At 35.8% G+C, this 72,089-nt stretch overlaps 7 protein-coding genes and 2 pseudogenes across 9 annotated transcripts in view; 5 read left to right on the top strand and 4 right to left on the bottom strand.

The window, feature by feature from the left end:
• LOC106378393 (uncharacterized protein At3g43530-like) overlaps positions 1-497 on the top strand; it is a 1,371-nt gene extending 874 nt beyond the window's left edge. The window contains exons 3-4 of the mRNA XM_013818529.1: position 1; positions 84-497. The exon at position 1 is cut by the window's left edge and continues 161 nt beyond it. Of these exons, the coding sequence (XP_013673983.1) occupies position 1; positions 84-497 (415 nt within the window). The remainder of the gene's footprint in view (positions 2-83) is intronic.
• Positions 498-2,044: 1,547 nt separating this feature from the next.
• LOC106378392 lies at positions 2,045-4,490 on the bottom strand. Its single transcript, XM_013818528.1, has 3 exons — positions 3,862-4,490; positions 2,555-3,800; positions 2,045-2,437 (listed from the first exon to the last, which is right to left on the bottom strand). The coding sequence occupies exons 1-3, from the start codon at positions 4,488-4,490 to the stop codon at positions 2,045-2,047; spliced, it is 2,268 nt and encodes a 755-aa protein (XP_013673982.1).
• A 1,115-nt stretch (positions 4,491-5,605) lies between these two features.
• LOC106379650 lies at positions 5,606-11,766 on the top strand (annotated as a pseudogene).
• Positions 11,767-26,464: 14,698 nt separating this feature from the next.
• Positions 26,465-27,261, top strand: LOC111206716 (pentatricopeptide repeat-containing protein At1g02370, mitochondrial). Its single transcript, XM_048759639.1, has 3 exons — positions 26,465-26,704; positions 26,774-26,956; positions 27,163-27,261. Exons 1-3 carry the CDS (start codon positions 26,465-26,467, stop codon positions 27,259-27,261), a joined length of 522 nt encoding a protein of 173 aa, XP_048615596.1.
• An 884-nt stretch (positions 27,262-28,145) lies between these two features.
• Positions 28,146-29,048, top strand: LOC106378390 (pentatricopeptide repeat-containing protein At1g02370, mitochondrial). Its single transcript, XM_022703975.2, has 2 exons — positions 28,146-28,708; positions 28,806-29,048. Exons 1-2 carry the CDS (start codon positions 28,400-28,402, stop codon positions 28,848-28,850), a joined length of 354 nt encoding a protein of 117 aa, XP_022559696.1. The 5' UTR covers positions 28,146-28,399; the 3' UTR covers positions 28,851-29,048.
• Positions 29,049-36,667: 7,619 nt separating this feature from the next.
• LOC111213161 lies at positions 36,668-39,664 on the bottom strand (annotated as a pseudogene).
• Positions 39,665-48,749: 9,085 nt separating this feature from the next.
• Positions 48,750-50,928, bottom strand: LOC111213160. Of its 3 annotated transcripts, none has more exons than XM_022714831.2 (3): positions 50,382-50,843; positions 50,077-50,284; positions 48,750-49,241 (listed from the first exon to the last, which is right to left on the bottom strand). In XM_022714831.2, the coding sequence occupies exons 1-3, from the start codon at positions 50,521-50,523 to the stop codon at positions 49,220-49,222; spliced, it is 372 nt and encodes a 123-aa protein (XP_022570552.1). In that variant the 5' UTR covers positions 50,524-50,843; the 3' UTR covers positions 48,750-49,219. The 3 variants fall into 3 exon arrangements, with proteins under 3 accessions (XP_022570552.1, XP_022570551.1, XP_022570553.1); XM_022714830.2 differs by lacking the exon at positions 48,750-49,241 and adding an exon at positions 49,468-49,929 and having other exon boundaries at positions 50,382-50,928; XM_022714832.2 differs by lacking the exon at positions 48,750-49,241 and adding an exon at positions 49,468-49,859.
• Positions 50,929-52,701: 1,773 nt separating this feature from the next.
• LOC111213158 (protein NDH-DEPENDENT CYCLIC ELECTRON FLOW 5) lies at positions 52,702-54,184 on the bottom strand. Its single transcript, XM_022714828.2, has 3 exons — positions 53,784-54,184; positions 53,086-53,711; positions 52,702-52,997 (listed from the first exon to the last, which is right to left on the bottom strand). The coding sequence occupies exons 1-3, from the start codon at positions 54,025-54,027 to the stop codon at positions 52,803-52,805; spliced, it is 1,065 nt and encodes a 354-aa protein (XP_022570549.1). The 5' UTR covers positions 54,028-54,184; the 3' UTR covers positions 52,702-52,802.
• Positions 54,185-54,593: 409 nt separating this feature from the next.
• On the top strand, positions 54,594-55,299 carry LOC111213159. The gene has a single exon (XM_022714829.2). It carries the CDS (start codon positions 54,752-54,754, stop codon positions 55,139-55,141), a length of 390 nt encoding a protein of 129 aa, XP_022570550.1. The 5' UTR covers positions 54,594-54,751; the 3' UTR covers positions 55,142-55,299.
• The last annotated feature ends 16,790 nt before the right edge of the window (positions 55,300-72,089 follow it).

Here is a 72,089-nt window from a genome sequence, read left to right as displayed (position 1 = left end):
GGTTAGTGTTTTCTTCTTCCTCCTGCAATTTATTAGGTTGGTAAAACTTTGTAATACTGTTTGTAACTAATTTGTGTTCTTAGCCACAGGATATTGACAGCATCCTACCTACCAGGAATGATGAAGAAAAAGCTCTTTTGACCGTTATTCATGAAGAGAACGACGATGACGATTGCCGTGATCTTGCTGTGGACAGCTGGATTAAGCGTATTAATGAAGGATATACCGTCGTTTTTGAAGACATGTATCAAAAAGACATTGCAGCTCGACAGGTAAGTGAAGGATCCGTTAATGCAGAACAGACAGTCCTTGAAGGCATTGCGGGAGGGAAAGAAGCGGCAGAACAGAAGAAGATGTTGGAGGATGTGATGAAGAAAAAGAAAAGTCTTGGGAATCAGTTTGAGAGAGTGATGTCGATTGTGGAAAAATTTGAGGAAAGGTTGGTGTCGGTTGAGTCTTTTGTGAAGGAAGCGCAGAAGGGATCAGAGAAGAAGTAAAGTTGTTGGTGTTCCTTGTCGGATTATGTAGTTTTATGAACCTATTTTGTTGAAGTTTCATCCCGGATAATGTTTTGTTGGTGAAACTATTTTATGATGCTTTGTTATGAAAAAGTTGGAGTTATGGATAACTGGTTATAATACTAGGATAACTCGGTAAAACAATGAGAAAATGGTAAAACTAGTATAACTGATTGTAATACTAGGACAACTAGGTAAAACTAGTATAAATGATTGTAATACTAGGACAACTCGGTAAAACAATGAGAAATGCTTGAACAACAACAACATAGCTTGAACAACAACAACAACTCCATTAATAACAACAAACTGAAACCAGACCATGAAACGGACCCATGGTTGAACAACAACACATAGCTTAATGAAAGACTAGACCATGAAACCAATGGTTTAACAACAACAAACTGAAACCGAAATGAGACATGAACAACAACATTACTGTAGGGTTCGAACACGCTTCAGCTCATCCTTGAGCTCAGTGATCTCTGCAGCCATTTCATCAACGTGCTTCAGTAAGCCCTTAACCTCATCCTGGATCGCGAAGACCCATGGTTGACGGAAGTGGAGTCCATCATCCTGCAAATAGAACCCAATTCATACATATGAAACCTAACACAATCATCACATGATTCAAATCAAAACCCTAATATATGAAAAATACCTCAAAGTTGGCGCATGTGAAGTATTTCCTTCCCGGATGAGTATTAAAGTCTGAGGGAAACTTCTTACCCGGGGAAATCTCGTCAACGATTTTTCCCCCATAAGGACATCTAGTAGGGATCTCGTAATGAGCATCGGCAATGCACCCTAGCATGTTGTTGTATTTCTTCAACTCCTTCATGTGCATGTACTCCTCGTGTGGGTGCGTCATGTTGGGAGATGTTTTTGAGATAATTGGAAAAGAGGAGAGAGAGGGGGGGGGAGAGAGAGTAGAGAGAGAGGGGTATGAATAAGTCTGGGAAGAATCTGGGGTTGAGATAAAAAGAGAGAGATTTTGATGATTACCCTGAAAATATTTAATTTTTTAGGCGCCAAACCCAAAAAAAAAATTTTCTCCAAAGATTTGGTCTTAGTTTTACGTATTATACTAGTGTTAACGAAATTTGTTCATAGTTCTATTTTTGGTGGTTTCTGACATATTTAGTGTTACTAATCCTTTTGATTTTGTTTTCCAGTATTACTTTCGATATTACTACTTTAAAATATTAGGCAGCTTGTATTGTGTATTAACATTCCGGTTATAATTAAAACCGAAAAATTTATTTTATAACATATTCTTCGTTAACAAAGTGAGACATGAATGTGAAGGCTTCTAATGGATAAGTTTCGAGTTTTTACGAATTTTCCAAAACTTTTACACAGTTGGGTTTAATTATAAGGTGCACTCGAGGAATCAAATGTAAAAGTAAGGGAGACAGAATTTAATATAGATAACACTAATGTCAAACAAAAACATAATTAAACAAAAACATATAGTTTTACCAAGCAGATAACCAAGTTTTACCAAGCAGATAACGAACGTAAATTCAAGCAGAGGGGCTAGCACCATTTCCAAACAACAACCAATTGAAACCATAGTTTTGCCTTGGCCGCCTCTGGTTCTGCGTCATTTTCCGTCGTTCTCCATAAGATGGATGCCTTTTAACTCTTCTCCTTCCCTTTCGGGTAATGCGATTCGGAGGTATGATGTTCAGCTCTTTTATGTCATCTGGTACATTCCAGGAAGACTTGTCGGGGACAACATAAAGTGTCCTAGAATACGCCAATGCCCACAGTTCCGCCCAATAGTATTTTGAGCAGAGCTCGTGATAGTGAATATGGACATCACGCCGCATGTCAACGCCGTCATCACCGCGCTTAGTGTAATATATGTACGCAGCCAGACCGTGCAGACACGGAATCTTTTCATAATCCCACACCTTGCAAGTACAAGTTTTTGTAACCAAGTTCGCCAAAAACATCCTCCCATCACTGTCGGTGACCTCGTACTCAAGCTCATAGCTATTACGCTCTCGCACAGGTAGCGTTCATGCAACAGGCCATAGATCGTGCAAGTAGTTCTCAACCATAGGCACCAGCTTCGTTTCCACTGATCTAGAAAGAGCATCCTTGAGATGTTGATTAAACCAATCCGAGAATGTCTTCATGATAAAATCCAACATTGGTATTAAGGCCCACCTCCTTGCCTCTCTAAACACGTTGTTCATTGATTCCACACTGTTGCTTGTGTCCAAGTTGTACCTGTCACGTGGAAAAAAAACTCTTGCCCATTTGTCTTTTTCAGTATGATCCTCCACATACTTCCAAGCCGAAGGATATCTTCTCTTAAACAATTCGTAGGCAGAGTCGAAGTCAGCCATGGTGTAATATCTGCCCAATTCCATGAATCTATGCCCGACTACATCTTTGTTAACGTTACAAGCATGCCCTTTCACATTTTTCTTCAAATGCCATAAACAATGGCCATGGTGAGCCTGTGGATACACGTTTGCTACTGCAAAGATGAGGCTTTGATTTCTGTCAGTCATGAAAACCAGTTCAGAAGAGTCTGGTATAGCTCTCTTAAGCATCTCGAAAAACCAAATCCAGCTAGCATGATTCTCTCCATCAAGTACTGCCAACGCTAGTGGATAATGGTGATGATTTGGATCTTGAGCTTTAGCAAAAACTAGAACACCGCCATATCCGTTCTTCAGCCATGTCGCATCCACAACTATCACTTTCCTCATAACTGCAAAACCCTCAATGCAAGCTCCCAAGGCTATGAAGAGGTATTTGAATTTACCCGCCTCATCCAATTTCACATCGGTTGTTGTTCCCGGATTCATTTGCTTTAACATGTACAAGTAGCTATACATCATCTTGTAGCTATCTTCCGGATTACCATGTTGATCACAAACCGAAAGATTCTTTCCGCGCAACGCTGTCGAGTATGATATCATTACCCCAAGTTTGAACTTAACAAGACCCTTAATAACCTTCAGACTTGGATTTTCCAAGCCTCCTGGGAATTCCTCATTCAAAAAGGCTGACACTAGTTCTGCTGACCCTTTTCGCTTATCGTTTCTGTCACTTTGACTAGTCCGCGAGCATGTATGCTTACTCTTGTAGCTCCTAATCGAAAAAATGTATGTCTGAGGAATCTTTGAAGCTCGTAATCCCCATTTGCAGCTAGCTTGCGAACATCCAATCACCAATCGTCTACGATCCGACTTTTTGGTGAGATAATGATAGCATTCACTAAAAGCAGCTCTATCGACGATCTCTTGAATTACGCTCTTACTAGGAAATTCGTCATTCTTACGCAGACTCAAACCATCGCCCCATTCCTTTATATACTTACTCGTTTTTTATGGCTGGTGGCTGTTCAACAGACTTATCAGCGGTTGGAACAGCGCTATCTGTCTCCGCAGCAGTGTTACTGTCCTCAACGTTATTAGTCTCCATAGCAGTATCCGTCTCCATAGCAGTATCAGTCTCCATAGCGGTATCAGTCTCCATAGCGGTATCTGTCTCCATAGCGGTATCTGTCTCTCCAATGGCATCCGTCTCTGCAGTGGCATCATCATTATTCCCACCCTCTATCGCCTCATTATTTCCCTGCTTATCTTCTACGTACAAAGTTATGGCTTTAGCTCCAATTTCATCCTCCAATGCCTGCAACTCTTCGTAGTTCTTAGCACCCGAACTTTTACCCACCCACGAGAGTTTATCTACAGGTCCAGGCTCCACTATTGGTTCCAATATTTGTCCCGATCTTCCACTGCTCTCCACAACCAAAACACTTCTTCGGTTGTCTTTATCCATGCCCGTTAGGTAAACAAATAGATCCTCATCATCAACAATATTTAAACGTGTCTCACATCCTACCACCAGTGGAATGTAGCTCAATTCCAATTTTTCCTTGCTTTCATCCAACCCAAGCTTCTTATACATCCTCTCTTCTATTATTGACAAAGTCGTATCCTCCATTGAAGTCTTCAGAGTTATACTAAACATCCGGTCTTTGAATTTAAAATGTACGCTGACATGATTTCTCATTGTATCCTGCCAAAAAAAATGAACAAACTCAACAAACAGACTCGAGTTATCTACAGTTCTACCAGTTGTTCCGAGTTATTCCAAGTTAATTACAGTTCTACCAGTTGTTCAGAGTTTTCCCAAGTTATCCACATTTCAATCAACAACAAATTGAATTATGTATCTGGTGCGAACAAATCTAGGCCCCTACTGCCAATACCCTCCCATTCAACCACTAAAATGCATTTTGTACCACTTTACTATACTGATTGACCCAGACACGAAACAATGCCGTTGTGCATTACTCCTAAATCGAATCACAATTCAATTGCGATGAAAGCTCGAGGCGGAGATCACAACTTTCCGGCTTCGACGGAATGCTAGACGTCGGGAAAGGACTGGTCTATGGCGATAGACAGCGGCGATATGGATGGAGCTGAGGGCGGATTCAGAGGGGGAGCGTGGTGGGGAGCTCCCGAAGATGGTCCAATTAATTGGGGGAAATTGCCCAATTAATTTTTTTTTTTACAAAACCAGACCGGTTTGACAACCATACCTGACCGTCACCGGTTTCCTTTCTGCCCGGTTTCCTATTATATTCTATCAAATTCTCGATTTTTGTTAAAAAAAAACTAAGGGCAAATTCGTCATTTTGCGTTCCTTTAATGAATCAGGGAGACCCATAGGAGATTTACCAATTACATAGAGGGGCAATCGAGCCATTTCCCCGTGTATATGTGTTGTTATATTGGATGAGAATTTGCTGTAAACCTTATAGAAACTCTTTTTTTTTTTAAAGTACAAATTCAATTCCTTTAACGAGTTTGGATGTTTCCTTGATGAAAGTTTCCTCAATTTTGTCAATGGTGTTCTTAGTTTGCTCTACTCTGAAATGTGTTGCCTTTCTTCTTCTTTTCTGATATTGTTGCGATTTTTTTACTAGTTTAGCCTTCTGGGTTGTTTCATTTTGATTATGTAAACCAAATGTTAACCAAAAGGATATTCCTTTTATATCTTAGATATGATATTTGAAACTTTTGAGTTTTCTTTGTTTCAAGTGGCAAAAAATGGCATCAACTTTCACTGCAACGTCTTCCATTGGTTCCATGGTTGCAACAAAAGGCCACAGATCTGATAACAAGCTTATGAACAACCTGTCTTCAAGCTCATTCGGAAGGAGGCAGAATGTGTTCCCCAGGCTCAGAAGATCCAGTCCTGCAATTGTATGTGCAGCCAAGTAACTGCATTTCAACAAAAACGGGACTACCATTAGGAATCTTCAAGTGAGTATCTGTTTGCCATTCTGTTAATTGAAAGTTTACTGCTGCGGCCTCTAAAGGTATTTGGTTTCTGATTCATGTGTTGTAATAGGCTGGTGTCAACAAGCTTGCATACCTAGTTGGTGTTACACATGGACCGAAAGGGCGAAATGCTGTTCTTGAGAGCAAGCATGGATCACCAAGAATTGTTAATGATGGTGTCACTGTTGCAAGGGAGGTATGGCATCGTTACCCCTGTGATAGTGATATTTATTTTTATTAAAATGACTCTTATAATTTCAAACTTTCTCTCTAGGTTGCGTTGGAAGATCCGGTTGAGAACATTGGTGCTAAACTTGTGAGGCAAGCGGCTGTCAAGACCAATGACTTTGCTGGTGATGGTACCACAACATCTGTGGTTCTTGCACAAGGTTTTATTGCTGAGGGTGTCAAGGTCTGTCTAACCTTCTTCTTTCAGCTTTCTCTGATGAAACTCAAAAATTACAGTGATCTTTAATCTCATTATTCAGGTGGTGGCTGCTGGTGCAAACTCTGTTTTGATCACTAGAGGCATTGAGAAGACAGCAAAGGCTTTGGTTGCCGAGCTCAAGAAAATGTCTAAGGAGGTTGCAAATCTTTTATAAGAATCTCTTTCTTTGAATAAGTGACGAGTCTATTAACAAAATATTCTGAAAGTAGTCATGTCTGATGTAGGTTGAAGACAGTGAGCTTGCAGATGTGGCAGCTGTTAGTGCAGGTAACAATGAGCAAAGTGGGCAGGAAAGGTGTGGTGACACTTGAGGAGGGTAAAAGTGCCGAGAACGTTCTCTACGTGGTGGAAGGAATGCAGTTTGACCGTGGTTATGTCTCTCCTTATTTTGTGATAGACAACGAAAAAATGTCAGTTGAGTTCGACAATTGCAAGGTGACTATTTCCTGATTCTCTGGCTCATTCCATTGAACTGTTTCACCAGATGAATATTCTAATGTTATTTTATTGTCTTGCAGTTGCTTCTTGTTGACAAGAAAATTACCAAAGCAAGGGATCTTGTTGGTGAGAAGGAAAAAGTTAATGAGAGAATTGCAAAGCTCTCTGGTGGAGTTGTTGTGATTCAGGTTAATACAAAGCCCCATTGGTCTTATTTTGATATAACAAAGAGTGTGTTCAAGAGATGCTAAGTAAAAGATCTTATGTATTGGTTAAAGGTGGGAGCACAAACGGAGACAGAACTCAAAGAGAAGAAACTGAGAGATGAAGATGCTCTTAATGCTACAAAAGTGATCTTCTTATTGCTGAGGTTCTATTTGCATAGACAGTGAAGTGTATACTTATCAGGATGTCTATTATTCGTCAGGCTGCTGTTGAGGAAGGTATTTTCGTCGGTGGTGGTTGTACCCTGCTTCGGCTTGCTTCCAAGGTTGATGCCATCAAAGCTGCCCTTGACAATGATGAATTAAAGTTACAAAATTTATCAAGGCTTTCAGTTTCTGATTCCTAAACACTTCATGTATTCTAACATCTCTGGTTCCCTTGCTTCAGGTTGGAGCAGACATTGTGAAAAGATCACTTAGGGGGGTGTATTGAATATGAAATTTGAAGCGATTTGATTTTAGTGAGTTTTTAGATGATTTTAAGAGAATATTAGAATTTGGTGTGATTTTTGTTAAATAACTCTAGAATCTCATCTAAAACCATGGGATTTGGATTTTTATTTTTATAACTAAGAAATCCCTCTCAAACACCCTAAAAACATTTAAAGCATTCTAAAATCTCCAACTTAAATTTTGTTTAATAACAGTGGATTTTAGAGATAAAATGACAAGTTCAATAACACTGGATTTGAAAGTATTTTTTAAAATACTCATTTGAATAACACTGGATTTGTCATTTTAATACAAAACATCTGAAACTCTTAGTTGAATACACCCCCCCTTAGTTACGCTCTAAAACTGATTGCTAAGAATGTTGGAGTCAATGGAAGCGTAGTTAGCGAGAAGGTAGTTTTAACAGGAAGGGAACCTCCACACACTATCTTGAGTTTAAAATCAGGTATGCTTGAAGAGTTGTCTATTATATTCATTGGGACTTGGGAGGTGATTTCCAACGAGAACGTTAAGTTCGGTTACAATGCTGCAGCCGGCAAGTACGAAGATTTAATGGCTGCAGGAATCATTGATCCAACAAAGGTCAGTTTCTTTGCATACATAAACTGTATTCACTAGCTGATTGGTCATCAGAGTGTGCTTTGGTCTGGATTTAGATTGTGAGATGTTGCTTGGAACATGCAGCTTCGGTTGCAAAGACATTCTAGATGTCAGACTGTATTGTTGTTGAGATCAAGGAGCCTGAGCCAGTTCCCGCAGGCAACCCAATGGACAACTCAGGATATGGATACTGAGGAGATAGGGAAATAAAGTAACTCAGCCGGAAATTGATTTCTTATTAGCTTGCATAATTTTAATGATTTTGAACAAGAGAATATGCTTTGTGAAGTGAAATTTTGAATCACTCGTTTGAATAAATCATGATTCCTTAATGTTGGGAAATGCTAATACAATTGTCTACCACTAAGATGCACATCAGAGGTACTGAATCTTGGTTATATATATGTATATGGAAAAAACTGAATCAAGGACTTGATGGCACTCTCATTGATGAAAGATTCATCAAATTGCTTCATGAGTAGTATCAAAATCCCCTGATGTTTTCAAGATCTGGATTGGTTCTGGTTCTCTGCAATGGAAAAAATTATACTCATCTTCAACAACCAACACCATCTCTAATTAACTCATTGAAAAATTACATTGAAATTTTCATATCTGACTTCAGTTGCTTCTTCTAGAGCCGAGAGACCAGCTTTGAACCTATCAACACAACTCTTATATAACTCTGCAAGTCAAAATGCAGTGTCTGAATTTCTCTCAATTTACTGCTAAGGAAACCGACATTTATGTTATTATCTCCCTCTCTGTTAACTCAGCAGAGTCATCCACCTTACCTTCAAGATAAGAAGAAGACAACACACAAGTTCTTTTTAGAGAGAATTGAAGCCAGATAGCTGGAGCTTCGGAATGAAACTCTTCCACTAGAGAAACACACAAAAAAATCTTCCATACGATGTTGCTGTTTGTTCTGCTCCTACTTGCATTCTCTTGCATACTCTCTGTTTCGGCCAAGACAGAATCATGTTCTCAACGCCGATCAACGATTCAGAGACAATTCCAATTCAAACTGTGGTTTGAGTTCCGGTCAACGACTCTTCAGGTGGGAATCTAGTGGTTACCAGATGGTCTAAACCACCTTCTTTGGTCGATGAATGTCACTGTACCAGTGGCTCCAAATGATATACATGGGTTGTTCAACTAGCTATACTGGGAATCTTAGGTTACAAGATAAGGGTGAGATTCTGTGGGAAGCATCATTATAATTCTTGCATGCCAAGAATGACTCTTGGGACAACCCGAGAGAATCTAAAGCTTACTTCTTGGAGAAGCTACCAAGATCCTTCAACTGGGAACTCAACTACACAGCTGGGCTGGCTCCTTTTTTGTGTTTCATGAGCTTCTTATATGGAACGTACAGATATTGAGAAGGGTTGGTCCTGTTTTTCAGGTAAAGTTTACTTCCCTCTAGGATATTTTGTGATGAAAAATATGAAAGTCATTTCCAATGGCCGATTGAAGAGTTAGAGACCTTGCGTGAGACACAAGTCAAATGGCACAACAAGGATCTTAAGACATGATCTATTCTCCAAGTTCTTGATGTCACTGCACAAGTAAGAATCGATGCTTACCTCTACCATATTCATGATTAAGAACCTATCTTTAATTTCGACTTGGTTATAATTGATTTTGTTGTAAATAAAGAAGAAAGAATGAGGAATTGATGTATATGATTCTATGAGTAATGAGTCTTTTATATAGGATTACAATAGATTGGAGATAAAGTCTAACTTGGAAAATAAGTTAAACGTGGGGAACAAATATATCTAATTCTTTCCATATGGACATCACCACAATATTCGTAATGAATTTTTATTTATTGGTATTGAGTAAGCGGATGTTGAGATATCAAAATGAAAGGACTTGGAAAAAGCGGATGTGACTGAACCAAGCTGGACCGACCCTCGATAAGAGAAGATTGTGGCATATGCATTCATATCCATTGAAGTTGAAACAAAATTATACCTCCTCTTTATAAAAAATGCAAAACCAACTTGATGGAAAACCAACCTTTCTAAGTAACAAAAGAAAACATTAACATAATATTATAAATTTTAAATCATCATGTATCCATAACTCAAAAGCAAACATAAAACCAATAACTAAAAAATTGTCAATAAACATCTTTTTCTTAATCATAATAATAAATATCAAAATACATTTTAAATGGTAAGCACTTTGCCTACAGTATCGTTAAGAGTGACATAAATTATTTCACCATTCATATTCATCACAGGCCTCTAGAATTCCTTGTAATTATTGAGTTTTTATAACCGGAAGGAAAACCCATATCTCATAAAAAATCACTCTAGCAAACTTGGTTTCAAATGTCACATTGTGGCAAAAAATAACTAACATTGTCAAGAAGTTTGAGTCAATTTTGACGAATGCTAAATCATTCAATAGATTATAGTTCACCAATATACCACTCAATTCTACGTAATTGTGAAGAACTATATCCAATTGTACAAATAAAGAAAATTGAATAGTGAAAATTTGAACAAAGATAATGCACATACTCAAAGACCATTGAGTTCTTCGTCCACTCATTGTCATCCTTTTTTTTTGTCAAACATTGTCATCCTTTTATGTTCTGCTTTTATAACTATGTTGCGCTTTACCATGCAGTTTGTTTTACTTCTCTTTCTAAACACTATAGTTTTATCATTTTCTTTATCATTCTAGTATTCAATAGCAATTTTTTTTCTTCAAAAAACAAAAATTTGAACAATGAACCGTATATCAAAGTCTATTGGTAAAAGAAACATGTTTTATAGAATTGTAATATTATGCATGTTTGAGCCAATTTTTTTTTCTTCAATAAACACGTGAGCACAAATATGTATTGTGCACTCATTCAACATTTGCTTATTCTCTTGCATTTTATTTCTTGGTTTACTTGAAACTCTACTACTGCCGCTAAGTGTCTTTGGTTTGTGATTTTCTGTGTTGTACTAGGCTGGTGTCAACAAGCTCGCATCCACTATTTTGCGTGTTCTTGAATTACATCAGATGCTTGAAGAGCTGTCTATTATCCTTAGGGCAGGTGCTTTCTAACGAAAACGTTAAGTTCGGTTACAATGCTGCAACCGGTAAGTACGAGGATTTGATGGCTGCAGGAATCATCGATCCGACAAAGGTCAGTTTCTTTGCATACATAAAACGTATTCACTAGCTGATTGGTTATCAGAGTGTGCTTTGATCTGGATTTAGGTTGTGAGATGTTGCTTGGAACACGCAGCTTCGGTTGCGAAGACATTCTAGATGTCAGAGTGTGTTGTTGTTGAGATCAAGGAACCTGAGCCAGTTCCAGCAGGCAACCCAATGGACAACTCAGGTTTGTTCAGACATTTCATTAAATCTCAGATGAAGAATTGAAGATCCACCTAATTCATCATGTCTCAACTCTTAATTCTTTTTACTGTTGTTTCAGGATATGGATACTAAAAGGAGATAGAGGAGTAAAGTAACCCTCGGGGAGATTGATTTCTTTTTAGCTTTTGCAATAGATAAGAGCGCAAGTGAGAGTAATGATTTTAAACAAAGAGAATGTGCCGTGTGAACTGAAATTTTGAATCAATCAATCATATAAATCTATATTGTTAAAAAAGAAGTACCCATTAAAAAATACCCTAAGTTTTCTAACTTATTTACACTTTCATGCCACTGAGAATTAAATTAAACTACTTATTTTAATGCTTGTCTTTTCCAGTTAAATTAATGAGTTTTCCTTAATCAAATTTAAATTTAATTTCATTAAATAAACCTATCTATTTTAATGCTTGTCTTTTCCAGTTAAATTAATGAGTTTTCTTTAATGAAATTTAAACTTAATGTCATTAGATGAACCTAAAAATACATCATATTTAACGTAGCTTATTACAGACGAGTACGGCCCAATAATGAACTTGAATTTTATTTTTACTAAAACGTGAATCACTTGACTTATGTAATATTTAAAATATATTAACTACAATATAACAAATGCATATAACCTACCTATATTTTAGTTTGAAATGATCATGCTCAAGTTTTATATAGTCAACTTACATCATGCATCGATCGATGTACAATAGTCAAACCACCTATAGTTTTCGTTTTCTTTATATGATGTATCAACCAACCAATCATCCCACTGATTTTCTAAGCTTTATAAAAAACAAATCAATATATACAAACTCAAAATCCAATATCTTCTATTAATCAAAACATAATATCTTCAAAGTCGTATCTTTAATGTACCTATTAAATATAGAAACTGTAACCATAATTACACTAATTATAAGAATAGATTTGATTCCAACCAATTGATCTATTACTTCGGTAATTGATTTGCTTGCAGAAGAGGAAACAATAAATTTAAAATTTAGAAGAATATAAAGATATAGAGATTCCAACCAATTGCTTATATTTGCGTATGATTTTCGCATAATAAGCTTCAAATTGAACATTGAAAAAGATAGAGAGATTTTTTTTAATCTTTTACCGACACTAAACTTAAAAAAAACGAAGAGTTAAATGTAATTTTTTTTTGTTACACTTCCCGGAAAAAAACAGTTACAACATGGGCTTTCATAATATGACATTTTAACATATTAATGTTATGGACATTTAATAATTATCTTGACGAAAAACAAAAAATATAAATAATTTATTATTAACAAAAGTATGAAATTATTTACAATTTGATGACTAATCCATCACTCTTTTTTATATGTTATTTTTTTCATAGAAGTTTAAAAATCATTTTATTTTCTTTAAACATGTATAACTAATTTATAATCTTTTATGCCATACTAAGTCATGATATAATATTTCTTCATATTTTACATTAATAACCATTTTTTTTTATATATGGTATACAATTCTCTAATTACGTCTATTTATTCAATTTTGTATATGATATCGAATATTCATTATAAAAAGATGGTTTAAAATGCCAAAAAATATTTACTTGCTGAATATAATACATCAAATATTACAAATACATCATTTAGTTAAATAAATAACCATAAACCGAAAATTCATACCCACGCTAGCGCGCGGATCAAAGTCTAGTAAACCATTACACGACATGCCTTTATAAACGATTGACAGGGCATAATGTGCTCTGTTATGTATGTTTCCTTCTTCTTATCATTTCCTTTTACATCGTGATAGATAAGATCAAATCCGGATAGCCCAAATCGTCTCACATTCCATCAAAAGGAAATGATAAAGCTATGATGACCAGACTGTGTTTCAGATCTTTCTCATTCTTGTAATGGTAAGAGCCAATGTGCTCTCAGTTCTCACTGAGAGGTGCTTATCTTATTTAGCCACTGTTATCATCATTTGGATCCTATAACAAGAAAATATCAGGATGCTGCTTATATTAATATAAACTTAAGGTAACTATGAAGAAAAATGAATTCGTGTTTTTTCAGTGCCTATAATTGAGGAAACAATTAATTACTATAAACTATGTTATATACTACGAGAAAGGCAAAAAAAATCTCAAACTCGTGTTTGAACCAAACAATTTTTCAATTTTTAAATATTAGTTGTTTTAATTCTCATATTTTATTGACCCAGCCATTTAAAAAACATAAATAGTTAACTTTTAAAGTCGATTAAAAAACTAAACGTCTGTTAACTCTCTAAACGACGTAGTTTTGAAAACTGATTAAAAACTTAATCATATATGAGAGTTAAAATGGGCAATTTTACTTTGTCAAACTGATGAGAATCATTACTTGTCGCTGGAGAAACCACCACTACTTGTCTTCATCGGAGATTGCCTGTAAATCGATTTGGGGAAGATGAAATGAATTGGAAATTAGATTTTCGAGTGAGAAAGTTCAAATTGATTTGAGATTTTTATTAATTAAACAAATGATTTTTAAAACGGCGTCGTATGGGATATAACGGCCGTTACTCGAGTTTAACAGTTGACTATTTGAGTTTCTTATATGGCCGGGTCAACAAAAATAATAGTTAAAATGACCAATATTTAAAAGTTGAAGAATTTTTTTGGCTCAAAAACGAGTTGGAGATTTTTTTCTTTAATTTGAAAGTTCAAAATTTTAATGGATGTTTTCTCTATATACTACTCCCTCCGTTTTATTTTAATCGTAATTTTAGATATGTGCATCACATATTGAAAAAAATATATTTAATTTTGTATATTTTCTAAATAAAAACATCATTACTTATATATCTAACCACATTTCAATCAATAAAAAATAAAGTAGAGAATATAAATAATTATATAGCATATAAACCTAATAAATTTTGCATTAAATTCTAAAACGACAATTATTTTGAAATGAAAATTTTATTTTACAACAATAATTAAAATGAAACGAAGGGAATAGTAAATAAAAAAAATGACAACCACTAACCTGGTGGTCCATGTATAAGGGAAATGTTAGATGTAGTTCCAACATCAATAACGCCAAGCGGGCTCCTATTGTAAGATGACTGTAGAACTTTTGGTAGTGGATGAGACAGAGAAGAAAGATCCGATCATTTTTCTTTTTCAGGTATAGGTTTCAAGATGAGAGGATAAAATTGGAAATCTTTGATGGATGAAAGAGCTTGAAACTCTCTCGTCTATGCTGCGCAGTTGAGAATATGGGTTGCATGCTACTTGCAGCCTCCTAAAAGTTTCTCATAATAAATTAAACCGGCTGAAAGTTCAAAACTTACCATTCCCAGCATATTAGTGTTAACAAGATTGTTCATTCCTGAAGATCTGATAAACCCTAAATGTTAAAGATATATAACACCAAAGTAGTGTATCTCTAAAACTTTTTTCCTTCGGTCTTTAAGGATTAGTAGCTTGAAATTCTTCAGATGAAAAGTTTTTTATTCTTAAAGCTTTAGTTTCTTTATCCCAGTGATTTAAAGCCGGTTTTCTTCGTCAGTCTTCTCATTTTATAATGTTTTGAGTCTTTTCTCCGTCACTAAAAGTATTCAATGTGTATTGATGATTTTAATTTATACATTTTGATTCTCCGAATTTTAAATTTGTTATACGAAGTGTTCAACTCTGATAATATTTAATCCCCTATATATTATTTGTGAAACATTACAACTTCTTTTTGTAGCTACGTGTCATCACTAGGATGATTCTTAGAATTATTAGAGAAATGAGTTGGTCCATCTAATTATATAATAAGCTTTTTATTAAACTAACCATAAATTCATTATTAATGTCATTTATTATTTCCTTAAATAAAGATTACGGAATTGCCTAATGTGGGTAAAGTATATATGACAATTAATGATTTTAAATAATAAAGATCTGATAAAAAAAATGTATCTTCTATCAAATTTGTTTAATTTAAAACTATTAAAATAATTTTAAAAAAACACAATAACCATATTATAAAAATTATATTTTTTATATTTTGAATTTTAAAAAATGACTATAAATTACTAAAACTGTTAAAAGTCTCACATTCAAATTTTGCGATCCAAGGTTTAAAATTTTTGTTATGACAAAATACAAATGATTACAAAATCATATAAGTAAAAGTCTAATTTAATTAATCATTAAGATTTAAAATATATATGTATATATATCATTCTAAATTAAACTATAAACCATATTGAATAAATAAATATTTTAGTTTCAAAATTTACTTTGAATAATTTTTTTGATAAAAGTTTTGAACTAACATTGATAAATTTTTTTAAATTATCAATTACTAAAATTATTAATCACACAATAAAAAATTTGTTATCAGTAATTTAAAGTTTTTGCTATTAAAAATACACATGATAAAAAAACATATGAGTAGAAAACATCATTTAAAAAAAATAAAAAAATAAAATAGACATTAATATTAAAAATATATTATGTATGTTAATATCATTTAAATTTAATTACATATCCTATCACAATTTTTTTTAAAAATGTTTGGATTAATAAAATTGATTTATACATTCGCACCAATTTAATTATATATGTAATAGTTACTGACTTTTAATTATTCAATATATATTTATTATTTCATAATATGTAAGAACATATAATACATAAAATAATTTATATATATAATGTTTATCCCGCGCAAGGCGCGGGTCTTAATCTAGTATCTATTAATTTCAGATTCATCTATTTCATTACTTTTGTACTTAAATTTGCCATTTGATCGTCCATAGTGTCAAATTAGTGCACTTGCTCAAAACTATAATGGTTGTGTGTTATTACAGAAGAACTAATGTTTCCACATGTCTAATTATGTTTCAGCATATACAAATAAGATGATTAAGCAAAGAAAAATAATTTTTTAACAAGCCAAATAAATTGAGATGGTACAAGTTGTTGGGGTGAACAAATGGCAGAGATGAACCCAAAACATAGAAATGTTTTGGAATTGAGATAATGTGACCTCTCAACGTTTCTATGCACCTAATGCAAAAGAATTGATTCCTCGTTTTGGTACTGTTTAACACAATAAAGTTTTTGTGTCTGAGTTTCTGATGAGTTGTATACTTGTATGCATATGTAAAATAAGTTACACTAAAAGATTGCTAATGTGAGACACTGTTGTTTTGTTTCCTTGAATCCTCTTAATAAAAACTTTTATATCAAATGGTAGAGACACAAACTAGCTAGTGGCTCTGATATCATATAAGATTATGGAACTTGATAGATTGTATGCATTCATGACAATATAAGAGTATCTATATAACTACTTGTAAAAAGATATATATTAATATGTATGTACTTGGAGAACAAGTAATATAACTCTAAAATATTCCTGATACCACCTTCAAATGGCCATGATCCTTGTCTGCAAGAAAGAAACAAACAATCCACCATAAGTAAAAACAAAATCCCAGAGCTCAAAGCCTTTTTATATCCAACTTTTGTTCCACAAAATGCTATACTCTCTTTTTTTAGGAGAAATTTGCTATCTCTTTGTTCAAACGATACAAATGAAACTGTCTGCAAAATATACTTTCTAAGTTTAGCTAAAAAAAAAAGAAGATACTTTCTAAGCGAGAAAACCAAATTAAAGATACTAAAGCAAAAAAAAGACCACAAAGGTGAGACTGATCTCTGATATTCAACTTTGCATTTGTGTCTGCTTCTTTCTTCCAGAACATGACCTAGATTAAATGAGCTGAAGTTAGTTTCCTATGTTTCATAGCTATCAACCATGCCACTATTGTCTGTGTTTTCATAATACTCTCCTCAATATCCTTTGCCATCTTTTCTGTATTGAGCAAACTCTATTTAACTGAGTCATCACCAATACCACCTTCATCTTTCCTTTTCCCTACATTGACGTGAGTGTTTGACTTAGCAGATGAGCTCAGGCCAAACTCTTATTTGCTTAGCTTCTTTCGTCTTCACTAGCAACTTCGGATACAGGAGGAGCTAGGCTTTGAAGAATTGTTTTCATCAGATGGGAATGGAATATTAAGCTCAGCTGATTGGCTTTCCGTCTTCATCGATCAGTCTCTTCATTCCTTTGCTCCTTTTCATTTCATCCTAGCTATGATACCATCTTCATGGAGCAAAATACAGTCTGGTGCCTTGCTGCCATCTGATAATGATCAAAGTATTCTCATCTGCATTGCTTCCATGTACATCAAGATCATCATCATCACAAGTCTGCACTGTCCCTAGAAGCACCATCACATCCTCTAACGTTATGGTTTCTTCACCCCAGGGGATGACGAAAGAGTTGGTTTTTGGGACACCAGTCTTGCATTTCTTTATCCCATACGTCTCGCTATTCTAGGTTTCCTAGAGCGTTTGAAATTCGCAGGAAACCCTTCTCCCAACTTCTGAAGAAATTCACTTAGAGGGCAGTACCTCAGGAGAAGCATTATCATGAACTCACTACAAGAAAACAGGGGGATTCTGATGGCCGAAATCGTTAGAAATTCATCGGAATAGACCGATTCTGACGAATTTCTGACGAACCTGTCCGTCGGTATCGTTTTGTCGGAAAAAAAAAATTCGTCGGAATTTCGTCAGAACTTCCGACGATTTTCTGACGAATACCGAGAAACGTCATTCTGACGAACTTCCGACGATATTACGATGCGGACACACGAGACCAGAGTTCATCGGAAAAACTATGTACCGACGAAGAACGTTCCTCGGACAATTCCGACGTAGTGGATTCCTCGGTATATTCCGACGGACGTTGGTTCGTCGGAATATACCGACGGACACTGGTTTGTCGGAATATACCGACGGATATTTGTTCGTCGGTATATTCCGACGGATATTGGTTCGTCGGTTAATTCCGACGGATGTTGGTTCGTCGGTATATTCCGAGGAACCGTTATCCGTCGGTATATTCCGACGCCCCGAGTTCGTCGGAATATACCAATTTTAAAAACGAATTAATTTTGCATTTTTATATATTTTTTTATATTAAAAATTAATTAATAAATTAAAAAAATCAGAAATTTAAAACTAATAATATTATAGAATTTAAATTCCTACAAACCGAAATAGAAAAAAAAACATTCAGAAAGTTTAAAATTCATACAAACCGAAATAGAAAAAAAAAACATTCAGAAAGTTTTAAAAAGCCGAAAAATACTAAGATGAACTCGAAGACATCAAACGATCTAGCTTCTGCATTATCTCGGTGTTGAACTTCTTCTGGGATGCCAACTCAGCAAGGATAGTGGCATTCTCCGAACGGATAGTGGCATTCTCAGAAAGGATAGTGGTGTTCTGCTCCTCCAATGCCCCAATCCGTTCATCTTTGTCATGTAGCTGCTCGAGAATCATGGGATCGGCATACGGAGCTTGCGAAGAAGATGCCGGATACGAAGAAGTACGGCGGGCCAACCCAACTAAACGGCCTCCTTTCCTTTTAGGAACCGCCTAAAAAAATATTTAAAGTTAGTAAATAAGGACAAGTTAGTAATCGACATTATAAAAAAAATATATTAATTAAAAAAATTACCTTTTCAACCATCTCATTTATTTGCAATAGAGACAAGTTGGTTGAAGCTCCCGTAGAATCGCCGTCATGAGAGAGAGACTGAGATTGAGATACTATTTCAGCTTCCACCAAATCAACGACACCTTTGATCACGGGGTCCTGAATTTGACCCGTCGTCTTGTTAGTGTGAGCCACCTTAATGAGTTGGAGACGATCAACGGGATTACCGTCATTTGCTTCGATCTAAAAAAACCGCCATTATTAGCCAAGGAATATATAAAATATTTATTTAAAAATATAAAGATAAATAATAATAAAAAACTTACAAGTTCATCCTCCTTAGTAGACATAGAGCAAGCGCCGAGATTGTGCACATACATACCTTTCCCGCCACGATCGCTCTTCCGGTTCTTGGAGTTCCTAGAAGACGTCTCTGCAGTTTCTTCCTTCTCCCAATGAGCTATCAACTGCTCCCACACCGTCCCGTTGATGAACCGTGGCCTCTTGTTCTTCTGCCAAACTGTCTTCCACGCGTTTATCTGCTTCGTATAAGAGTCCATGGCCTTTTCGTTGAATTTTTTACGGACTGTTTCCGTAAGATCGGAGTGCCAGTTGAACTCTTGCTACAAAACAAACATAATTTAATAAGTAAATATATTTAAAAAAATGTAAAAACTTAAAAAAAATGAAGAGTTACTATACCGCAAACTGACGAAACCACAACTCTCGTTCGTCGGAAGGGATCACACTCCACTTTGGATATCCAAAACGGAGCATGGAGTACATCATCTGGTTGATGCTCCGGCTAATGCCATTTTTCGACTTGGTGAACCTTTAAAAAAAATACAAGTTAGCAAGTTAATTAAAGGAAAAAAACATAATGGTACAAATAAAAAAAATACTAACCAAGTGCTATGTCCTCGTCGTGGGTTGGGTTGGAGAACCGGGAGATGCTCTCGACCTGGTTGTTGAACCAATAGTTGAACTGGCATGACCCCCGGATCCTGTTGAGCAGCAGTGCAAGGGGCAGCGGGAGCTGGAGCGGGAATATATGCGGGAACCGAGTCATGAGACGATCCCGATGCACGAGAACTGCTCACCGAACTACGTCGAAGACGGGCTGCGGGGTGGGGTTCATCCTCGGCCCTAAAAAAAATTAATACATCAAAAATATTTTCAAATCATTTCTATTTTTAATGTTTTCATTTATATATTTACAAAAGGTTTTATAAACGTTTTAAAAAAACTTTTAAACCTTTTATTATACATAGTTTATTACTAGAAACTTATAAAAAATAATAAAAAATTTAAAATTTTTTATTATACATGATTTATATATATATATATGTATACACAATTATAAAAAAATTATAAATGTAGAAAAATGTTGTTAAATATTTATAATTTTTTAAAAAAAAACGTTTTATTATACATATTTTATTAGTGGAAACTTATTAAATATTATAAAAAAAATTTAAAATTTTTATTATACATGATTTATATATATATATATATATATGGGCAAATCTCCAAAATAGCACATTTCTAAGTTTATATCACAAAAATAGCATTCCAAAACTAAAATGACCAAAATAGTACCTTTCTAAGTTTATCCTTTGAAAATTTTAATTTTTTTATTTTTCAAAATTTGAAATCTTATCCCCAAAACCTCATTTCTCAACTCTAAACCCTAAACCTTAAACTCTAAACCCTAAACCCTAAACCCTAAATTCTAAACCCTAAACTCTAAACCCTAAACCCTAAACCCTAAACCCTAAATCCTAAACCCCACCCTTTAACTCTAAACCCTAAGTTTGTGACTTTTGATAAAACATTAAGTGCTATTTTTGTGACTTTTGACTTTGAGTGCTAGTTTGTGAACAAAAACTTGATTTAGTGCTATTTTTGTCTTTTTCTCTATATATATGTATACAAAATTATAAAAAAAAATTATAAATATAGAAAAATGTTGTTAAAAACGTTTTTAAAAAATCAAAAAACGTTTTATTATATATATTTAATTACTGGAAACTTGAAAAACGTTTTTAAAAATCAAAAAACGTTTTAAAAATATTAAAATGTTTTGAATTTTAACAAAAAAAAAATTCCAAAAAAAACTAAAACAACAATCCAAACAACAATCCTAACTTAAATATCCTAAACTATCCATTCAATCCTAAAATTTTCAATCAAACAACCTAAAATTCGAGATCTAACTTCCAAAACCCTAAATAATTGATATAAAAGAAGGTTTGGGATGATTCTTACATGATTTGGGGTTTTAGGAAGAGATATGAGGGTGAGAAGAGGATTCGCCGGTGAAGAGAGGTGGAGAAGGGCCGGAATCGCCGGAGAGATGGAGAAATCTCCGGTGAAGAGATCGTTTTGAGAGAGGCGGAAATAACGAAGAAGGAAGAAGAAGGGTTATTATATCCGAAGATTCCGACGGACATGGGTTCGTCAGTATTCCGTCGGTATAATTAAAATATACCAAATGGCGATTTGCGAAAATTTTCACGCGGTTTGGTTCTCCCGGGAAAATTGGATTTCCGACGGAATGTGTCCGTCAGTATGTTCCGACTGAATGTGTCCGTCAGTATATTCCGACGGAATTCCGACGACTTAGTGTTTAGGGTGTTGATTACAAGTTTCTAAATGCAAAATCCATATCTTTGATAAGATATATAGTATTTTCATAAAGATTTAACAATAAAAATGTTTTTATAACGCGATTTTACACAACAACATTTTTTGTAATGTAAGATTATATGAATATGATTGTATAAGTATATGAGTGTTAAGATAAGATGTTATGAAAACAATGATATGCATACATAAATATTTTAATGAGTTGTTATATTTGAACGATTGCGATCTAATACTATATTAAACACTTATTATGTGTTATTTTCATAGTTTTGGCATCTAAATTTATAGATTTTTATGATTGAAATTTTTTAGAAACACATGTCGTCGGTAATTCATCGGAATATCCCGACGACATTCCGACGAACTTGTCTAGTTCGTCGGAATGTCGTCGGTATATTCCGACGAATTACTGACGACCTTTACAAACTTCAACGAAACCCTTGGTCGTCGCTATGTCGTCGGTATATTGGGAGGGATTTCCGACGTACCAATAAAAAAAAAAAAAACTAATCAGAATCTTCTGAATCTTCATCAAACTCCCCAAGCTCGGCTTCTGGCTCCGAATGTACAACAGCATCATGTCCAAACACAGTCAAATTCTCAACAAGTTAAACATTTTCCAAATCTTCAACTGCATGGGCGTTGCTGGTAGACTCTGGTTGCAATGGTTCATCATCATCAGAAGTTCCATCCACTCGTCCTCTTGGGTTGATTTGCGTTACAGTAACCCATGGATCGTCTCTGTACGTCACCCGAGGGTAACTTATGTAGCACACCTATACATATCAATTATACAAGTATTAGTAAAATATATAGCATTAATTAATTATATTGGTAAAAAATTATGAATAGATTGACATACCTGATTAGCTTGCGAACCAAGAATGAAGGGATCATAATATTGAAGTTTCCGCCGCGAATGAACTGATGTAACACCAAACGCATCAATCTTCACTCCTCTATCTGGGGCGGTGTCATACCAATCACAATAGAATACTACACAACGCAATCCAACCATTCCAGGAAATTGGATTTCCAATATTTCTTTTATGTTGCCGTAGTAGACATCGTGACCGGAAGAAGATGAAACACCAGCATCATATGTTGTCTTAGAATGACCTTTCCTTGTGAATGCATATCCTCGCGTACAAAATTTACGATATGATTTGACCACATAGTTTGGTTCCTACACAAATTCGCGTATCCAATCATCGAACACAAGACCTCTGGCCAAACCATCATTCACCTATAAATTAAAAACATATATGATTGAAAAGTTAATTAGTTTATAAAACATTTAAACTAATCATTTGCATAGGGTAATATGATATATGACTCACATAACTACGAAGCCACGCAGCAAATCCGTTATCTCTAAGTTGTCGAAGCTCATCTTCTGTTGCATGTCTGTGAGTCATACGCAACTCCGCCATATATACACTATATACAAAAATATTATCAATATGAAATAAATTTATTGAATATTAATCTAACAATAAATGGGAAAAGGGGACGTACCGTTCTCATCAACGTGAAGTTCAGAACGATCACAGATATCGACTAAATCCAACCTTGACTTCAAATTATCCTTCGTTTTACCTTGGATGTTAAGGACTGTGTTCATCAGATTTTCGAATAAGTTCTTCTCAATATGCATGACATCTAAATTATGTCGCAATAGATGACTCTCCCAATATGGCAGATCCCAGAAAATACTCTTTTTGTGCCAGTTATGTAGCTCTCCAACCGCACTGACTCGAATGTTTTCATGTCCACCTACATCTGGCGTCCTTTCTGCATCAAAATACCTAAACTGCTTCAACAAATCTTTCCCACTAACTTCCTCAGGTGGACCATCAAACACTTGCTTGTTCTTCGTAAACGAAGTCTTACTCCTGCGGTATGGATGATCAGGTGGTAGAAATCGTCTGTGACAGTCAAACCAACACGTTTTCCTTTCGTTCTTTAGTTGGAAAGCATATGTGTCATCTTGACTATATGGACATGATAGCCTCCCATGTGTTGTCCATCCAGATAACATACCATATGCTGGAAAGTCACTTATTGTCCACATAAGTACTGCCCGCATCTGAAAGTTTTCTTTGCACGAAACATCGTATGTCTCAAAACCATGCGCCCATAGTTGTTGCAACTCATATATCAGTGGTTGAAGAAACACATCTAGTGATCTTTTAGGATGATCTGGCCCGGGGACGAGAATTGAGAGAAACAAAAACTCTCGTCGCATGCACAAGCTCGGCCGTAAGTTGTACGGTGTCACAATAACTAGCCATAGAGAATACTGTCTTCCATGCTTTCCAAATGGGCTGAAACCATCAGTAGATAATCCAAGATAAACATTTCTTCTCTCTTCCGCAAATTCTGGATATGTTGACTGGAAATGTTTCCAAGCCTTCGCATCTGAAGGATGTCTAATCTCACCATTTGTGGAATGCTCTGCATGCCATCTCATTGCTTTTGCTGTGCGCTCACACTGATACAACCTCTTCAATCTTTCCGTCAAAGGCAAATACCACATTCTTTTGAATGGGATCAGAACTCTTCCCCTCGTCTCCTGATAACGAGGTTTCCCACAAAATTTGCATACATTCCGTGTCTTATCCGCTCTCCAGTAGATCATGCAGTTGTCAATACATACATCTATCACTTCATACGGTAGTTGAAGACCGGCAACAAGTTTCTGAACCTCGTAGTATGAACCCGGTGCAAGGTTATCCTCAGGTAGAATACCTTTGACAAAATCAGTAATCGCATCCATACATTCTTCAGCCAAATTATAGTCTGTCTTAATACCCATTAATCTAGTTGCAGATGATAAGACTGAATGACCATCTCTACAATTTTGATACAAAGGTTGTTTTCCTGCATCCAACATGTCAAAAAATCTCCTAGATTCGGGATTTGGTTCTTCCCCTCTATAATGATCATGTACCATCTGCTCAGTACCTACACCATAATCTATATCCGTTCTAGATTCTTCTAACCTAATATCAGGCTGAAGTTCACTAACAGGCTGAGGTTCGCTAGTACTACCATATTCATAACCAGTTTCCCCATGAAGGTACCAAACTTTATAATTACGTGAAAACCCTTTCATATACAAATGAGTCCAAACATCAAATTCTTTTATAACCTTATTATTATTGCAAGTACAGCAGAGACATCTTAACATACCACTTTTTGCATCCGGTTGCTGTTGAACAAGCCTCATGAATTCTCCAATCCCTTGAACGTATTCTTCCGTAAGCAAATTGATGTTCGGATCCAAATGAGGTTTATCCATCCACGAACGATAATAAACTTCTGAAGACATGATTTTCACGGAATTGTTATGACTAAAGAGAATGAAGAGAGAATGAAGTGTGAATGAGGAGGGGTTGTATTTATAGGAAATTGCTTACGGCCCTCCGACGACTTTCCGACGAAATTCCGACGGATGTAAAGCAGTCCGTCGGAATTCCGTCGGTATTGTTCAATCTCAAACGGCTATACAACGGTCATATATATTTGTCGGCAACGGTCACATGGTTCGTCGGAAATTCGTCGGAAAATTCCGACGGAATACCGACGACTGTACTGTTAATCGGAATGTCGTCGGAAGTTCATCGGTATATTCCGACGAATTTCCGACGGCTACAACGGTTACATTTTTTATCGGAATGTCGTCGAAAAGTCGTCGGAAAATTCCGACGACCCATGTTTCGTCGGAAATGGCCGACGGAATTCCGACGACTTCAAATTTTTGGATTTCGTCGGAAATTGGTCGGTAATCCGTCACAAATGTCTGACGACATTGATGTCCGTCGGAACCTCCGTCGGAATTCGGCGTGTTTTGTTGTAGTGACTGTGTTTCTTGTGTTACAAGTTTCATGAGCTTATTCATAGCACAGACAGAAACTGTGAAACTGATTTTGACCACCAGTCTCAGAAGGCAGGTATAGCTGCTTTTTAAACCATCAAGAGACTTTTGTTGTAATCATCATCCCATATATGCTTCCTTTTCTGTGAAGTTGCTACGATGAGAGGAAGAGCTACTAGCTCGACACAATTCGGATAGTAGCAATCCTCTACAAAACCAAACCCAACAAGATGAGAACTCCTCACACATCTAGCAAACGCAACAACACTCCTCATCAAGATTGTTATTCACTAATAGCTTACTCAACGTAAAACCTAAGAGGGTTCCAGTTCTGTAAAGGTTTTTAATTAGCATGTGGATGCCACTCGGAATCATCAAAATAAATCCCTTTGGTATCTCTCTCCAGAGGTTCTGGAATCTCTCCCATGTCCATACTTGGACTAACTTCAACAGAGACTTGGCATGATAAGACTCATCTCCCGCATTGGCACAGACTCGAACTAAAGTTTTTTTTCTTTCTCTGACTACACTTGAATCCATTAGAAGATGAAAGACTATTAAATTTTTCTTCCTTTCTTTGGCTTTTATTTTTTTTTGTCAGCCTCTTTGGTTTGTTTAACGTTTTAAAATTTGACAGTGAAAGCTGAAACGATGTCATATTCCTTAATCCTTATAAGGTGACTTTGAAAAAAAACTCTCCTCAATTAAATGGAACACACAAAAAAAGATAGTTTCTTTCAAACGATCACCGGTTGTTTTTTTAAACCGAATATATTGGTTCAGTTAGCTCATCGTTTAGATCTTCAGTACATGATCAATTCCGGTTTGGATGATTAAATTGGTTCAGAAATTTCTTTACACCTCTTTCTTTTCTCCGAGTTATAAAGAGTAATATAAATTAGAGAAGATAGGGTTTATCGAAAATTAGGGTTAGGGGAAATGTTTAATGTGCGCCGTATTGCATCATCAGGTTCTCTCCATCATCTCTGGAAGAGAGAGACGAGAATGGTGGTGGCTCCATTTTCTTCTTATGCTGCTGAGTTTAACCCCAACAGGCAGATCACTACTCCTGCGTTTATGTTACCTTCTCCTGCTGTTGCTGAGAAGAGCAGTATTTTCGAGAAGATACAGCCTTTTATCGGAGAGACCTTAGATTTCATCACAAGGGAGGAAGAGAAGAAGGAAGATCTCGTCGACTGGGCAAAACGTCTTAACAAAGACGGCAAATTTGAATATGCCTTCGAGGTTGGTTCAATCATTTTATTTTCTTCTTTCATTGCTTGTGATTTATTTGGTTTCATTATTTGTTGATAGATCTTTGAGTGGATGGATAAAAAGAAGATGGAGTTTTCTCCTTCGGAGCTTGCAGTTTATGTGGATCTCATTGCCCAGACTAAAGGCATATATGCGGCTGAAGAATACTTCAATCAAGTAGAACCAGTCTTTGACCGAACCAACACCCGCGCGAAGAATTGGCCTGCTTTTGCTAGTATTGTGGTGAGGATCTTGGAATATAATAAGAAAAACGGTCGGGGTGCAGACGCAAGAAAGTTTAATTTGAGGGTTGGAATTAGTTTGTATGTGTTTTCATATCTACTTTTCTGTTATCCAATTCTCTCGTCCACGACAATAATTATGTAGTTCATCTTTGTTAATTTTGTATTCCGTTTGCTTTCTTTTTTTGTTCTTTCTTTTACTTCAAGAAACAGTTCTTAACCACTACTGGATCAGTCTTAGAGATAACTTCATGTTCAAGGTCTAGCTCGTGTGCACAAAGGCTTGGAATTATGGTCAGGTTCTGACTCCAGCATCTAGAAGTGTACTTAGCACAAGTTTCATATATTTTTCCCTTTAGTATTATACTACTAGTTCATATTGTGTGTATTTTGTGGACTAGAACAGGTTTTTTTCAGGCATTAAAAATTCAATCTTTTCAATATCATCGGGTGTATCAGCTCCATGGTCCACCTTAATAACCTATGTTCCTTAAGTTACACGTCTCTCTATTATTTTTATTTTTAGATACTTTTAGGTGAAAGAGTTAATGGTAATAGTTGGAAAGGGAGGGTTCTGTGTTACCTTCATTCTCAAGGACTTTTAGTTGCTCTGGATCCCTCTTTTAGCTGCATTAATGGAGTTGGTTGAAGCTCTGAATATATACTTTCAGAAAATTTGAATCAAAGCTCAGAGAACAAAAGAAAAACACACAACCGTACATAACATAAGTGATTACCTGTATTCCAAGATGAAGCATGTATAGAGCTGTATACGTGCTGCATGTAAGGGAAATCTTGATTGGCATTACCACTCCTAAATCAAACCTGAGTGATTATTACCAAAGTGAAACAGAACAGTTGAGCATATAGGCAAGTATATTATAACATAATACGACTGTTTATTTTTAGGAGACCTCAAGTGCTTTGACAACTCGGTCTATAATTTCAGGCCAAATGAGTGAGTGGTGGTTCATCTCCTTGAATGCTAACAGCCACGCCATACTGATACTCAGTACCTAAAAATCCACAAAACCAAATCAGAGGACTCATGAAGATAAAACGTTACCACCGTTTCTGCAAGACTCTGAAGTCATGATGACATCCAATCCGCGATCCTTTCATCATCCGTAGCTACAACCAATTATGAAATTCAAGCAAGGAGGTAAGAGAATTATGTTTAGAACCACTACCTGGAGTAGAGATGTGAGCTACATCACCAACGTGATCGAGACCTCTCCCAAGTTCATAGGGGAAAAGCGTAACGTGCAGGTATGACTCCTACGACCCGGCTACGGAACTTCTTGGATCGACCCAGATACGCACGTAAAGCCCTTTTTTTTTCTGTCAACGCACGTAAAGCCCAAACAAGGAGATAAATAATATAAATATTAAACAGAGAGAGGATATATAGGGTTTGTAGGAAAATTAGGGTTGTCGAGGGAAAATGTTTAATTTGCGACGTATTGCATCATCAGGTTCTCTCCATCATCTCTGGAAGAGAGAGATGAGAATAGTGGTGGCTCCGTTTTCTTCTTCTGCTGAAAGTCAGATCACTAGTTCTTCTTCTTCTTCTTGTTCTGCTGAGAATGCTAAGAGCTGTATTTTCGGGAAGCTGCAGTTTCTTATCACTGAGACCTTAGATTTCATCACAAGGGAGGAAGAGAAGAAGGGTGTTTCTGTCCCTACCAAGGAGGATCTTGTCTTCTGGGCAAAACAGCTTGACAAAGACGGCAAAAATCATTATGCTCTCGAGGTTTTTTTATATTTTGATCATTCATCTGTTTTATTTTTGTTTCTCCTTGAGATTTATTTGGTTTCAATTTATGTTTTTTTTTTCTATTTGTTGTTAGATCTTTGAGTGGATGGATAAAAAGAAGATGGAGTTTTCTCCTTAGGAGCTTGCCTTTTTCGTGGATCTCATTGCTAAGGGCATGTGCATCGCTGGAACCCACTTGGGGTTTCAGATTTTTAATTTTTTCTTTTTTTTATTTTTTTTTAAAAAAAAACAAAAAGAATGAATTAAACGCGGGCCGCCACGTGTCAGTGGGGTCGCGAAAATCACAAAAACCCAAAAGAAGTCGATCCTTATCTCATAGTTTTCCTTACCGATTTTCTTCTTTTGTGCTGGGTCCACACCCGAAAATCCTTCTAAGGACCCGTGATGCACATGGTCTATGACTAAAAGCCTAGATGCTGCCAAAGAATACTTCAATCAAGTAGAACCAAACTTTGACCGAACCAACACTCGTGCCAAGAATTGACCTGCTTTCGCTACTATCATGCTGAGGATGTGAGTCTGATGATAAAGGAGGTAAGGTCTCACCCGGATGGGGGCATTAGTGGAGGATTAGTTTGTGTGTTTTCATGTTTTGCTCCGAATAAGCTTCTCTACTTTATATACCATCACGGCTTTTGAGGCAGTTTACTTGACTATGCTTTTGTGTCTCATCGAGCAAATAGAATGAATCATGAGTTTATTTAACATCAAGTATGGCTCTTCTTTTGGACTCGACTTGTTGAGTGATCATTTTTTCATTCTGATAGTATCCAACAGACCTTTGACGACCAACCATTTGATTTCTTTTTAGCTTTTGCAATAGATGAGAGCGCAAGTGTTTAATGATTTTAAACAAGAGAATGTGCCGTGTGAACTGAAATTTTGAATCAATCTTATGAATAAAACTGTATTCTGGGATCATGTAGTTTACAACTAACGCATGCACATTACCGAATGTGAATCTAGCTAGGTTGACACAGTTACATTAATACAAACCATTACACGGGTCATAAAAAGAGACTGGATATTAACTGAAAATATGATAACCTTTTGAAAAATTACGTTCATTTGAACATATCACATCAAAAGATATCAACTTTAGGTGGTGAACTATTTGTTTGTCACAGCCAAAAAAGGACTTGATGGCGTTAAAGGCACTCTCATTGATAAAAGATTCATCAACATTGCTTCATGAGTAGATCAAAATCCTCCGACTTCCCGATGTTTTCAAGATCTAGATAGGTTCGGATTCTCTTTTCAACAAACAACACTATATATCTCTTATTAACTCAACTGAACTTTGTAACTCATTGAAAACTACCATGAAATCTTCATAACCTGACTTCAATGCTTCTTCCAAGACCAGCTTGAACCTATCAACAGAACTCTTATATAACTCTGCAAGTCAATATGTAGTATGTAGTATCTGAAAGATAAAAAATATGATTTTACCTGATTAAGTTTGGAGTAGCAACAAGCAACATTGTAACTTGCAACTGATGCTTCATCCGGTGTTGGTTTAGAACATAATACGGACTCAAACCCTCTCTAATGCTTCCTCATCTTTTTACCATTCCTACTACATCAATTAGAGATGCAAGTCAATATTAAGAAATTGCATCCCTTCACGAAGATCCTCTTTATAAAAGAATACGTCCAGGAGGAGGTTTATTTATAAGAGATCAAAATTAAGTGTTTTATTCAGTTTCAAAAAAAAAAAATTAAGTGTTTGAGCACTTTTATTTGTTATTAATGGAATAAAAGCAACCGGAGTAGCTCTGTTGTGGCCTCTGTTCCTCGAGGAGCTCTGTACCCACCTCCTAATTACCCCCTGGATTGCATTGTTATTCATACGGATGCGGCCTGGCACTCAGAACGTTCTCTTGCAGGGCTTGGATGGATCATCGACACCGGAATCAACAGCCGCTCGTACATGGCGCATTGTTTCTTCGTCAACTCAGCTCTGGTGGCAGAGGCACTAGCATTAAGGGAAGCACTGGCAACATGCATCGATAAGGGAATCCGTCGAGTGCATTTCAAATCTGACTCGCTACAGCTTATTAAAGCGAACAATTCTAGCTCCTGAGGTGTATGGTGTGGTTGCTGATATCCTCAGCCTCTCTTTTGCTTTCGAGTGTATTTCTTTCTCTTGGAGTCAACGTGTTAACACCAAGGAGGCAGATGCCTTGGCTAAGCAAGCCTTGTTGAATGAACCCTTTGTATTGACCTCTTTGGACATTGGAGTTTAAGTATGAATGAAAGTTTGTGTTAGAAAAAAAAAAAAAAAGCAATCGGAGTAGTTCGACAAGGACTTGGTATTCGAAAGGGAAAGTATTAGTTAAATGCCAAATAAGAAGAGCAAATATATAAAAATGCCACATGAAGCTAGAAAACAAAAATAATTGTAATATCATAATAAATTAGCTTTAAAAAAAAGCTAGAAAACAAAAATATAAGAGAGAGTAGGAGTTAAATTGTCTCATATAAGGAAGAGAAGGAATAACATATAATTTATAAGTGTAAAACCATCTCAAAAACTGTCTTTTGAGAATGAGTTCTACCTTCGGGATTTTAAAGTATTAGTTAGGCCCAACTCTAATAATTAGGACAAATTAATATCTTAACTCCAACATACTGATATTTGCCATTGTGAGTTTCTTGACTATTTACTGATTTTTTTCTCCGAGTTAGGTTTACCAATCAATAGGAATAGGATTGAGTTATTTCATATTTGATATATTTCAAAAAAGGAAACAAAATATTGTCAAATTATATTATGTTTTTAAAATAAAAAGGTAAAAAAAATAGTAGTAATTACAAAAAAAAAAAATTAAAAAAAATATTTTTAACGTCGTCAGCAAAACACTAAACCCTAAATCCTAATCTCTAAATCCTAAACCTTTGGGTAAACCCTAAACCCTTGGATAAATTCTAAATTCTAAATAAAAAACAATAAAAACACTAAAACACTAAACACTAAACCCTAAATCTTAAACCCTAAACCCTTGAGTGTTTTAGTGTTTAGTGTTTTTGATTTAGAATTTAAGATTTATCCAAGGGTTTATCCAAGGATTTAGGGTTTAGGGATTACGATTTTGGGTTTAATGTTTTGCTGACGACGTTAAAAATATATATTTTTAAAATCTTTATTTTTTGCAATTACTACTGTTTTTTATTTATTTTGTTTTACCTTTTTATTTTAAAAAACATAATATAACTTGATAATATTTTGTTTTTTTTTTTAAAAGATATCAAATATGAAATAGCACAATCCTATTCGTTGGTGAACTTCTAGGTTGAACCCAAGAATAAATCTTTTTCTCCATGCAGTCTGGTTGTAGGTTGGACATGTTGATTCCGGTAAATCAACAATTTCAGGTAGACTTTTGCATCTATTGGGAAGAATATCTCAAAAGCAAATGCATAAGTTTGAGAAAGAAGCAAAGTTGCAGAATTCTGCTTGTTGAATTGACATTGTGTTTATGATCCAATCAGGGCAAAGGGTCCTTTGCATATGCATGGGCATTGGATGAAAATGCTGAAGAGAGGGAACGTGGAATAACAATGACTATGGCTTTTGCTTATTTCAATACCAAAATGCATCATGTTGTTTTGCTAGACTCTCCTAGAACACATAGATTTTGTTCCAAACATGATAGCAGGAGCAACGCAAGCAGATGCTGCGATTCTGGTCATAAAGGCCAAACAAGGGAGCATGCACGGGTTCTTAGAGGTTTTGGCGTGGAGCAAGTCATAGTTGCAGTCAACAAAATGGATATTGTTGCGTATTCCAAGGACAAGTTTGATTTGATTAAGGAGCAGATTGCTGGATCTTTTCCGCAGTCTTGTCGCTTTAAAGAGTAGTGTCTGACATGGCTTCCAGAAACCAAAACTTGATTTCTGCTACCTCTGAAAGCCGCCTGTCCTCATGGTATATTGTTCATGTTTCCTTTTACTGATACCTAACTTTACATTGTTGAATATGACAAACTTGCCATTGTTTAATTTTAATTGAAAGTATGATTTCTTTAATTATTTATTAATTAAAATGTAGCATATTCATCCTAAAGTGTAGCATTTTCTACAAAAAGTAAAAATAATCGATTTTTTTCATTAGAAAGACACAAAAGTTGATTTTTGGGTTTTCTTCATAAACTGATTTAAAATTTGAAAACGTAGTTTCTCTAAATTTTAGGTATCTAACTGTTAAAAATATTTATTGGCAAATAAAATGGACTGTATAAAAACAAGAGCTAAAATCTAAATTTTGATTGGATAAAAATATGCTTTGAAAAAACAAAAATCAAAAACCAAAAACAAAAAGATAATTTATTAAGAGTAATAACAATTTTAACTATTCTAAGTACAAATCCAATCTTTGCAAATAATAGAAAAGGTAGATAGATGTAGATGATGATAATGTTAGGAAGAAAAAAGAGATTTTGTTTTGATTGGCAAGTTTGTTCAACGGGAGAAAGATCTCTGTGAAGTGGGCTGCAGTTTTCCAAGTAAATCATCAAGTGTTCTTGTGAGTTATTAGCCTAAAGTTTTATAGAAAACCGGAAAGCTAGTATTGACTCGTCTCTCTAATTGATGTAGGAATAGATAGTATGAGGAAGCTTTAGAGAGGTTTGAGTCTGTATTAGGGTCTAAACCAACACCAGATGAAGCATCAGCTGCAAGTTACAATGTTGCTTGTTGGCTTTCTACTCAAAGCTTAATCAGGTATAACCTTGGAAGCAAGCCGAAGCAGAGTACAACCACCACCAACGACAGTACATTCCTCACCAGCAGCCTGACGAATAGACATCCTGTCCAGTATACACTTCCGAAGTTAATACCTCAATAAGATTCTTAATCTGTGTAACACGCTTTTGCACTGCACCATGTGCTCCCATCACCCACAATGGTCGAAGTCTCCTTCGTTAGGACCACCTTTGCGGCATGTCCAATAACCTCTTTCTCAGCTTTGTCAAGTGAAAGACCAAATTCCTCACGAATCACAGTTACTGCAAGCAAAAATAGAAAAATAGGACAAGATTAAAACCACAACGGTTATGCCTAACCAAAAGGCTCAGAAATGCTTTACCTCCAGTGAGAATGGCAATATCGTCAAGGTATTGGCTCTTGCGCTCTCCAAATCATGGAGCCTTAGAGCTGCACGCTTAAGTGTGCCTCTAAGCTTGTTAACAACAAGGGTAGTTAAAGCCTCCTGCTCAATGTCTTCTGTGATTATTAAAATTGGGTATCCTCCTCTAAATCGCATCCTCCAAAACACCAACAAGATCCCTTGCGTTGGTATTTTTTTTTGTCAACAAGAAGCAACTGAAAAAATATAAAATAACATTACAACATTCATCTGGTGACACACTTCAATGGAATAATCCATGAATAAGGAAACAGTTACCTTGCAATTGTCAAATTCAACTGACATTTTCTCGCTGTCTGTCACAAAGTTAGGGGATACGTAACAGCGAACAAATTGCATTACTCCAGTGTAACTACACTCAACTATGCTCATTTGGCGAAGGTAACACAACACCAAAGGAGTTTATCTCTAAAAATTCTTTATGTTAAGTCTTCAAGAGCTGGTGGCATGTAATTTTTCAGATGATAAGGTTTCTTTATCCCAAGAGCTTTATGGAGTGAACAAGAAATGTTCAATAAATTTTTTTAGAAAAAAATAAATTGCTATCAATGCTATGGTTCCTAAGATGATTTTCTTCGCCAGTCTTCTCTTTTTATAGTGTTATGAGTCTTTTATCCGTCACTAAAAGTATTCAATGTGTATTGATGCTTTTAATTTATATGTGTATTGATTCTTCGAGTTTTAAATTTGTTATGCGAAGTGTTCAACTATAATAATACTTAATCTCATATTCATCTATTTCATTACTTTTGTATTTAAATTTGTCATTTTGATCGTCCACTATGTCAAATAGTGCAAAGGTCAAAAATACAATTTCTTAAAAATATAATGGTTGTGTGTATTACAGAAGAACTAATATTTCCACATGTCTAATTATGTTTTAAGTACATACAGATAAGATGATTAAGCAAGAAAAACAATTTTTATTTTTATTATTTTTTTCATCGAAAAGCAATTTCTTTTAATAAGCCAAATGTGTTTAAAAAAAAATAAGCCAAATATATTGAGATGCTACAAGTTGTTAGAGTGAAGAAATGGCTGAGGTGAACCCAAAACAGAGAAATGTTTTGGAATTGAGATAATGTGACCTCTCAAAGTTCTATGCACCTAATGCAAAAGTATTGATTCCTCATTTTGGTATTGTCTAACACAATAAAGCTTTTGTGTCTGAATTTCTGATGATTTGTCTGCATATGTAAAATAAATTACATTAAAAGATTGCTAATGTGATACACTGTTGTTTTGTTTCCTTAAATCATCTTTTAAAAAACTTTAAGATCAAATGGTAAGAGACAAAAACTAGCTAGTGGCTCTGATATCATATAAGATAATGGAACGATTATATGAATTCATGATTGTATAAGAATATCTATATAACTACTTGTAGAAAGAAATATATAAATATGTATGTACTTGGAGAACAAGTAATATAACTCTAAACCAGGAAGATCTTGAGCTAAAACTGAATTGCATCATGCCACTTGATTGAATTCGGATAGTAAACCTCTACAAAACCAATCCCAGCAAGCTTCTAGCAACCAACAAACTCATCATCAAGATTGTTATCCACATAGCTTCCTCAACGTAAAACCTAAGAGGGTTCCAGTTCTGCAAAGATTTTACATATGGATGCCATGCGAAATATATTAAAAAGAAACCTCTCATTCGTGTCCCATCTTTGTTTCACTAAGCTCCATTAAGAAATTCTAGGTTCTCCCTTGGGTATCTCTCTAGATTGGAGCCGCCAATTTTTGGGAGCTGGAGCCTCATCGAGGGGATAGCTGGATATGGAAGAAACTGTGCAAATTAAGAACGTTAGCTAGACCCTTTGTTATCTGCGAAGTGGGTTCTGGCACGACTGCTACCTTCTGGTATGATAATTGGACGGCTCTAGGCCCCTTGATTCACTTGACTGATGAGAGAGGTCCAGCAGTTTCAGGTCTGCACAAGGATGCGACAGTGGCAGAAGCTTTAGTGAATGGAGAATGGTGGTTAAGTGCTTCTCGTAGTAGAAACGCCATAATCACCTTGCTTAAGCAATGTCTGCCACCGTCTGAGCCGATTGTGATTTCATCAAGCGATGATAAGTACCTATGGAGAACGGGAAATGATTCCCTTTCAAATGTTTTCTCTACCGCTAAGACGTGGTCTACTCTTCACCCTCCAAATCCTCCGGTTTTTTGGCATTCTCGAGTCTGGTTTACAGGTAGAATTCCCAAGCATGCGTTTATCTCTTGATTGGTGGCCTGGAACAGATTAGCAACTCGAGATAGGATTAGAGCTTTGGGTCTTGAAGTACCTCCGAGCTGTCTCCTTTGTTCAGGGTGTGATAAGTTTAGACAGCACTTGTTCTTTGACTGTGTATACAGCTCTGAGATATGGTCTTACTTTTGCTCTCGCACCCAAGTGAATCCTCCCACAGGGTTTGAAGATTGTCTCAGGTGGCTAAAGACTTCTTCAACAGATCCTAACATTCTCTTTATAGTAAAACTCATCTTCCAAGCGGTTGTGTACACGATTTGGAAAGAAAGAAATGGTCGCCTCCATTCAAGCGCGAGCAGACCAACTCAAGCCATCATTCAGGAGGTTAAACAGACCATCCGACTGAAGCTTGACCTTTTATCTAGAAACATGAGAATCACGAGCAGCTCCTCTATCACTTACTCAAGTACTTGGCTAAGTATCTTTTAAGGGCATTTTTTAAGTCCCCGAGTTTTTCTTTTTTTGGTAAAGGTAGGTCTAAAAATTTTGTAATTCGTCTTTTGCAAAATAAATAAAGAGGAAATTTGAAAAAAAAAAAAGAATCTCTCCCAAGTCCACGCAGTTCAACAGAGACATGGCAATAAAGTTTTGATGATCAGACTCCACAGATTCGACCTAAATATATGTACAAGCTAGCTCTAGCTAAACCGACAGCAACTGGTAGCACATTTCTTGCCTTTAGAAATGTGTCACCATCCAAGACTCCCCTTCACAGCTCTCACTAATTCAAAACTGTCACAACACACACACACACACGTTAATAATCAATTTGTTAGATGTTGGAGTTGAAACCAAATGGGAAATCATATTTTGGCATCGTCTAGGATCATTAACCATGTAATTAAAACTTTTATAATATTCTTCTAATACTATAATATGTAAGATGAAGGAATCACTATTATATTGAAAAAAGGAAATTGTTAGTATTAATAAATTCACAGCGCATGTTTGCAATGTTATCTCATGCTTTGGAATTTGGATCCGACAAAAGCAAGTCTCAGAAACCGACATCCTGTTTGTATCCATAATTACCTTTATAATGTTCTACGATCCATAACGACGTCTATCATCAACCAAAGTTTACTGTCTCATATGTATCTAGGAAGGAGTGATGAACAAAGTAGTAAAAAATTATAACTTGCACAATAATTTTTACCCTTAAACACATGTCAAGTCAGGTCTCGATAGCAAACCAATATGAGAGATAGGCTGTTAGTGCAGTTTCTTGTTTTTTTTTCCCTTACATAAACTTTTATACCATATAAACAGATCACCATGATTCTATTACAAGTCCTAACTCTAAACCAAGTCACACCAAATCTTCACCCATAAAAAGACCGTGAAGAAAAGAGAACATGGAATACAAAAAATATCATCAAAGGAAACCATAAACAGAGGAAGCACTTTTCTCATTGTCAAAAAGCTTGGTAAGCCAAAACTGATGACCTGCAGCCACATAGGACTGACCAAACTGAGGAAGAGCAGCACCTTTGGCAATGAGAAAAGCTCCTCTATTGGTTTCTTTCACTTCCAACCACATCTTCTACATAGGAATTCTTCTCAAAATGTTAAGGAAATACGAATTTTCAACTCGAAAAAACGGCCATGTTTTGGGTTTTTCCAACAAAGACAGGATCGTCTAGACCAAAGATAATTCTATCTAATCTATGATCCACCATGCTATCAATAGCCCAACTTATATAGCACAAACCTTTGCATTTATGAGGTTGAGAATTCCTGTAAAGGATCTTCTACTGTGCCATTTCACATCACCCTTACTATCTCTAACCATCCACGAGCAACCAGCAGTTTGAGACTTCTTGTATGCTAGCCAGTTTTGATACGGCTTAGACCATCTCTTCTTGATCCTCTCCTCATCTTTCTTTTCTTTGTGTTCTTCTTGCTGCTCCAAAGATTGAGATAAGAACCAGACACTTGCTTCTTCCATTATCATTGCTATAATCTTACGTCCATATCAAAGTCCTTCCCCTCAAAGATCAGCTTGTTTATATATTTCCACAAGAACAAGAACCATAAGACGCAAGGAAATAATCTGCTGTTAGTGCAGTTTCCTCTCTTTCTTCCAACATTAATAGCCTGAAAAAGACAAATAACCTTATTGCAATTTTATGAGTCTCTTACCAAGGTATTGAATTACTGATTGGCCTTATATTGCAATTTATGTTTGATTGTTGTGGTTGTACATGTACTTAATTCCTACAGTTCAAAATATTCAATTTTTGTATGAAGGATATGGGTTATAGCTTTATCTGGTCTTTATCCTGTAATTCTTCTAAAGAATTTGAATAACATCCCTTAAAAAATGTTAAAACTACAACGATTAAAAGAAAATGAAAAATACAACAACAAAGGATACAAAAACACAAATTGATGGAGTTCATGGAGAAAAGATAGAGACATAATTTAATTTGGTAAAGCAGTGAGTAAGCTTTGGAAATAACAAACACATTGTCCGAGGGTGGTAGGTGTGTAGAGTAAAGAAAGAGATTTAGTATGGAGATCATATATCACCAGTGCCCCCATTGGTATCATTCATCCAAAACCATGAAGTAATAACTTAGTCTTGTCCAGAATTGCTACTGGTTCCAGTGCGCAGTGGAGTGCCCCAAACCAATCAAAAGTTCTGATGAGATTTATGCAACAAAATTCGTCCCATGTACCGCCTGAAGAAGAATCATCTAACAAGAGCAACCATATGTCTTGGTAGGGCCAGGTATACTTGGAGACACACAAGCGGTTATCAAGGACGGACATGATGAAGTCACTAGGTTTACGTAGTAGATGGGCAAAGGGAGTTTTAGAGATAATTTGAAAAGTTTCGGTTTGAAGGCAGAAAGATAACACCTTGGTTTCTTCACATTCAGTGAACCAATAAAGTGAGCCATCTAAATACATGGGAAAATGGTAACCACTTATCCAGCAGGGAGAAGGTACCTCCAAGCGTTGGTCCCAAAATCAAAAACTTCACAAGTAGTAACATTGTCTAGTCCAAATTCCGATGAATTGTATAGCCAAACGGGCTTGTATGTGCCCCTGAGTTTGTCTTTACCGAATCCAATCTTAGCAATACAAATGCTATAGTCTCCTTTATCAAAACACTCGAGGCACAGCTGCTGGAATCTAGAAAGTGGAAAACTTTGATGCCATCCAGTGAGGGGGTTGATCACGAAATTTGGTGTGAAAAAATAGGCGAGGCATAGCAGACCGTCACAACTACCATGGCAAACCTCGATGATAGGAAAAGGGAGCATGACCGTACAAATTACTTGAGACCCCAACACAATTCTCATCCTTCCATCTTCGTAATCACTATAATCATGAATGCACACAAAAAGGACATCATCTGCATCCCGTGATTGCCTTCTACGACGGATCAACTGTTGTTTCTGTAAAGGTCGGGAATCAATTGTCGTTTTCCAATTCTTGGATACACACCTGAGTCTCAGCAGAGTTTTCACCGAGAGTCTCTACAGTATGAGTTCTACAACATCGCGTGGCATTCCTACACTCGACCCATGATGTCTTTTCAATACGAAACTACTCGACCCATGATGTCTTTTCAACATATTGTATATTGTCCGGCGGCTTCGTAACAATAAAACACTTTCAAATCAGCTGCTTGGAAGAGACGGAACCGAGATTGCAACCCTATATAATGTATATCTTTTTCGTTTTATTCTTTATCTTCTGGGCTTTGATTTTTATCTAGGCTTTCAACCATAAATAACCCTTTGACATGTTATTTGCTTTGTTTCATTTTTCCTTCTTTTTTTTGTCCGACGTATCAAAAAGTATGCAGGCAGGTTCGGTTAGTTCGAATGATTGATTTGGCTATAATCTAACCAAAATTGAAAAATAAAATTTTGGTTTGGTTTTCGGTTAGTTCTGAACTTTGGTTTGGTTCTAAACTTTCTCAAATAGAACCAAAAAACTTTTTTTTTTAATTTCCGAATAGAACCAAATCTCCTAACCGAATTAAACTGATAACCAAATATTTCAGTTTGGTTTGGTTTAGAACTGCAAGCCTAGATAAAAAACCCATGTTTGGAATTTCTCTAGGTGCAAACATTTGCATATGATTTGGTTTAGCGTTGAATCAATTATGCAGAAATTAATCAAATTTTGAATATTTCTTCAATTTTAAGATAAATATGTATATTAAATAATTCAAAAACAAAATACTAACTTTGATGGACACTGAAATAGATAAACTAGAATAACTTTTCTGTTATTAGAATTTCAATCCGGATGAGAGAACACACTGAGATGCACGCGCTCCAGGAAAAGCTCTCAGGCACGATTTTCGAGGCCAGCTCCCCAAACCAGATCTGAGTCTCACACCACCGTATTCCGCCGCAACCTACCTGGACTATAACCACGACAACCGCCGCAAATCGTCCAACATGCCTGAAATCTCCTCTCACCGTACCCACTCGTGAAGGCTTTTCTTCAGACGGTGGCCAATACAAGATTTAACTAGGAAAAGAGAACAAATCTAGATGCTACTTTGGGAAAAATGGAGTCCTGGAAAGCGTTGTTTTTTACCTTGTTTCTGAGGATTTAGTGAAATTTTACTAGTCAGCTTACCCACAGCCCAATATTACCTCGTCAGTGAGGATTCAAGAAAGGTTTTGTTCTGTCTCTGAAAGTTAAAATGTTTCACCGCTATACAAGGTCTGAAAAAGGGAAATGGGTTGCAAATTCATCGAGGACAACACAGATGCCAGCTCCTCCTCCTTCCCGTCGAACCCCAATCCAGATCCCGCCAAGCAATAATGAAGAACTTATCGAAGACAACAAGCTCACTCTCTTAGGTCGAGTCACTAACCCTACAGTCCAGAAGACTCAGTGGGTCTTGGACTGGCTCATCCAGTACTGGAACTTGGAAACCCCAGTCACTGGTAGAACTCTGGGGCATGACCTCTTTCAAGTCAAGTTTGAAACAGAGGAGGCGCTCCAATCGGTTATGCGACGAGCACCCTTCCACTACAAATGATGGATGATAATCCTTCAGAAATGGGAGCCGGTTATCTCTACGGCGTTTCCCAAGAGAACTCCTTTCTGGATTAAAGTCCACGGCTTATCATTACACTACTGGACCTTAGAATCGCTTCACGCCATTGCTAAAGGGCTAGGCCCGAGGCTTGATGACGACGTCCCTCAAGGCAAGATCCGTATAGATGTCAACTGCCTCAGCAACTTGGAGATGCAACTACCGATTGAACTCCCCTCTAGTGATGTTCTCACAGTGGATTTGGAATATGAGAAGCTAGAAAAACACTGTTTTTATTGCTATTCCCTCTTCCATGAGGAGGAGACTTGCCCCAGCAAACCGGCATCTCAGAGAAATACAGCTCATGTAACTGGAATTAGCCAACAGAATACTCTGAGGAGCCTGGAGGAGCATAGAAGACGTCATGACCAACGACGAGCCTCCTCCAACCAAGTAAGATCCTCAGATTCTCGAGATCAGGGTAATCAAGCTACATCCCAATGGTCAACAAATTCGATATTGGCCCCCTTGGAGAGGCGGCGTCATGATGATCATACCAGACATCAATCCAACTATGTGCAAAGACCTTCAACAAGAGATACAGACAGGTACCATAACTACCATCATCCACGCTCCTCTGTTGAAGATAGAAGAGATCATCGAGGACGTTCCCCCCCCCCCTAGACTCTCCAAGGGCTATCAACAAGGTATGGGCAGATCTGACCACTCTCAATCCTCAAGAACCCCGCCACCAATGCCAGCTCGAGAACATATGAACTTACCGGGAATTCTGGAACGTGGAGAGGTTACCAGCCGCTCTTTTGAACGGAGATCAGCGTTAGAAAGACTTGAGGGTACACAGCAAGAGCCGCAACGCTCAGGGGACTCTCAAACTCTCATCTGGCCCGCCTCCAAGATGTTGAAGTCACTTATGATCAGGATGATCTTAGAGCAAAGCTGTCGGCAGGAGGCTCAGGGGGTAAAGCTACCACCTCTTCGCCGGGTGGGCCACATGAAGCAGGTAAAAGGGTTCGTACACCTCCCTTCGTATTGGGCCCCCAGTAGAAGTCAGCCCATCCCAGAAGCAGCAAGCCTCCTCAAGCAAGAAGCCAGTAGCAAAGAAGCCAGCTGCAAAAAAAAAACCCGGCAAAAAGGAAGGCGAAAACTACTACTACAGCGCCCGTGAAGAGAGCTACAAGACCAAGAGTCATGAGAAGTCTGAGACAAAGCACTCGCCTATCAAAGCAGATGACAGTGAGGTCCACTAACCCACCCCGAAAGAAGCTCTGTGTTGACAGAGACAGGACATAAGACTTACCTGGTTCTCAGGCTCAAGATACACCACCGGTGGTGATAATTCCAGCAACAAGGAAGGGTCGAGCGGATTTTCGGGTCCAGCGAAACCCGATTCCTTAGCGCTCGTATGTTGGAACTGTCAAGGTTTGGGAGGTGACTTGACAGTTCCAAGACTCCGGGAGATGAAAAGAACTATAGCCCTGGACAATCTATTCCTGATGGAGACAAAGAATCAAGATGATTTCGTCTTATCAGAGCTCCAATCACTTGGTTATAAAAACCACTTCACCGTCCCACCGATAGGCCTCAGCGGAGGCCTTGCTCTTTTCTGAAAAGCGGAGTTCTCCCTTGAGGTTCTGGAGGCATCAGCACACTTCATAGATGCCAGATTAAAGGAGAGACAGTCGAACTTGGAGATAAAAGAAGCGGCAGCAAGAGGGTTTGTGGGCTCTGCATTAACAGCTGAAGCTCTGGCCGTCCGGGAAGCGTTGAAGATTGCCTCCAGCTCTGGCATCGCGCATCTAAAGATCCTATCGGACTCAAGTGTCCTCATTTCAGCCATGCGTTCAGAGACGGTTCTGAATGAGATAGCGAGACTTCTTCATGAAATTAGTCACCTCATTTCTCTCTTCTCAACCTTATCTTTTGTTGTAATTCTCCGATCAGCAAACTCTGTCGCTGATGGGCTAGCGAAAAACGCTCTTGCAGCTTTTAGCTTGCAAAACCTTGTTTAAGTTTAGTAATGAAGTACTTCTGCTTTGACCAGAAAAAAAAAGAATAACTTTTCTGTTATTTTTCTTTTAATGAATGGCACAATTAATATAATTTTGTCTCCATCCTCTTTTTTCTGCATTTTTTCATGGCCGTCATCCAACTTCTACAATTTTTTGTATTTTTCTTTTGTTTATTCTATATCTATTATTTATTTTTCGACTGCAACCATTGTGATGGCGCATAAGAACAAGATTTCTGCTCAATCTTGGGATTTAAAAAAAAAATTACTAGAGATCTACTACTTAAAAAATGAATTGAATCAAATCTGTTCACATCTTGTTCAAAGTTGAGATTCAAGACTCGACTTGGCAATTCTATGATGAAATTAATACCGAAATCTGCAGAGATTTATACCGAAAGCTGCATAGATGAATTGAATCAAATCTTTTTTTTAAAGATTACCCCTTTATTTTTTCACCTTTTAGTGATTGACTACCTTTTTTTTTTACTTCGGTATATAAATTTACTTCGAGAACTCTGTTTCATCTGTTTTTTCTATTAAATATGTTTTTCATATTGTTCATTCTCTTCTCATATTGATCCTCAATAAGAGACGATTCCGGCAAATACATTCATATCCATTGAAGTTAAAACATAATTATACCTCCTCTTTATAAAAAATGCAAAACCAAATTGATGCATTTATTTCTAAATACAGATAATAGGAATAACAAAAGAAAACATTAACATAATATTATAAATTTAAAATCATTATGTATCCATAACTCAAAAGCAATTCACCTGCAAACATAAAACCACTAACTAAAAAATTGTCAATAAACATCTTTTTATTAAACAAAATAATAAATATTAAAATATTTTTTAAATGTTAAGCACTTTGCGTACACTGTTGATAGACAAATTCAATCTTTTCCATAGTTGTGTTCAAATATGTGTTCCACTCACACATAACCACACAACCGCAATTACTTCACCTTTCTATTCATCACAGATCTCCAAAATTACTCTGTGATGAAAAATGAATAAATATACATTATATTATATTAACAAACCAAATTAAAACATGCATTATAATTAGAAATCTAACCACATAAATATAAAAATTAAAAAAATTAGAATTACAGAGTTATTTGGAATATTTGTTTGGAAAATTTTTTATCCATTATTTTCCAAACCCATTTTCATAGTCCCTACGGCTGACATTACAAACAAAAAAAGTATAAACAATATTAAAAATTAATTATGAATAAATAATGTTAAACATAATAAATAAAATAATTTATCAAATTGTGACCAAACCTCCTTGGTGAACTTGATTTGAGATGCCAAATTGTGGCCAATAATAACAACTTTTATCCACAAGCTCCGAGTTTATTTTTATGTGAGATAAAAAAAAAAATTCTTGTTTAATCATCTTATATATATAAGCTGAAAAACATAATTAGACATGTGGGAACTTTCGTTTTTCTATAATAATCATCTTATATCCATTTGGATTATTAAAATATTTGATTTTCTTTCTTAATCATCTTATCTACATGTGCTGAAAAACATAATTAGACATGTATGGACATTATTTCTTATATAATAATCATCTTATCTATTTGGCTTATTAAAAGAGTTGTTTTTCTTGCTTAATCATCTAATCTATATGTGCTGAAAAACATAATTAGACATGTGGAAACATTATTTTTTCTATAATAATCATCTTATCTATATGGCTTATTTAGAAAATTGATTTTCTTACTTAATCATCTTATCTATATGTGCTCAAAAACATAATTAGACATGTGAGAACATTAATTCTTCTATAATAATAATCTTATCTATTTGGCTTATCAAAAGATTTATTTTTCTTGTTTAATCATCTTATTTATATATGATGAAAAACATAATTAGAAATGCGGGAACATTACTTCTTTTATAATAATCATCGTATCTATTTGGCTTATTAAAATATTTACTTATTTTTCTTAGTTATCTTATCTATATGTGCTGAAAATAGAATTAGACATGGGGAAACATTATTTCTTCTATAATAATCATCTTATCTATTTGGCTTATTAAAAAAAAAAATTCGTTCTTAATCAACTTATTTTTACGTGCTGAAAAAAATAATTAGACATGTGGGAACATTTGTTCTTTGATAATAATCATCTTATCTATTTGGCTTATTAAATTTTTTACTTTTCTTGCTTAATCATCTTATCTATTTGTGCTGAAAAACATAATTAGACATGTAAGAACATTAGTTCTTCTATTATAATCATCTTATAGATTTGGATTATTAAAAAAGTTGTTTTTCTTGCTTAATCATCTTATCTATATGTGATGAAAAACATAAATGGACATTATTTCTTCTATAATAATCATATTATCTATTTGGCTTAATGAAAATTTTGAATTTCTCGCTTAATCATATGTTCTAAAATACATAATTAGAGATGTGGGAACATTTTCCCTTCTATAATAAACATCTTATTTATTTGGCTTATTGAAAATTTTGATTTTCTTGCTTAATCATCATATCTATATGTACTGAAATGCATAATTAGACATGTGCAAACATTAGTTCTTCTTTAATAATCATCTTATATATTTGGCTTATTACAAAATTTGCTTTTTTTCTTAATTATCATATCTATATGTGCTACGCAATTAGATATGTAAGAACATTATTTCTTCTATAATAATCATCTTATTTATTTGGCTTATTGAAAATTTTGATTTTCTTGATTAATCATGTTATCTATGTGTGCTGAAACACATAATTAGACATGTGAGAACATTAGTTCATCTATAATAATTGTCTTATATATTTGGCTTATTAAAAGATTTGCTTTTCTTGTTTAATCATCTTATCTATAAGTGCTGAAAAACAAATTAGATATGTGGGAACATTAGTTCTTTTATAATAATCATCTTATATATTTGGCTTAATAAAAGATTTGTTTTTCTTGTTTAATCATATTATCTATATGTGCTGGAAAAAACATAATTAGTCATGTACAAACATTATTTCTTCTATAATAATCATCTTATCGATTTGGCTTATCAAAAAATATTATTTTCTTGCTTAATCATTATCTATTGTGCTGAAATACATAATTTGACATGTGGGAACATTAGTTCTTCTATAATAATTATCTTATCTATTTGGCTTATTAAAAATTTGTCTTTCTTGCTTAATCATCTTGTATATATGTCATTAAAAAAAACATAATTAAACATGTGGGAACATTAGTTCTTCTATAGTAATCATCTTATCTATTTGCCTAATTAAAAGATTTTCTTTTCTTGCTTAATCATCTTATCTATATGTGCTGAAAAACATAATTAGACATATGGAAACATTAATTCTTCTATAACAATCATCTTATCTATTTGGCTTATTAAAACATGTGATTTTCTTTCTTAATCATTATATCTATATGTGTTGAAAACATAATTATACTTGTGGGAACATTATTCTTATCTAATAATCATCTTATCTATTTGGGTCATTTTAAAAAAATATTTTTCTTGCTTAATCATCTTATCTATAAGTGCTGAAAAACATAATTAGGCATGTGAAAACATTATTTTTTCTATGATAATCATCTTATTTGTTTGGTTTATTAACCTTTTTGCTTTTCTTGCTTAATCATGTTATCTATATGTGCTGAAAAACAAATTAGACATATGGAAACATTTGTTCTTTTATAAGAATCATCTTATCTATTTGGCTTATTATAAATTTTCATTTTCTTGCTTAATCTTCTTATCAATATGTGCTGAAATACATAATTCGACATGTGGTAACATTATTTATTCTACAATAATCATCTTATCTATTTGGCTTATTAAATAATTTGTTTTTCTTGTTTAATCATCTTATCTATATGTGCTGAAAAACATAATTAGACATGTGGGAATTTTAGTTCTTCTGTAATAATAATCTTATCTATTTGGCTTATTAAAAATTGTTTTTCTTGATTAATAATTTTATCTATATGTGCTGAAAAACATAATTAGACATATGAGAACGTTAAATCTTCTATAATAATCATCTTATCTATTTGGCTTTTTACAAATTTTGATTTTCTTGCTTAATCATCTTATTTAGATGTTCTGAAAAACATAATTAGACATGTGAAAACATTAGTTCTTCTATAATAATCATCTTTAACATTATATTTCTATAATAATGATCTTATTGATTTGACTTATAAAAAATAATTTTCTTGCTTAATCATCTTATCTATATGTGCTGAAATACATAATTTGACATGTGGGAACATTAGTTCTTCTATAATAATCATCTTATCTATTTGGCTTATTAAAAAAAAATGTTTGCGTAATCATCTTATCTACAAGTGCTGAAAAACATAATTAGACATGTGAGAACACTATTTTTTCTATAATAATCATCTTATCTATTTGGCTAATTAAAATATTTTATTTTCTTGCTTAATCATCTTATCTATATGTAATTAAAAATATAATTAGACATGTGGGAATATTGATTCTTCTGTAATAATCATCTTATCTATTTGGCTTATTAAAACATTTGCTTTTTCTTTCTTAATCATTATATATGTATATGTTGAAAAACATAATTATACTTGTGGGAACAGTAGTTCTTTTATAATAATCATCTTATCTATATAGCTTATTAAGAAAAAATTTCTTGTTTAATCATCTTATCTATATGTGCTGAAAAACATAATTAGGCATGTGAGAACATTTGTTCTTCTATAATAATCATCTTATCTATTTGGATTATTAAAATTTTTGTTTTTTTGCTTAATCATATTATTTATATGTGCTGAAAAACATAATTAGACATGTGGTAACATTAGTTCTTCTATAATAATCATCTTATATATTTGGCTTATTAAAATATTTGATTTTCTTTCATAAACATCTTATCTATATGTGCTGAAAAACTTAATTAGACATGTGAGAACAATATTTCTTCTATAATAATCATCTTATCTATTTGGCTATTAAAAAGTTTAGTTTTCTTGTTTAATCATCTTATCTATATGTGCTGAAAAAACAAAATTAGATATGTGGAAATATTAGTTCTTCTATAATACAAACAACCATTGTATTTTTGAGGTATGGGTATTTTGACCTCTGCACTAATTTGACAATATGGATGATCAAAATGGAAAATTTAAATAAAAAAGTAATGAGATACATGAATCTAAAAAAAAATAGAGATTAAATATTATCAAAGCGAAAGAGATCCATAGCACATACCAAATCAACTTGGCCAACATGATTTGAGATGCCAAATTGCGGCCAAGAATACCAACTCTTGTCCAGAAGCTCTGTGTTTATCTTGATTAGAGTTATGTCATGCAATATATGATACTTCTCCACTATCCAATCAATTCTATGTTATTGTGAAGAACTATATCCATCTGTACAAATAAAAAAGAAATGAAGAATGAAAATTTGAACAATGAACTGTACATCAAAATTATTGGTACCTCTTTTATAGAATTGTAGTATTCTGCATGTTTGAAACAATTTTAAAAAATGAACATGTGTTTATTAATTTATATTGAGTATCCATTGTACTTACTATTCAAATTGTTATGTTTGCTTCTGTTTTTTTTGTTACATGATGTAATATTGTATGAAACGTTAGCAAATTTCTATTGAGTTTATGTTTGTTCACATGTTCTAATATTGCATGAAATACTCGATAAGCTTCTGATTGAACAAGTAGCTGCTTACAAAGGATTTCAGTTCTCTGATATCACTAAAGAAGACTTGAGAGAGTTCACCAAAGGACGGAGCACTGCCACGTTAGGTATCATGTGGATAATCTGAGAGAGTTTGTCAACGGAGTGATATCTGCCATATTTCAGGTTTTCCCTGAACAAGGTATGGTTGTTGCATATCATTTGTTATTCTTCATTTCACATTGAATATCTGCAATATTTCCTGATAAGATGAATAGAAAGTTTTTGATCTGAAAACAATTGCGAAGGATATCTCGGAGTGGCAGGTGGGACATGTCACTCTTGTTCTTGGCTCAATCAGGGTATACAATGCACCTGTCATTTAGATTTTAGAAGTTGAGAATGGAATTAGAGGGTTATCTGTAGGGGTTTGGTGGCAGATCTTGCCGAATGCAGATCAATTCACATCACTTTTTGGAGGCCTAAACCTTGAGGTATACTTTGCATTAGGACTATCTTTGACACTATTTGCTTCAAGCTTTGACAGAACACAAGTAGAAAACTTAGATATGGAAAGTGACAAAGCAACACCCGCCTGAACTACTATACACACACATGAAAAGCTTACTATTATTATTTACAAAATGTAGAAAGAGCTACGTCAAAAGACAACAAGCTGCTGAAGTTACAGACCGAGTAAAGTTGTCTGACGGACATAGTGATTGCTAAATTTGTAACTTACTCCAGAACTTGATCACCCCCCAAAACAGCTTCCATTAAATGGTTGAAGAAACGAATAAAGTTAAAGATGTATACTAATTAGCATCTCTAGAAGAAGAAGACAAATGCAGATTCTCTCGCTCACTCTATATGTACCTCTCTATCTATGTATATAGATTCAAATGCTGGCCTTGGACCCTCCATTAAAACTAAATTGGAGAGATCACAGGATAACACACACACAGTTTTTCCGCCGATCAATATCATCTTTTTCTTCATTGCAAAGAAAATGAGATAATCCATCAAATTCTCCACAGACCAAATAGAAACGTAATGTTTTGAACTAGTTAAGAAAAAAAACTCATTATTCATGTAAAGAAACCAAACGAAAATAGTGAAGAATCTGATTCCATTACAAACAAACCTTTATGACCAAACTCTGACTAGTCCCTACAAATATGAGATGGAAGAGAGAAGAAGACCAACCAACCTGGGTTCGAATTCACGAATCTCAGCAAGCTCCTTAATCCCCATCACATCCACCCGTTGTACCTTCTTCTTCTTTGAACTCGAATCCACCTTTCTGAGACTACTTGTCAGAGTGGGAGTATCACCATCGTCTTCCTTTGCGTCATCTTCTTCTGTAGCATCATTCCCATGACCATCCACATGATCTTCATCATCATCATCATTAGTGGCTGAAACAAAAGAGTTTTTTTTTTAAAGACTTGTGAGGTATATGGACAGAGAAGTGATTTACAGAAAAACATAATAGAGAGAGAAAAAGGAACTTACAAAGCAAAACATTCATCAAAGCATGTATTAGGTCTTTGAAACAGTTTATCATCAATGGAGAAACTTCCCTTACACCTCCTCTTTCTCCGAGTTTTATCCCATTACAAACTTTGAGGCAGCGAGAGAAGTGCACAGAACTCATAAAAAAGGGGTTTGGAGGAATAACCAGAGTTATGTCAAAATAAATTTAAAGTCTTCTTTTAAGAGAATCGAAGAAGCATAAGTATCCACAAAGATTTAGTAGAGGGAAACGGACAAAGTGTCAAAAAGACAAAAGGAAAATGCTAATTTCTAACTGTAAAAGAAAGAGAGTTAAAAAATTCTCTTTCAGCGATAAGCAGAGATTGAAAGAGGAATTAATTTGAATAAAGGGTGATGCTTTTTTTTTTATTCTAGAGAGACAGAGAGATACTCCGAACTAAAAGAAGAAGAAAAAAGCACTTTTGATTGATTTGCCTGAGAATAAGGAAATAGAGGAAGAAGTCCTATACTTCTACACTATTTTAATATGCTCCCCCATTTTTTCTCTTTTCTCTGGGTACGTTTTTTACTACGGATTTTGACCTAAGAACCAACCAAACTCTTTTATAGTGCTGGTAATAAATGTTACTTTTTATGTGCCTTCAAAAGAAATTGAATGTTTTTTTGGATAATTGCCTCTTACATGTGTAAACTTATCTCAAACTGTTTGTTTTATGATTATTGGGCCCTTAATATTGTTTGTGCCCATTTGCCCATGACGAAGGTTGGTCTCCTTCATAGTTGCTTTTGCAAGGTACTTACTCAATGTATTCATGTAATTACAATATGTATGAATGTCTTTACCTTTCGTGACATTTAATCTCAAAAGTCAACTTGGACGTTGACTAATTCAATTTTTTTTTAACGCTGATTTATTATGATCTTACAATTATGATATGAGAAATATTACATAGACGATTCGACAACCGGCAATACTACATGCCTTATGAAGACCTACGCCTAACTGCATCACATAAGCCGTCCTATGAAGATCCACGCCTAACTAGATTTACTTGCACCATGTTGAAGATCCCTTGTAAACTTTTCTTCCGTAGTCTGCATAATTGTTTAATAAATCGTTCTCTCCGGGACTTGAAACCTGGATTTCCTGTAATCTTCAATAAATTGTATAGTCTGAGATTTGAACCCCAGACCTGGGAGTAGAAGCCTTTAAACATTAATCATTAGGCTACAGTGCTTCCACAATCACCTTTGTTTGCAAAAGCACAATCACAAACACATTACAGGGTTTCTCAAATATACTAGGTGTCTTCTTGCACCATGTGCAATAAAAAATTTAAAAATTATATTTAAGAATATGCATGTATATATTTGAAATTATAATCTTAGATAGATTTTTCTATCTATTTATTTTAATTAAATATATTAAATAAATTTGTAAAAGTTGCATAAGTACCAAAAATTAAAATTAAACAATATTTATAAAATTTGTAGATATATAAGAAATAATGATTTTACGATTAAATTTTATAATTTTCTAAAGAAATTGTATACATTTTTGAAAATTTTAGTAATAAAATTGTATAATATAAAAATATATAATTAAATTATATTTCGAAATTTATAATGCCATATCTGAATATATTTATTTTAATGATGATTTATGAGTTATTTCCATATTCTAAAAACATTTTCAAAAATATAAATTGACATTAAATGTAATATATGAGTTATTACCGTATTTTAAAAAGTTTACCAAAAATATAAATTAACATTAAATGGAATTGTCCATGCCATATTAAGCTATAAGGCATGTCATCAATTTCAGTAGCCATGTCATATTTATTTTGTGAAATTGATTGTATAAATGACATGTGGCAAAATCACTTCGCAAATATAGTCCAGGGGACCAGGTCAACCTTAACTGCGGCATTTAAACAAGTATCTCTGAAGATTATTTAATTTTAAAAAATTATGAAAAGTGGAAAGGGATTTCTAACCAAAAAAATTAAGACACTTTGTTAAATGTGTTACTTTTTATTTTGTTAAATCTCTTTAATGACTTTAAATTTAATTATTTATTAAACTATATTAAAATTATTAATATTTAATTTTGAGATATCTTATAGTGATATACTAATGGATGGACGTGACAACTACTAGTCATCACACATAAAACAGTATTTACTAATGTAAACCCAAGGCAATCAAGTCAATAACATGCCATGAAACAGAATCATCTATCCCTATTTTTTGCTTATAGATTCTTCAAGTTTCAACTTATTGCTAGGGTTGCGTCTATTTACTTAGTTTCTCACTTCCATTGTCTTATGCTGAATAGCAAAAGTCCTGTAATTATTTCACTTTTCTTGCTAAGAAAGTCTGTTAAAATGGTTTATACTCTTACAGACTTTTTAATAAATCAACTTATAGATCAGCTCAAGAATTAGGATTGTGGAGATGCAACACGCCTCTCCAAACACAACCAGGATCCAAAGATATTGGGTTTAGCAATGAAGATGGTCCAATACAGACATAAGCAGACTTTGTGTAACTCTCAAGTTTGGAACCAGGGCTGTACATATACACTTCCTCAAACCCTTCTCTTCCCACTACCACTGAGTTCCTTCTTCCCTGAGAAAATTAACATCACTAAATCCACAAAGAATATTTGAAATGAAGTTTATATTGAAAGTAGTAGTATGTATTGTTATATTATTACCCTGTCAATAATAGTGAAGCTACTTGGAGCAAGTGTGTAAATCCTACTCATCTCTTCACTCAACTGTTTGTAGTTGCTCTCTTCTTCCCCACTCAACCCATATTTATCTTCTTCTTCTCCTTGAACCAACCCGAAACGAGGAAGAAAAGGAGTTGTCTCAACAAAATCTGAACCTTCCAGCCCAACTGCATAGGTAGCTTCTGGTGTGCTCACTGTCAGATAACTTACAAGTGAACAGCCTTTGATACTGATCGGTGAAACTCCTTTGTTTGTCACACAAAGCTCAATACTTAATGTGTCTCCTCTCAGAGTTATAATCTGTTTCATTTCAATATCTTTGATCTTCTTGTCACTTCTTCTCAGTTCCACCTGAACACAATTCTCTGAATCTCCAGTGATCCCATGGAGACTCCATTCTTCAGTGTCATCTGATGAACTAAATGCTGATGAAACACCTCCTCTTATCACTACTTCTTCTTCTTCTTCTTGCTCCACCCATGTGTGGAGAAGCTCCACTTTGCCTCCGTGCCAGACTTTGACTTTGTACGATGTTACCATGCCACGTGTCAGCGTCACATTGGCTGAACTTCCGTTGTCTAGTTTCAGTTTGGCAACACAAGTCTCACCTAATCATCACATCAAAGTCTGTAAGCTTCTTCTCATTCGATCAGACAATTAAAAGTTAGAGAATGATATACCAATATCCTCGAAAGTGGCTCCATGGCCAGAGAACTCTCGCTTGAGATACTCAACGTCGATAGGAAAGTAGGATGAAGCAGCTGCTGCAGCTGATGGAGGTGGAAGGTGGAAAGATTCTAATCTCTTTACGGTTTTATTGAAATGAAGTGGCAAAGAAGGTGAGCTCAGAAGCCGAAGCTTTGAGTATCTACACAAAGGAAGAGTACAACCATGTGAAACAACCGTGGAATGAGACAGAGCCATTGTAACAGCTCTGAAATCGTTTCAGCCAAGCCTTATCTTCTTTGCACTTCATATGACCACTTGCTGCTTCGGCGCCCCTATCTCTGTCTCTCCTCCGGTGCCAAGATAAGTAATGGGCCGGGCTTATCACAGAAGTAACATAACCACAAAGCTTTTGACTTTAAGTTTTAGAACTGAAAGGTTCCAACTTTTAAATGATTCTCCTTACAATGATCATTTTGGTCCACATTGAGTAACAAAACATATCTCTTTTATTATTTTTTTGGGGTATTTGCATATTTTTGAGGTAATTCGGATCTTTTTGGATACTTAGGATCTTTTTGGAATCTAAGTATTTAAACCGACCCGAATCCATTACATAGTCAAAAACCATATATAAATTGACTTGAACGGATTTGGATCCGAAAATAATCGATCCCTATCCAAATTTAGATTTTTTATTTACCTAGCTAGATTCAAATATCAAAAAGTTAAAATATATATCCGAACACTATCCAAAGACCGAATGTCCATCCCCATCCAAGTTGTAGTTACAAAGATAACAACTTTATAGTCGGCATTGAATAAACAAAACATATATCTCTTTCTGTATAGTTGTGTAATAAAAACATTTTAAAAAGTCTCTCTCTCTCTTTAGTCATTATTAGTACCAAACTCACGAAAAGTCAAAGCGACGACAAACCACACCGAAGAGAAAAAAGAGAGAGAGAGTCTTTTTGGTGTTATGGTGTTCAACAGTGCGGCGGTTGTGGCCGTCGCCGACGTCTCAACGGAGACGTGGCAGCTGATGTGGAGGATACCGTCGTCGCAGAGGATCAACACAAGGCAGCTAGTGGACATGGCGGTTTGCTACCCGATGTATCAGTTGAGTCGTTTGGTTCTCTGTTTATGGACTTTTATGTGTCTCCCTCCTGATGATTCCTTCTACTCCTACACCTACCACGAATCTCAATCCTCTTCTTCTTCTTCTTTATCTGATGATGCTGATGATGAAGATCGGCTTGCTTTTGAGCATAATCTCTATCATAATCATCGTGTTTATGATTCTGATGATGATCGATCTTCTTCTTCTTCGTATGATGACTATTACAATCAATACTCTCATTATGATTGACTTTTCTAAGCTGATTGATTAGGTGATGATGATGATGATGCCTCTGTTTATTGAGAAAAGTTATAATCTTTTTGTTGTATATGATTAAGTTTCTTGGTTGTTCAAAATATAAAAGACAGATTATACGAAGTCAATAAAGTTTTCAGTTTTATGTTGTCGTTCTTTGAGCAATTGGTTGTGTTCTTTCCATGTGCTTACAATAGATTCATTTCGTGTTAGATGTATATTTCTGAAAAGGTTTCTTTTTCTAGCAATGGTTGGTTCTTAATTTCCTAATAAGAACCATAAAGCTGATCGTTTTGTGGTCATGAATCCAATAGCTGAGGTTTCTCAGAAACACAAGGCTCGAACTCTTGATAGACGGGAACTATTGGGAGATCTAGATCGACCCAAATCCAAGATCAAGATAAACATGAATATATTAGAATAGGAAACTTATCATTCTCTATATTGTAATATTCCATATTAGTGTAGGAATTAGGTTTAGTCATCATTTCTATATAAGCATATGCATATTGTATATTCTCGATGAGAGTCAATTATACTTCTTCCAATTCTATACTCTCATCAATCTTTTTTATGGTATCAGAGCAGAAGATTCTTTGACCTTTTTTTTTTTCTTTTCTCTCTTTCAATATCTACTACTACATCACCGTGCTCCTGAAAAAAAAAAGAAGCATAGCAGATATTACTTCTACGTTAACATCATCAACAACTCCTGCTATTCTATAGACCCAGTTTGAAGATTTGACTTGAAGAGTACGTTCTCAAGCAATTCATCATACACTTCTACAAGAGCCAACACACTACCTTACTACTCAAACAATGGAGCTTTATAAGGCTGTTGCTTCTTCATTCATATCAAAGGAGCCGTTTGTTTCCATTGAAGACTACAAAAGCCGTCACTTCCGGACTACTTTATTACGCAAGCAATTGCAGTTGCACAAGCGGCCTTAGCTTCCGCAACATGAACAATCGTCATTGTTTCACAAACCAGTGTTGCTTCCTCCTCGAGTTACTACTTCTACTGCTGCGCTTCATCATGTTGCCACCACTACTACATCTACTACAGTCGCTTGATCAAATTCCACTTCTACTCAAGCAATCGAGCTTCATCAAGCCGTCGCTTCTTTAAAACCGCATTTGTTTCATTCACGACAACAAGGCCGTCACTTCCGCACTATTTTACTACTAAAAATCGTTGTTGCTTTCTTTTCAAGCAACCACTTCTATTGGCGCTTTAACAGGCCACACCTAATACTACTACCACCAAACAAATCGCTGCAAAGTCAACACCATCAAACTGTTTGTGGTGCACTTGTTTGTGCATGGTTTCTTACGTAGCCTTCCATCGTAAGAAGCATGAGCTCATGATGGTATAAAGGTATACGTACTTCAACTACTACAACTACTACTCAAGCTAAGTATTTTGAGACCCCAAAACAAGTGATTTTTCTACCTCTACCTCAACTACTTCCAGGAGTTACTTCTACTACCATACTTTGAAATTTTGTCCAATCTCACACGTGTTACCATGTATGAGCTTGCGGGAGGGTATTGGGAGATCTAGATCGACCCAAATCCAAGATCAAGATAAACATGAATATATTAGAATAGGAAACTTATCATTCTCTATATTGTAATATTCCATATTAGTGTAGGAATTAGGTTTAGTCATCATTTCTATATAAGCATATGCATATTGTATATTCTCGATGAGAGTCAATTATACTTCTTCCAATTCTATACTCTCATCAATCTTTTTCAGGAACTTGTGTGGTTTCAAGGACATTCTTTTTGTTTTTTTTTTTGGAATGACTTTTCTTTCTGCCCAAAAATTCATCTCTTGTTGCATCTCGAGTGATCGAGTTGAGTTCTTGACCCATGTGACGTATTGGTTGGTGAAATAGAATTGTTTACTGTTTATAAACACATGTTAAAACACTACAAAAATTTGATAGTTTATCGAGATTAGACAGCATTTGTTTCAAATCAGTTCACAGTTTCAGACTCGGATTATAAAACACGGAGAATCAATCTCTCTCCCAAGTAAAAAGACGATGTATCCAGCTGCTTTCTGAATCTCTTTTGATAAAATTACAGTAGAACATCTATAAATTAATAGTCGATAAATTAATAATCTCTATAAATTAATAAATTTTATCGATCCCAATTTGGACCGGTTCAAAATTTGATACAAATCGATAAAATAATAAGATAATATTTTTTTAGGAAATTCTATGTAAATATATGGTCCCATTAAAATTATAAATTAATAATTTATATGTATACATATTTATTTTATATAAGTAAGAACATATTATTATATTGTTTGTTTGATATTCAATGGAATTATTTTTATATTTCCTTAACACTTCATATATTTTTGATGAGATTTAGTAATATTATATGTAAAATATATATTATATACATCAAATAATATAACAAAAATAATATAAATGTCAAATTTCAAAAATAACAATCAATGTCTATACACTGAAATCAAATATTTTTCTTATCTTAGAATAAATATATTTTAAAATAAAAAATCTAAATAAAAAAACTTTTGTAAATTAATATCTCTATAAATTAATAAAATTTTAAAGTCCTAATATTATTAATTTATAGAGTTTTTACCGTACATAGATATTGGTACCAAGGCGATGCCATGATCATCCATCCGGGCCGGTCTGGGTCAATTGATTGTGTTTAGACTTTTGGCCCAACATGTTCGTAACATTGTTTGACAAATTACAGCTAGGAGAGTCTATCACACGGTGCAATGGTGCATGACTTTTAGTGTGAAACAACAAAAAGAAGAACACATGCTTGACATTTTGTGTCTCAAACATGATAGCAACATGTCAAATTAGGATTCAAAAGTTTCATCTCTTGCATTTGTGTCTGTGATTCACCAGTAAGAAGAAAAAACAACAAGAAAAAGTCACATGTCTCAATAGTCTTTCTTTCCCTCAAGACAAACGCTTACATCCATTCACATGATCACGCCCAATCATGACACATACATCGCTACTCTACTGTGTCTTTACATGCACAGAAATGCATACACAATATTATACATATGGCCTTCCAGTTACACGTGGAATTTGTGTTTGGTATTAGAAGCACAAATCATGACACCCAGTAACAATTTCTCCCCATCATTTCAAATGCTTTTTTTTTAATATAAATATTTATTAATCCATCCGAAAATCGGGAATTTCAAATCCAGTTACAAACCCGTTTCGAACAAAATTTCCAAAATCAACATATTAAAACACTAGCTTCGCCCGCCCACTAAACCCGACACATTCCGCTAATCCGTTATCGGTTTCTTTTGAAATTGGTTGCCTTTCTCTACCATCAACAGCTACAAGAAAACATGACCTTAACGACTACAGTATTAGTAGCCTATTGGTCATAATATAGGCTTTACGACCAAAAAGCTTCGAAAAACGATTGGTCGTTAGAAGCTGGTCGTAAATAATTATTCGAGGCACATTGGTCGTAAAGTTACGACTAAAGACTTTAGTCGTAAAGCAGACGTAAATGTGTGACTAAGTAAATTGGTCGTAAGTTCAACATAAAAGTATTAGTCGTACATGTGACACACATTTACGTCTCGCAAATTAGATGTATATAGGTCGTAAACTTACGACCAATTTGCTTCTATGTTGATGTTTATTTGTCGTAATATAATGACTACTTTACATCGACGTTAGATGTTCATTGGTCGTAAATTAACCCTTTTATTTATTTATTTTAGAATTTTGTATTCGATTACGAATTTAATATATTAATAAAAATCAAATATTTAAATTTATTTTAATTTTAATTTTTAAAATTTAATAAAATTAAAAGAAAATATCTAACATTCAGAAACATAATAGTATCCATAATATAAAACATTCATAATACTAATTAACTAAAACCGAAAAAACTAAGTGTTAAGGTTTATTTCGTCGAAGAGGCCGGAGCTATGCTCATCCGCACGTCGCTCTAAATCTGCCTGCTCTGCCGGAGTGGGCTCGGGGACAAAGCTCGGACGTAGAGACTGCCACCTAGAGGCAAGAGCCGGGTTGATGTTTGGGGTTGTCTCTATCATCAAATCGAACATATTTGCCATAAATGCAAATTTGTCCCTATGGTCAGCTATGACTTCTTTGGCCGCAGTCAAATCCCTACGGAGAGAAGATTCTTCTTCCATTCTTGCAGCGTGTTCAGCTCTTGCCCTCGAGACATCGTTGACAGACCCGATCCCGATAATACGTCCCCTTTTCTTCGAGGCAACCTTCAATTAATAAATAGATATTTAATTAGTACATATGTAAAACTAACTTAAAGAATAAAAAAATGTAAATAAACAAATGCAGGAGCCGGAGCAGCTGCGGGAGCCGGAGCTGCTGCAGGAGCCGGAGCAGCTTCGGGTGTGGTGGACTGCTGCTGAGGATGGTGTGGAGGATGATGCTGCTCATTCCGAGGCTGCTGTGGAGGCTCATCGTACTGGGGAAAGAATTGAGCAGGGTCATCGAACCGCGGATAGTAAGCTTCAGGGTCATATGCATGTGAAGGCACATACGGATCGGCATATTGGCTATCAGGCACATTCTCTTGGCCGGATGCAGTGCCGGAAGTAGAAGCCGATGGATCCGACTGTGGAGGAAAGTTACTCGCGTAAGAGTTTCTAGACGTAAGGTTCCTAAGTCTCTGTCTACCGCTAGCCATAGCAATATCGTCAATCTGAAAAAAAAAACATAAAAAAAACATGGTTATAAACAATTAAAATTTATTATATAAAAATAATCTAAACATATTCTAATTTGATCATAGTCTAACTCCATCTAAACTAATTCCATCGTAGACTAATTACAAACCAAAACTAATTCCAAACCTAAACTAACTAACCACCTAAATCTTAAAAAAAAACAAAAATACATAGAGAGAGATGGGAGGTCGTTGTTAGAGAGAGGGTAATGAGCAACTAAATGGCTTCGCGAGGTCTGCGTATATATAGAGTTTTGTTGTTAGTCGTAAATTCGTTGTAAATGTACGACCAATGAGAGACTAGCAGTCGTAAATAAGTCGTAAGTTTACGACTAATGGGGGACCAAGATTAATAACGACCAATGAGAGACTACTTTTTTTTTACGACTAATCAGATACTAGTGGTCGTAAATAAGTCGTACATTTACGACCAATAAGGGACGCAGTCTTTACGACTAATTAGGGACTACCGTTGAAAATTTGAATAAAAAAGAAGAGAAGAAATATACCTAAAAACACAGGTGGAAAGAGACAAAGCGAAACCTACGTAAGTCTCGCCTTGTCTCCAACTACATGTTTTCTAGGATCTTTCTGCTCCTTCTTTTTTTATTCAAATCTTTATGATTTGATGAGGAAATTGGTTTGGAATTTTGGGGAGCAAAGTGGTGAGCTTTTATAGGAAACTGCCGGAGGCTTTACGACTAATAAGCGTCGTCTCGTTTTCATTTAGTCGTAAATTGGAAGTAGTTAACGACTAATTAGCTTCGTTATCTTTTAGACTAGTTGTAACGGAACCGTAATTTTCGACTACTTAGCTTCGATACCTTTTATATTAGTCGTAAATTAGTAGTAGTTAACGACTACTTAGCTTCGTTATCTTTTAGACTAGTCATAAGAGAGTAGTTATTTACGACTACTTAGCTTCGTTATCTTTTAGACTAGTCGTAAGAGAGTCGTAATTTACGACTAATTAGCTTCGATTTTTGTTTTAACCCTAAAACCGAAACCCCAAACCCCAAATCACAAACATCATAAGTTATACACTTCCAAACCCCAAACCTCAAACATCCTAATTGAATAAACATGATCGGATAAGTTATATAAATATTATATGTAATACAAAGTGTTTAATAATACAATAGAAACTCGATCACTCATAATCAGAAACATCATCCACTTCATCGTTTTCCTCAAATTCATCTTCGTGGGCTTCGTCTGTTGCATCGTCTGGAAGTTCTTCATATCCCTGGTTGTATGGATCAACAAGTAAGATATCATTTGTAGCTTGCTCTAGTACTTCTACTTCATTTACAATATCTTCTTGTAAAGGTGGTTGTTCATCAGTCAAGACTCGACCCCGAGGTGTAACTTTTATAGCGGCTAACCAAGATATTCCAGATTGTGTAATCCTCGGATATGGAATAAAACAAACTTGGTCTGCTTGAGATGCCAATATGTAGGGTTCAAATTTGTTGTACCTCCGTGTAGCATTTATATCAACAACTCCAAACTTGCTATACCGAACACCTCTATTGAGGGTGGGGTCAAACCAGTCACATTTAAAGAGAACGCATTTCAGCTTCACCAGGCCGGGGAACTCTACTTCGATGATCTCTTGTAAGATTCCATAGAAATCAGTTTCACCTTTCACACATACTCAATAATTCATTGTTGCTCGCCGACTTCCATATCCGTAAGTGTGAAAAGTGTAGCCTCGTGTGAAATACATTGATGTTGTGGTGACCTTAGCGACCGGACCTTGTATCATTTCGTGAAACCACTGAGGATAGAATGGATCATCATAATCAACATGGATCATCAACATATATATATATATATAAATATATAACTTCATAATCAACCTTAAATATTATATTTTGTGATGTGTATACCTGCGTTTTCAACCACTTCACAAAATGTTGGTCTTTCCTTTTGTTTAGATCATTGGTTGATATCCCTGGTATAGCTTCTTCGACTTGGGCAATGAAATCGCTGTTTTATGCCAATATATATATTATTAAAGAGTACTATATATATATATATATGTGTGTGGTAAAAATATGTAACGGCCAAATTAATTTTAATTACCTTTCAAATGCGTCAATCTCCTCGCAGTTAAGAAGTATATATGTGTGGGCACTGTGAGCATCATCTTCACTCGACCACCAAACTTCTTTCAATTTCTCACCTAGACGTCCAATCTGACAGAATATGTCTGGAACATCTTCAATAATATATGTCGGCATAACACCACCATCATCATATCTGCTCGTAGTCATTTTTCTTGTTCGGACTTGGGACCCAAAGTAGTACGACGTGAAGTGAGATGTTTCCTCATTCAAACTCCCAGCAACTATTGAACCTTCCACCCTAGCCAGATTTTTAGCTTTCCCTTTCAAATATTTCATGGCTCGCTCGTAAGGATACATCCATCCGTTATGAACAGGTCCACGAAGCAATGTCTCGTACGGAAGGTGTACAACTAAATGTTCCATGACGTCAAAAAATGACGGAGGAAAAATCTTCTCCAAGTTGCACATCAAGATCGGGATATTCTCATCAAGTTGTCTGATGACATCTACAGTTAAGGTGCGTGCGCTAAGATCTCTGAAAAAATTTCTGATGCCTGCAAATGTACAAGCCAACGTAAGATACTTTTCATAAGTTTTTTTCCAAGAAGAAGTAATAATAGCTTTATTTGTTACCTGCAAGTGCCTAGTGAACATTTTTTGGAAGCAACTCCGCAAATGAAAATGGTAGAAGTCGTTGCATAAACACATGACAGTCATGGCTCTTCATCCCTGAAAACTTCTGTCCCTACTGATCAACAGATCTTGATAGATTTGAAACATATCCATCAGAAAACTTCACATCTGATGCCACCCACTTGAACAACGCTGCTTTTGCTTCTGCTGACAATCTGAAAATGGGAACCAGAATTTTTCCATCGTTTCTAATATGCAGCTCAATCCTAGAACATAATGCAAGCAAATCCAACCTTGAGTTCTTGTTATCTTTTATCTTCCCGGGGACGTTCAACAATGTATTGATGATGTTGTCAAAGAAGTTCTTCTTTATATGCATCACATCAAGATTGTGGCATAGAAGTAGATTTTTCCAATATGGAAGTTCCCAAAATATACTCTTCTTGTGCCAATTATGTTGTGTCCCGTAACCAGCAGACATATTTGCAGTAGTATGCCAATTACCCCCTTTCTTGACTGTGTCTTGTGAACCATAATAATCAATATTCTTCTCGATTTCCTCTCCAGATAAATATGGCGGAGCGGCGTCTCGTACAACCCTTTTTGACCGAAACAATTTCTTGTTCCTTCGGTACGGATGATTAATGGGAAGAAATCTCCGATAACAATCAAACCAGGACGTCTTCCTACCATTTTTCAGCTGAAATGCGTCTGTGCTTCCCATACAATAAGGACAAGATAGCCTTCCATGCGTCGTCCAACCTGACAACATCTCGTATGCAGGAAAGTCACTAATGGTCCACAAAAGAACTGCTCGCATTGTAAAGTTTGTTCTCGTTGAACAATCATATGTATGCACGCCTGTTGACCATAATTTCTTTAATTCTTCTATCAAAGGCTGTAGAAAAACATCAAGGGACCTCTTCGGATGCTTTGACCCAGGTATCAATATACTCATGAAAAGCAATTCCTTTCCCATAAACAACTCTGGTGGAAGGTTGTATGGCGTTAAGAAAACTGGCCAAAGCGAATATTGTCTTCCAGACATTCCAAATGGACTAAAGCCATATGTGCAGAGCCCAAGATAAACGTTGTGGGGGTTGCTTGCAAAATCAGGGTACACCGAATTCAAGTGTTTCCACGCTTTTACATCAGAGGGATGATTGATCTCTCCTTCTTTCTGAGTATGTTCTGCATGTCATCTCATCGCTGCTGCCGTCTTTTAAGATTGATATAATCTCTTCAGTCTATCCTTGATAGGTAAGTACCACATCCGCTGGTACGACACCCTATTCCGCCCACGTCCTTGCGGTTTATACTGTGGCTTCTTGAAAAATTTACACTCTAACAATTCTGCATTTCCCCCCCCCCCCAGTATATCATGCAGTTGTATATACACACATCAATCATCTCCGAAGGTAAACCAAGGCTATGAACCAGTTTTTGAATCTCATAATAAGATTCAGCACACTGATTATCTTTAGGCAAATAATCTTTAAACAACTCAGCCCATGCATCTATACAAACTTCTGGTAAGTTATGATCAGTTTTGATATTCATCATCCTAGCTGCCAATGATAATTTAGAAAGACCTTCTCTACAACCTTCATAAATTGGCTCATTAGCTGCTGCTACCATCTCATAAAATCTTTTTGCATCCAAATTAGGCCCATCTACATTTTCTACCTCCTCTATTACTGATCTTGTTTCACGAAATGCATCTGTAACCATATCATGCATCCTATCATGATCTACCATATGATCCTCTTGAAGGTTACAACTTTCAGAAGGTAAATGTGGTTCCTCTCTGTTACGAACATTTTCAACCTAATTACTACTACTAGCTTCATTTCTATTATCAGCTTCTCCGTGGTTAAACCAGATATAGTAATATGGAGTAAATCCTCTATTTACTATATGTTTCCAAACTGTTTCACTAGCAGCAAACTTGGTATTGTTGCATTTACGACAGAGACAAAACATTTTACTCGTTTCTAGTGTGAGAGACGTCTGTCCGGCGTGGTACATGAACATCTATGTTACTCTTCCGCTTGAATCTTTATGCGCATACATCCAACTCCAAAGCTCATAGATATTTCTAGACATTTTTTTTACTCTTTCTCGTTTTTTTTTGTGCATCTTAAGAATGAGGGAGAAGATCATATTTATAGGGAAATTTCGATTTTGGTAGGTTTACAACGAATTTACGTTTGATAATAACGTAACCACCAATGTGCAACTGCATTCCTCGTAAATTGTTCGTTAATCAGATGGTACAGCGTCGATGTTTCTTAGTCGTATATATACGACTACTTTACGACTACATGAAAGTGTAGTCGTAAACGAGAAGTTAATTTACGATGAAAACTATTAGTAGCAAAATTACGTCTAAGCTACGACGAACATTTAGGTAGTCGTAACTTAGTCGTAAAATCGAAGGTAATTTACGACTACACATTTGTAGTCGTAAATCGTAGTCGTTACTCCCATGTTTTCTTGTAGTGAACGAGAATCAAGAGAATGTGAGGTTCTCCTTGTTGCCTCGGATGCCGGGACTTCCCGTGTCGTCTCTGGAATAGCTAGCTTCCGATGAACTCCACCGAGTTTGTAACCGTTACTGACAATGAAGCGCAAGACGACTAATAGGGGAGTGTTTCAGATACTTACCACGAACCTTGCAAGCCACCAAAGCCGAGCTTGTACGCAACGTCACACAACGCTTGAAACCATCTCCCAACTCGAGCAAGAGCTCGCTACTGCCACCACCAAACCTGTACTACCAAAAGGGCCGGACCTACATGCCACACTACCGACTGAGAAGACATTTCAAATGTTTCCATTTTCTGTAAACTATTTTCTCAACAACTTATGAATAAATTTATATATAGGAGAATTTATAACTCTTAAAAGTGTATAAAGTTTGCATTATGAAGACAATAATGGAGTGGTATAAGAAAAGAAAAATATGTTACAAAAGCTTGTGGTTCCACCTCCTTCTCTTGTGCATGCATTAATCAAAGTGTCTTTGATCATTCATCATAATGCCATTGCTACTCCTTTGAATTCCTTTCATCATATCCTATAAAAAAAAAAAAAATCGCCAACAACCACTTAAATCATTATTGTTCGCTTTTGTAGATACAAAGATTTGGTGAGGCAAATGAATAATGGATAAACACGATATCAGGAGCTTAAAAGTTCCTTTAACAACTCTAAAACCATTAATTATTCCCTCTCATTTAATCACTCCATTGATTACCTTTATATTTTCATAACAGTGTAACACCAACCACGATCTCATCAGTTCGGATAATTGCGTGGATGTATCATTGTTCATTCAAGTATAAAAAGGTCTACCACATAACTATTTTCTTACATATGAAACCAATGTAATCTTAAGCATGAATGCATGACGTCAATATGCACCATATAGACATACCACTACAAGAAAACATCAAGGATTCTGAGGGAAAAAATCGTCGGAATTTCGTCGGAATATCGTTATTCCGACGAAATTCCGACGAAACACGTCGTCGGAAATAATTACTCGGAATTTCTTTTTTCCTCTGAAATCCCTCGGAATTTTCCGACGGAATTCCGAGGAAATAAATTTCCGAGGAAATTCCGAGGATCCCTTGTTTGTCGGAAAAGTCCTCGGAATATACCGAGGTAGAACTTCGTCGGGATAATTCCTCGGAAGTTCATCGATCGATGCGTGTTTGGACATATATACATCGATCGATAGGAGTATACCGACGGACTTTTTCCTCGGTTTATTCCGAGGAACTGTTCCATCGGTATATTCCGAGGGATCCGTTCCTCGGAATTTTCCGAGGGAGTTGTCCCTCGGAAAATTCCGAGGGAAATGTCCCTCGCTATATTTTTTAAAAAAAACGGATCGATCGATGCGTTTTTGTTCAAAAACGCATCGATCGATCTAGTGAAAAATATAATTAATTTCCTCGGAATGTAAAAAATATTAATTTTTTTGAAAAAATAAAATTTCTGAAATTTAAATTCGAAAATATGAAATTAAAAGTAAAATTGAAATCATACTAATTAATATTCAAAGTTTCACAAATAAAAATAAAACATTCCGAGATTGGGGAAAAAAAAAACTACGGGTCTGGCACGTCCGGGAACACCTCGTTCGGGTACATCCTCTGCATCATCTCCATCATTTGCTGGTTCAGCCTCCTCTGTGCCTCATAGCCCGCCTGTTGAGCCGCCATCTGGGTCTCCAACAAAGATATTCGATCATCTTTGTCCTTCAACTGAGCCGTAAGTACTTCTGGATCAACAAAGGGCGGTGGTGCAGAAGAAGGAGGAACCGACCGGGTGCGACGACCCAAACCGAACAAACGTCCCTTCTTCTTTGGAACCGACTGAATAGAAAAAAGCCAAATTTAGAAATTTAAACCAAGAAATAAATGAATTGAACTTTAAAAAAAAAGAACTTACGGATTCAACGATTTCGTTGATTCGAAACCGGGACAAGTTGGTCGAAGCCGTCGAAGCGTCATCCTCGGTTTGAAGCTGAGACACTTCGTCTACCACCTGAGTTTGGACCAGGTCGACCACGTCCCTCACAAGACCGTCATCAATCTGGCCGGTCTTCTTGTTGGTATACGCCCTCCTCATTAGGGCGAGATCATCGACCGGCTCGCCATCATTTTCTTCCGCCTTGAAAAAAAACATAAAATTAAAGAAACATTAGAAATTAGAAGAAATGCACAATAAATTTAAATTCTGAAACTCAAATAATTGAAGAAAAAGCGGTTGAACTTACCATGCGATCTCCGAGAGTGGCAATAGATTGAGCACCCAAGTTATGCTTGTAGATGCCCTTCCCTTTACGGTCGCTCCTGCGGTTGGTGGAGTTGGTGGAAGAAGTTTCTTTCGTCTCCTCCTTATCCCAATGCGCACACAACTCCTTCCAGACCGTGTCGTTCATCGACTTTGGGACCTTTTAATTAAAAAAAAAAGAAAAAGTTTAATAAATTAAAAAATAGTTTAATAAATTAAAAAATTGTTTAATAAATTAAATCGAACCTTATTGATTTCCCACTTCTTCTTCCACTCGTGGATCTGCTTCCCATAGTTGTCCATTACTTTATGGACGAAGTGGTGATAGATAAAGAGCGTCTCATCGGAATTCCAGTTGAACTCTTGCTGAAAAAAAACACAATTAGTAGAAAATTTATATTAAAGATTAAAAATATAAGTAAAAAATTAGAATACTTACCGCAAACTGACGAAACCACAGAACCTGCTTGTCGGTTGGGAAGTGAGTGAAAGTCGGATGTCCACTGTCGAGGGCCGAGTACATCATACGGTTGATCCATGCGCTGATCCCGTTCCCGGATCGGTTGAACCTTATTAAAAGAACAAACGGTTAATAATGAATCCAAATTTAAAGAAAAAAAAATGTTTAATTACCATGTTTGACCCCGTCCATGTGGATACGGAGTGAGATACGGAAGATGGTCACGACCGGGCTGTTGAACCAACTCCGCAACCCTCATCACTCCCGGAGGACCCGGAGGAACAGGAGCGGATGCAGCAGCGGGAGCGAGAGGAGCATGAGCGGGTGCAGCAGAGGGAGATGTATGGTTGGAGCTGTGGGGCGAAGGGGAATCCTGAAAATGGCTGGAATCCCGAGACTGGCTCCCCGTACCACCACGACCACGACGCTGTCGAGGCCGGGTCTGATCATCATGAGACCTGTAAATTAAAAAAATATATTTAATAAATACAGAAATATATAAATTAATTTTTTTTATTAAAAAAAAATCCCAAATAATTTAATCACAGAAAAAGATTTATATATATTAAATTTTTTTAATAAATAAATAAAAATAGTTCTAATAAACAAAAAATAGTTTTAATAAATAAAAATTGTTTAATAATTAAAATGTTTTGTAAAATCCAAAAAATCGAATTTATATAGAAATTTTTTTTTGTAAAATCCAAAAAATCGAATTTATATAGAAAAATCGTTTTGTAAAATACAAAAATCGATTTTATATACAAAAATCGATTTTATAAATACAAAAAATAAAAAAATTATAAAAAAATTCTAAATCAATTCAACAAAACAAATTATTCAACCAAATCACAATTCTAAACCTATTATACAACCAAATCACAATCCTAACCAATCACCCTAACAAAAATCTATCAAAACTACACAAAAACCTAACAAATAGAACCTAAGAGAGTGGGATAGGGTCCTTACATGATTTGTGTAAGAGAAGAGGGAGATCGCCGGAGATATCGTCGGATTTCAGGGGGAAATCGCCGGAGAGAAAGAGAGGAGTCGCGCAGAGGAAGAAGAGAGAAATGGGGAAGAAGAAGGGGCTCGTGGTTATAAAACCTAGGGTCCGACGGACATTATCCGTCGGAATTCCGTCGGAATTCTAATTTCAATTTTCGCGAAATATTTGCCCGGTAAAATGAAAATATTCCGAGGAAATTCCGACAGATAGTAAAATATCCGTCGGAATTTCCTCGGAATATTCCGAGGAAATACCGAGGAACTAGTGTTTGGGGTTTCAAAACATCAATTTTTTTTGCCGTATTTCATTTCTTATACAATTGTAATGCATACCATTGAGGATTCTTTGTATACATGAGCATAAACCATGAAATAACAAATTTCAAAACTAATTGAAAGTATTCCCTTTACCGTTCGTTAAAAGGTATAAGTGTTTCTCTTATGTTGCGAGATTTCGTTCATACAATCGGAAAAGTGTTAATTATACGGTAAGGAACAAATTTTTGACTTCATAATGAACGTAAGACACTTAATAAGGGTTATATAGGTGTTATTCAAACGGCAAAACGTTGTTTTCGGTTTAAAAACCCTATTTCCTCGGAATTTCCTCGGATTATTCCGAGGGAACTCCGAGGAAACCCTCTTCTTCCTCGAAATTTCCTCGGAATATTCCGAGGAAATTCCGACGAACTAGTGTTTGGGGTTTCAAAACGTAATTTTTTTTAAAAAAAACGCATCGATCGATGCGTTTTTGAACAAAAACAAATCGATCGATTACTAAGATGGCCCGGGCCGTAAGATTGTGATCGATCGATGAGAGTATCCCATCGATCTATCGACAATCTGAATTGTTCCTCGGAATTTCCTCGGAAAATCTTGTATGTTTTTTTAAAAATGCATCGATCGATGCGTTATAGAACAAAAACGCATCGATCGATTACTAGGATGGCCCGGGCCGTAAGATTGTGATCGATCGATGAGAGTATCCCATCGATCTATCGACAATCTGAATTGTTCCTCGGAATTTCATCGGAAAATCTTGTATGTTTTTTTAAAAATGCATCGATCGATGCGTTATAGAACAAAAACGCATCGATCGATTACTAGGATGGACGGGGCCGTAAGATTGTGATCGATCGATGAGAGTAACCCATCGATCTATCGACAATCTGAATTGTTCCTCGGAATTTCCTCGGAAAATCTTGTATGTTTTTTTAAAAATGCATCGATCGATGCGTTATAGAACAAAAACGCATCGATAGATTACTAGGATGGACCGGGCCGTAAGATTGTGATCGATCGATGAGAGTATCCCATCGGTCGATCGACAATCTGAATTGTTCCTCGGAATTTCCTCGGAAAATCTTGTATGTTTTTTTAAAAACGCATCGATCGATGCGTTATAGAACAAAAACGCATCGATCGATTACCAAGATGGCCCGGGCCGTAAGAATGTGATCGATCGATGCGTTATAAAAACAAAACGCATCGATCGATGCGTGTTCGGAAAACAGAATTATAAGGCAAAACCCGACCTTTTTTGGATCTAAACCTTAGAACTCTCATCCCCTCCGATTTCCCCTATAATTCGCCCCCCCCCCTTTCTCTCTCTATAATCATCCGATTTGAACAATTTTGGGCTCTATTCCACTTGATTTTTCGAGCTCTACCTGATTCCTACACTCGTCTTCACCCTAAGACAGGTATACTCCGCGAATCTCCACATTCTGAAATCGTGTTCTTGAGCAATTTTTTGGGTTTTGTGAATTTCTTATTTCCGTGTTGATTCCTTGATCAAATATGCATGAAACAGATGTTTAAACATGGAATAGAACACAATTGTCTGTGATCAACGAGTTTGGAACATGATTTGAGATGATTTAGGGATAGAGAATTTTTTTCAATTTCGTTTTTTTTATCACAACTCGATTTCGCTTTTCATTTTCATGTTCAGCTTTGCCTTCTTAATTGATTATAACCATGTTGAGAGCAATGATTCTATTTTGTAGAGAATGAAGCGCACGAAAACATCAGCAAAGAAAAACACACAAGAAGCGGGTTCGTCACAGCTGGAGAAGCAAAGGCCAAAGAAGTGGGATAAGTCTGATACCACCCACTACAACAACATGAAGAAGGTAGCCGTTCCGGCTACACAACTAGCATGTCCTGAGACGATGACAATATTGGGAATCAAAGCAGACATTGAAGGACTGTTCCAGAACATGGGTCTAGGCCAACTATGCAACCTCAAGGAACCCACTTATCCGGAGTTGGTACGCCAGTTCATAGCATCCGCATACGTCACCCGTCCCGATGATAGCCATCAGGAAGGTTTTCTGGCATTCGTAGTGCAGAAAGTATACTATGAGGTATCTTTCACAGACCTCTGCGGACTATTTGGATTGAGTGCGGGGGAGAGGACATATGGTCTTTATTGGACTTCAGAGCTGTTGAACTTCTGGGAAACGATTGGCACAGGGGTTTATAGATCTTCTCAGGCAAAGGAGTCACTTATCCGGAGCCCAGTACTGAGATATGCGACACGCCTCATTGGCTCATTGCTATACGGGACAACCACAGCCGCATCAGTCACGCAATGGGAGTTGTGCCTCCTGTACCAAGGTGTGAGGCATTTGCTACCGGCATTTGGAAACTCTACATTCCCACCTGCTACTGCCTTCAACATGGGAGCGGTGCTGGCCGCAAACTTAGCAGGATACAAGGGGAAAGTAACCAAATCCAAGAGCAATGCATGTGGATTTGGTGCAGTGATTACTCGGATCCTTAGACATGTGGGTGTAGACTGTGAGAACCACCAGGTAGCACTGGACAGATCGAACAACATTGCTTGGAACTACCTGGATGTCATTTCTCTAGTAAGTAAGGAGTTCATAGCTGGTCCCCACTCGAGGATCGATCGGGATGGTCCTTACGTCTACGTATTCCAGGACCGAGCGAAGAAAACACTCTACTGCCACCTGCCTCAGATCGGCCTGACTGCTCTACTTTCAGAGGCTGCAGTTGAGTTCCTACCCCCTGCTACCGCACTAGTAGACAAGCCATCCTTCTTCACGCCAAAATATCAGACCAAAGGCAAGGGCGTGGTTGATGAAGAAGGACAAGATGAGGCTGCACAAGCCATTCCAGATGATTCACAACCCCATCAGCTACTCCCATCAGACTCCAGCCAGTACAAGCTGCA

This window comes from Brassica napus, chromosome C6, assembly GCF_020379485.1.
Source record: "Brassica napus cultivar Da-Ae chromosome C6, Da-Ae, whole genome shotgun sequence".
Lineage (NCBI taxonomy): Eukaryota > Viridiplantae > Streptophyta > Magnoliopsida > Brassicales > Brassicaceae > Brassica > Brassica napus.
This window is presented reverse-complemented; position numbering and strand designations above follow the sequence as displayed.

Bases quoted from the DNA above. Each gene is read 5' to 3' on its own strand.
- LOC111213159 (XM_022714829.2), top strand. From the start codon at position 54,752: ATGGTGTTCAACAGTGCGGCGGTTGTGGCCGTCGCCGACGTCTCAACG.
- LOC111213160 (XM_022714830.2), bottom strand. From the start codon at position 50,523: ATGAGTTCTGTGCACTTCTCTCGCTGCCTCAAAGTTTGTAATGGGATA. The intron at 50,285-50,381 runs GTAAGTTCCTTT...CTTTTGTTTCAG, and splicing joins TTTGATGAATGTTTTGCTTT to CCACTAATGATGATGATGAT. The intron at 49,930-50,076 runs GTTGGTTGGTCT...TTTCTTAACTAG, and splicing joins ATTCGTGAATTCGAACCCAG to TTCAAAACATTACGTTTCTA.
- LOC111206716 (XM_048759639.1), top strand. From the start codon at position 26,465: ATGGTGGTGGCTCCATTTTCTTCTTATGCTGCTGAGTTTAACCCCAAC. The intron at 26,705-26,773 runs GTTGGTTCAATC...ATTTGTTGATAG, and splicing joins AATTTGAATATGCCTTCGAG to ATCTTTGAGTGGATGGATAA. The intron at 26,957-27,162 runs GTGAGGATCTTG...TTTTACTTCAAG, and splicing joins CTGCTTTTGCTAGTATTGTG to AAACAGTTCTTAACCACTAC.
- LOC106378392 (XM_013818528.1), bottom strand. From the start codon at position 4,490: ATGGAGGATACGACTTTGTCAATAATAGAAGAGAGGATGTATAAGAAG. The intron at 3,801-3,861 runs GTAAGTATATAA...CGAATTTCCTAG, and splicing joins CCACCAGCCATAAAAAACGA to TAAGAGCGTAATTCAAGAGA. The intron at 2,438-2,554 runs GTTGCATGAACG...TGTACTTGCAAG, and splicing joins ACTTGCACGATCTATGGCCT to GTGTGGGATTATGAAAAGAT.
- LOC106378390 (XM_022703975.2), top strand. From the start codon at position 28,400: ATGTTTAATTTGCGACGTATTGCATCATCAGGTTCTCTCCATCATCTC. The intron at 28,709-28,805 runs GTTTTTTTATAT...ATTTGTTGTTAG, and splicing joins AAAATCATTATGCTCTCGAG to ATCTTTGAGTGGATGGATAA.
- LOC111213158 (XM_022714828.2), bottom strand. From the start codon at position 54,027: ATGGCTCTGTCTCATTCCACGGTTGTTTCACATGGTTGTACTCTTCCT. The intron at 53,712-53,783 runs GTATATCATTCT...TGTGATGATTAG, and splicing joins AGCCACTTTCGAGGATATTG to GTGAGACTTGTGTTGCCAAA. The intron at 52,998-53,085 runs GTAATAATATAA...TAATTTTCTCAG, and splicing joins GCTTCACTATTATTGACAGG to GGAAGAAGGAACTCAGTGGT.